General features: G+C 30.8%; 1 long non-coding RNA gene across 1 annotated transcript; it reads left to right on the top strand.

Moving 5' to 3' along the window:
• The first annotated feature begins 28,139 nt into the window (after nucleotides 1-28,139).
• LOC139426361 (uncharacterized) lies at nucleotides 28,140-65,060 on the top strand. Its single transcript, XR_011637616.2, has 3 exons — nucleotides 28,140-28,434; nucleotides 41,628-41,870; nucleotides 64,165-65,060. It is a non-coding gene; the product is annotated as an uncharacterized LOC139426361 (long non-coding RNA).
• The last annotated feature ends 7,029 nt before the right edge of the window (nucleotides 65,061-72,089 follow it).

Below are 72,089 nucleotides of genomic sequence, written 5' to 3'. Positions count from 1 at the left end.
GTATTGTCGGTACATTCCTATTTAATATTGATGTGATAATTGCTTGTTTACTCAAACTTTTGTCTAAATTATGATCGCGTCAAATTGACGCATATCCGTAAGATAGGTATACCACATAGAGAATTTCAATATTTCAACGCTTTTGAAGAAAATAGCCTTCAATATAAATTTACTTCGATCAATGGTTAAAATTCATTACAAGAGATAAGATAAAAATTCGAACGGGTTTCATAATTTTCCCTACAAAATTTGAAATGCGTCAAAATAACGCGTCCCGTTAACCTAGTGTTAAATAGCCGACCCAAATTTGGGTTTACGACTACTAAGGTTCAATTCCGTAGCCTTGAAATTTTAAGTCCAATCCAGAAGACAAAAGAATTCCTGGATCAAATATTGGGAGTAATTTGCCTTCGTGGAAGACTTTTTAATGGAACTCACCGGCATTTGCGTTACATGGAGAGGAAAACAGCGAGAACCACTCACGGTTAGCCAGACGACAAAAGGACCCATGATCCGTCTACCACAGAGTATAATTCACGTCAGTACTGTGGTCGTTGAAGCCGGGTGCGTATTCGTATCGACCAGCCACTGCTGGGATCGAACCTGGTTCACAGCATTGGATGGCGAACGCTCTATCCCCTGAGCCATTTCGGCTCTATTATTAATATTAAAGGATGTTTCTAGGTTTTCAATAAAACATTTTCTTATAACTAGGAAACTAAACTTTTGTATAACTAGGAACGCCAAAGTACATTGTTTAGTAGATCAAATCAGTTCATGCATAGAGCATTTAACAATTGTTTCAACTGTTAGTTGTTTATCTCTATTTTATCAAAATGCAGTCCCATAAATCTTTTCAAAATGTTGAACTTATTCCCTTAACGCAATACCAGTAATTTTTAATATCAGTAACCGAAGTGGTGAAATCTCCAATCCAATGTGACCAATCCACTTGACCCACGATTTAACTTTAAATGGTCAATAAATTAGATCAAAACATCAATTATGTACGTACTTTGAATCTAATGTTCAGTTAGGTCATCACCTCCTACATCAAAAAGCCTCCACACGGTCTTTTATAAGTAGTTCGCGCAGACTGCTTAAAAAGTGAACCAGTTGTGCGCATGAACCCAAAACCTTTTATAAAAGTAATTACCATCATCATCATCGAAATATAACTGGGAGCCTGGGGACCACTTTAAATATGAAAATAAAATCTTCCGGAAGAGTTGGCAGGTATGATTACTAATGGTATTCAATAGCTTCACAACTTATTAATAACAAAAACGCAAGCATTAATGTCATTTTAAATTTTTAAGTGGATACTTGGCATTGACTTTTGCATTGATATGAAACTATTTTAAGATATTATACAATGTGTTCTGTAAATAATATCCTACATATTATTATTATTATAATTATTATTGAAGGAGGGGTTTTCAGGTATTCAATGAAACAATTTTTTAGAACTAGGAAACTAAACTAGGTACTTTTTAACGTTTTTCAATGCGCTTTTTAGATCAAATCCCGCTCGTGTTCGAAGCATTCGTCTTTTGTTTCAACTGATTGCTTCCTATCTCTACTTTATCAAAATGCAGTCGGCATATCCATACACCTTATGAAATGTTAAACTTATTCCTTAACACAAACTATATCTGTATCTGAAACACATTTTTATTAATTTCTCACGGAAGTCAAATTCATCGAATTTACGACTAAATTTGATAAACTTTTTTTTTAAATTTCCAATGACAGTAACAGCATACATAAACATCTAATAAAAATAAGAACAGAAACAAAAGATGCTGCAACAGAGTCTATAAATAACAACATGTCTCTAGCTTCCCAATAGCGTTCAGTGATAGAATTCCTGCAAAGTGCAGAGCAACGGAGAAGGTGCGTGGAGTCCATGTCCTCACCGGAACAAATTTGATAAACAAGATGAAGGGAAACGTACAACAAAGCAAAACAATATTTACGATTATCATCAAACAGTTAAAATAAAAATTTAGTAATTACACTCTATTAGTAATTTTAGGAACCTAGTTCTAAATTATAGAATTATGCAAAAAACATTGAAGTAGTAATTCTGCTTTAATGTTTATTTTACTATACTTTTTTCTCTCCATTTCATTTCTTTCTGAACACATTTAGCATTTTCTTTAATAATCGTCGTTGCACAGCCGACCCAATTTTTTTGGATTTACGACAGCTAATGTCTAACTCCGTAGCCTTGTAATTTTGAACCCAATCCAGAAGACAAGGGAACTTCTGGATCAAATATTGGGTGAAATTTGCCGTTCTGGAGGACTTTTTATGGAACAAACCCGCATTTGTGTTACACGGAGAGGAAAACCACGAAAACCTCCTATGCTTAGCCTGATGGCAAGGGGACTCGAGCCCATGATCCGTCTACCACTGAGGATATTTTACGTCAGCACTGTAATCGATGCAAACTGGATGCTGAATTCGTATTGACCATCCATCTCTGGGATTCGAACCCGGTTCACCTCATTGGAAGGAGAGCTTTCTAACCCCTGAGCCATCTGAACACATTAGTGCTGAACATATTATTAGGCCAGAATAGCTGGTTGCTAGAGCGTTGGGCTTGTGTTTGTGAGAACGTGAGTTCGAATTCTGTCGGCCGAAGAATACTAGTGTATTAAAATGGAAACTGGCGCACGTCGGGGTCACAAATTCCTCCAAAGTCCCATAAGTACTAAATTGGAGATTGATCATTCTCTGGTTCTGGTCAAAATTATGATCTGTGGAGGAAGGAATGGAGTGAGATTGGATCGTCCCTGTAAAACGTGTTGTGACATGTGTACGGCTGATGTAGTATTCTTAACCATAGATGGCGCCATTGAATAAGCTAGAAAAGCAACCTCTGTCTTTAAACTTCGCTTAATTTCAAGAAGGCTTGCTGATATTGATGGCATAAATAACAACAACAACCTTGTTTTAAGTGTAAGCAAGCTTTAAAAAAAATGTTCGCTTCTACATTTCTATTATCTTGTTTTGCAATAAAATATTTCTATCCACTATAACAGCTAACAGCATTTTTAGTTCTATTTAAAAAATTCGCTTTTATTAAACTTAAATCTGTAACAATTTGCTACGGAAACTATATCATAATATGCACACAATTGCGAAAAATATTTCAAAGTAAACCAATTCTCATCACAATATTTTTAACTAAATTTTCCTGCACTATACAGAATTTGTTTCAAAATATATTTGCTTTGTAGATCAAATCCCGTTCATGTTCAAAGCTTTCATTCCTCGTTTCTACGGTTTATTGCATATCTCTATTTTAACAAAATGCAGTCCGCATATCCATAAGTCTTTTCAAAATGTTAAACATATTCCTTAACTCAAACTCTATCTGCATCTAAAGCTGTCCCATTAGTTTATGACAGAAGTCAGATTCATCGAATTTACAACTAAATTTGATAAACACGATAAGGGGAAAAACATGCAAATCGAAACATATTTACGGTAATATAAAGTAGTCCAGTAGATTTATTCAAACATCTGAATTTTAAAGAAAACTAACTCTAAATTGAAGAATTATGTAAAAATATTAAAGTAGTAATTGTGCTAAGAGTGGAAAGCATTTTATTTTTCGAGAAAGCATTTTTAACTTTATTTTCAATTCTTTTTTAACGCATTAAAGCAAATATTTTATTTATACCTACTATCAGGTTAATTTTTCACAATTAATAAATAAATAAATAAAAACTGATGATATATATATATATATATATATATATATATATATATATATATATATATATATATATATATATATATATATATATATATATATATATATATATATACAAAGAAGAAGAATAAAATAGAATAATATAAAATAGGAAATCTGTTAATGGAAAAACGTAAAGGTTTTCATCAGGACGCATTCCATTGCGATGAAAAATGCGATATTTCTAATTACGGAATAATTTTCCGAAGATAATAATTACTCTTTCTAGCGTGTCCTTATAGCTAAAAAATAAAAATGCAGTTGAAAATGACTTTGAGATAAAAGAAACCAGAAAACAAACTTAGCAGAGAGCAAAAGTGAAAAGAAAAATGCCTTAAAAATATATATATTAATTTAACAGAATAAATAAATATATATATATATATATATATATATATATATATATATATATATATATATATATATATATATATATATATATATATATATATATATATATATATATATATATATATATATATATATATATATATATATATATATATATATATATATATATATATAAGTAGAACGCCGATTATCCGAACTGCTCGGGACCGAACATGGTTCGGATAATGAAAAGTTCGGATAATTGGAAAGTTGTTTAAAATCTAGTGTAAATGATTATTATTTATGCACTAACTTCCCTTCGCACCTTTTGTAGGCTTAGGACTGGCAGTACTATCTAAAGTAGCTCTGGCGTGTTTAAAAGTTTTTGTTTTTTTTTTTTCAATTTTTAACTATTGTAAATAATTTTTTTTTCATTTTGAATAATTTTTATCATACATATTTCAGTTTTTTATAATTTTTTTTTTTGTCAATTACTGATTTTACCACGTTTTTTATTATTTTCCATTGTGAAAGAAATTCAGCAAAGATTTCGTTTCAAAGAAGATGCTTTTTTTTTAGCAGTTCCTTATTCTTTTTAAATCAACAGGATCAACTGAACAGGATCAATATCATTTTTGACGTTCTAGCCAATTCATTGCAATATCTAATGAATTGCGTGCAGTTCCGATTTTCATTCAAAATTTCAGCAACAATTTCATCATTTTCATCCGAAAGATCTACTGGCTCAGAAACTTCAGTTTCGTTTGTTTTTCTGTTAAGAATTTTATTCCAAGATTTAAGATTCCAAGCACTGTAAACACTAATAATTAACCATGAGTGACAACTACCCATTCCCCAATTATAGAACTTCAGCACTTTTCTATTCATAAACTCCTTCTGCATTCCAACCATTGTAGACTATCAAAATGAAGCTCGCATTCTTGGAAGATAATTTTCAGTTGTAAAGGGCTAAAGGGTTATGTAGGTTTAACTGTATCACAATACATGTATGTACGGCTACTACAAGAAAACTGCTAAAAAGGTTGTAAATTAAATATAGTCTTCAGATGAAGGGGATATTGTTTATTCTTCTTAATTTAGAAAAATTGTCGATAGGTTAAAAAGTATTCTAAACTTTTAAAAAAAAATGAATTAAGACATAGTTCGGATAATTGGAAATTCGGATAATAAGGGTTCGGATAATCGGCGCTCTTATATATATATATATATATATATATATATGGTCTATTCATTAGTTATTTAATTTGACATTTACTTCTTTTTAATTTATTTTACTGCTAGTTTCTTTTGCTCCTTAATAAGAAAAGTAGAGTACAATTATAATTTGCCAAACATAAATATATATCTAAAATACGTACGAAATTTGCAGATTTTGTCCCTTCAAAATAAGTATTAAGATTTATATTGATTTGCAAGTATCAAATTCAAAAATTTTCATGCAATGAGTTTTTTTCTTCATGAAAATAAAATAATTTAAATTACTTTTAAAAAAATATCTAAATATAAGATTTTCCAAAACAAGCGAGATTTTCCTTTAGTTTCTGAAACATTCTATTCTATTATGATTTTTTTGCGTTTTATTAATTTTATAAATGACAAATTGTTTGTTTTCTTACTTGAAATTACTCGATTTATTCCTTAGTTTCTAAGATAAAACCATTAAATTACATTTGTTTCTATCTTTTTTCTACAAATTTAAAAATAAATATGCGTTTTTTTAATTAAATAATTTTAAAGCACATACTTAATAAACACAATAAGAAAACTGAATAAGTTTATGGATTGCAATGGTGTTAATTCGCATTATTGTTATTCATTTCCATTTCCCAGGCTGAAAAATAAAAAGTTTTTTAATAAGATTATTTGCTTAGGGGAAACGCGGAAAAATATTTAATGAAATTTTTTAGTTTATTCCTAATGTTTTATCTCTAAAGAAATGTATTTTCTAATAACTCCATATTAATTTCAGAAAAAAAAAATTTGTGTTTCATAAATTATATGCAACACAATAAAGCTTAAAGTAAATAGTAATTCATGTAAAGATTTTGAAAATTATTACCTGGCCTGTTATTATTTCTGATGAATAAGTTTACTTATTGTTTAATAATTTTAGCAATTTTACAAACAGGTAAAAACGTCAAATTTTTATTTGAGTTTGACTTGAAAATTTTAATTTGAGTACTTGGAGCCGCGATGTGTCAAGGGATAGAGCTTTCGCCTTCCAATGAGGTGAACCGGGGTTCGGTTCACCTCATTGGAACAATGAACCGGGGAACAATGGCTTGCACCGACCACAGTGCTGACGTGTAATATCCTCAGTGGTAGACGGATCATGAGTTGGAGTTCCCTTGCCGTCAGGCTAACAGTGGGGGGTTCTCGTGGTCTTCCTCTCCACGTAACGCAAATGCAGGTTAGCTGCATCAAAAAGTCCTCCACGAAGGTAAATTTCGCCGAATACTCGAACCAGGAGTTCCCTTGTCTTCTGGATTGGGTTCAAAATTACAAGACTACGGAATTGAACATTAGTAGTCGTAAACCCATGAAATTTTGTCGACTGTTCAACGACGGTTATAAAATAAAATAAAAATTTAGTACAATTCGAGGAAGAAATTAAGTGCTTATACTTAAACATGTGATTTAAATCAGATTTAATTGGATACTTGCAAGTATACATGGCAATACTTTTACTTTCGTTTATTGTAACGAAAATAAAAAATACGTACTTTTACTTTTATTTCATTACTTTTTAAATTTAGTACTTTTACTTGCTTTTTCGTTACTTTTTTGAGGGAAAAAGTGCAAGTATTTGCAACGAGAATGTCGAAAGAAATCGTTACTTTTTTTCTGAAATTTTTTAAAATGTTCATTTTCGAAAAAGATTTTTTTTCTCGAAATTTATGAAATTTATTTTTTATTTTTAATTTATAAATTTATTGCATTATATATTCTTTAACATGCTAACTTCTTTTTCCAGACATCTTCATGGATTGCAATTTTCCAAAAAGAAGGAGGGAGAGAATATGAAACCCTTACTTTAATGGATTTTATGGATTTTACCTGTACATGAATATTTTTTTTTAACTTATTTCTTTAAACAAATATTATAATGATATCGAATTTGTTCAAGAAATTAATTTCTTACTATAAATTCTGAAAGTAAAAATAAAATTTCGAAAGACTAAAAAGCTTTAAAATGAGCATAATTTAAAATTCCTTTTTATAAGCAAACATTAAATTTTGATTTCACGTCTGATTTCTTTCAACATCCACTATTTCAATAGAATTTTATGACATTTTTTTTTTTTTTTGCATTTCAAATCTTTATATCTTTAAATTAAAATTTAATGCATTTTAAATAAATTTTTCTTACATTTTCTTAATGAAATTTACGATTGCTTCGAATTCTCGATATCCTCGAAGTGTACTTCAAAATCATTACTCTTTTGTTTGTAATTGTACTTTTACTTGCACCTTTTACTTGTAATTATTTTAAAATCAAACTTTTTGTATTTTACTCGTTTCTCTTGTTTAAAGTACTTGTACTTTTACTGGTCACTTTTTAAAAGTAACTTTCCCAAGTATGCCTGTAAGCGACGTCATGCGTGTGTCGAACCTAATTGACTTTTGAATCGACAAATGCCACGATTTACCAACGATGACGTCACTTACAAGTATCCTATTACGAATCACAACGAACTTGCTTATTGTGAGCCAAAATTCAACAAGTTCATTTTTAATAGATGATTTATTTAATATTAAAAAGAGGATAAAAAAAAATAGTGCGTGGAGTCCCTCCGTGCGGAAGAAGTTAAACTTCGTAACCTGTGACGTTAATTTTAGAAGAATCAGCAGTCGTAGAAGGATCACTAGTTCTATTCAACGACTCTTTTTCCTGATCCGCTCGCTTCCGTGCTCTGTAATCACGGTAATATTGTGCATTTTTCCCTCGTGGACCTCTTGAACCAGTGGAAGTGCTTGTGGTTGCCTCATCGTCTCGCTTTGGAAAATGTATTTGTATTAATAATGCATGTGAATGCGTCATAATGTAATTTCAAAAGAGAAAATCTAACAATCAATTCATATTCACAAGAGACGTGCCTTGACATAACCTTAAATCCGTCGCATTGTCCGTGGGATTGTTTTCACTTATTTTTTACAATTGTTATCCACTAAATTTGAAAATAAAAAATACTATCCTATTAAATTATATGTGTATCAAATCAAACTAAAGAAATATTTATAGAAAAACAATACTTTTATTATTTTTATGCTAGTGAGAACCAAAACAATATGGAAATGAATGAGGGAAAACTGTATCCTACCACGTGATTTCCCGGCCAATAAAAATGTAGCGTTAAACGTTTAACGCATCCTTGTTGGAAGTCGCATAAGAAGTACAACTTCAAAAATCAAGTTTATGCATTCACAACTAGGATTTACGCACTCCTTAAAAGTTTTTTCCTTGAATTTGTCGCAAAAGCAATATTTAGCTATTATCGGAAAATCTATTTCCTTTAATAGGGTTTGTGCTATTACGCAGCAACGGTTTATGCGTAATTACAATAATAACAGAAGATGCTGCTTTGCAAACCATTTTGGGTCTGCATATAATCTAGTGACCAAATGTTTAAAAAAAAGCAGCATTTAGCCACAATCACAAAATCACCATCAACATTTGATAAAGTGGAATTTAAAGGTAAAACGCAATTTTTTCTGGAATTTAAGAATGTCGATATATCGCGGTACGCTCAATGTACGTTTAACGATTTAAGAAATTCATTCATACGTATAACACAAACGATTTTACAATCAGTTTAAATAAAAATAATAAAATAATTAATTGTTTTAGAATGTCTTAGCTCATTTTTGTACATTATAGCTTACATATCTATTAATTACAGCCAACTCGGATTTAACGGATAAAACACGGCCCTTTATAAAAGGATGAGAAAGGTGCTCTTATAAAAAAAAAAAAATAGTGCGTGGAGTCCCTCCGCACAGAAGAAGTTAAACTTCGTAACCTGCGACGTTAATTTTAGAAGAATCAGCAGTCGTAGAAGGATCACTAGTTCTATTCAACGACTCTTTTTCCTGATCCGCTCGCTTCCGTGCTCTGTAATCACGGTAATATTGTGCATTTTTCCCTCGTGGACCTCTTGAACCAGTGGAAGTGCTTGTGGTTGCCTCATCGTCTCGCCCTGGAAAATGTATTTGTATTAATAATGCATGTGAATGCGTCATAATGTAATTTCAACAGAGAAAACCTAACAATCAATTGATATTCACAAGAGACGTACCTTGACATAACCTTAAATCCGTCGCATTGTCCGTGGAATTGTTTTCACTCATTTTTTACAATTGTTATCCACTAAATTTTAAAATAAAAAATACCTCCTATTAAATTATATGTGTATCAAAACAAACTTAAAAAATATTTATAGAAAAACATATTTTTATGACTTATATTATTTTTATGCTAGTGAGAACCAAAACAATATGGAAATGAATGAGGGAAAAACTAGATTCTACCACGTGATTTCCCGGCCAATAAAAATGTAGCGTTAAACGTTTAACGCTACCTTGTTGGAAGTCGCATAAGAAGTATAACTTCAAAAACTAAGTCATTTGCCATTAAATATATTGCTATTAGGTATACAGCTTAGTTTATCAGGTACTTTCATTACAAGTTGGAATATGTAAGCACACGCTCTTTAGCGCCATATATGCTGTGCCTTATTAAGCTGGAACATTACTTTTGAGTCAAAGAATAAATACCCTACCACTTTTATATATTTTACTGTACAACCGTCGTTAGACAGCAACCGAATTTTGGGTTTACGACAACCAATGGTTAACTCCATGGCCTTGAAATTTTGAACACAATCCAGAATACAAGGGAATTCCTGGATCAAGTATTGGGAGAAATTTGCCTTCGTGGAGGACTTTTTGATGAAACTAAAACGCATTTGCGTTACATGGAGAGGAAAACCACGAGAACCTCCCACGGTTAGCCTTACGGCCAGGGGACTCAAACCCACGATCCACCTACCACTGAGGATATTACACTTCAGCACTGTGGTCGGTGCAAGCCGGATGCGAAATTCGTATCGATCAGCCATCGCTGGGATTCGAACTCGGTTCACCTCATTGGAAGGTGCACGCTATAGCCCATGAGTCACGCCGGTTCTTCTTTTCTATTAGAACCTTTTATACATTACTGATGTGAAAGGAAAGTAGTACTTTCGCAGACAGATCTTTCCGATAGACCTAATAATTTTTCTTTTAAGCTCTTTGTCCGCTAACTAAAGAAAGACATAACAAAAATGACTGTTAAAATATGTAATAAGCATTACCTATTTTCTCCTATTTTTAAAACAATGAATAGGAATAGTCTAAAGTTACTATTAAAGCTAAAATAGTTTTCTTCTATAAAAACCTTGTTTATTCGTTTCCTACAAAATTAGAGTACATTTAGGCGGGCCAGGTGGCCGAGCGGTTAGCGTGCCTGACTGTGAAGCCATAGGCTGCGGGTTCGAATCCCGCTCTGGGCGTGGATGTTTCTCTCTCTCTTTACGCTGTCCTCTGTTGTGTGTGTGTGATGTGTGAATGTGGCCCACCCTATAAACGGGTTTGTGGCGTGGGCAATGTTGCTCGCCTCCGTGACTTTGGTTCACAGGTGCCCACTGGGTAACGCGAAATGATCAACAATTCTGGCATAGTATAGGCAAAGATTCAAATTCAGTGCCTGCCATTGGGGAAAAAAGAGTACATTTAGTTTGCAATTACATACGAAAGTGTAAAACTAATCTGCCAAAATTTGCAGAGAATGATAAATAACAGAAATAACCTCAAACCCACACTTCTCTAATATTGAAGTTTTAATTTATGAAATACATGAAAATTCGAACACCAAATTCAATTCATGGAAATGTAAAAGAATTCTTTTCAAGCAAGAACTAAATCGAAAAGTTTAAATAAATGAGTAAAGAATTGACGATTATTTTCCTTTTTTTCTCAGATATTATCACCTTTTAACATTTTATTCTCTTTGTAAAGTTCGTTCAATTTATTTTATGGGATAGCTATACCTATTCAACTCAAAACCGTACATTGATATTCCCAAAGAAATGAAAATTTTATCAAAATACGTTATTCAAAATGCGCATTTGAAACGATACATGATTGATGATAGTAAATTCGAAACATTTAAATTATTGTAATGTTCAGACGGTTTTTTCAAAGTTAAAAATATTTTTTCTATTGATAAAGTAAGTGAACTTGATTTATAAAACCTGCAAGCCTTCGTTAATTTCAATCATAACTATGAAATTCATTAATGCTAAAGTTAGCTTAAGATAGAGCTTCATTATTTTATATTTGAAATATTAAATGCGTTTATGAATATATAGTTTCGTCTTATCAATTAAAGTAAAATAATTAAACCTCTAAAGGTTATACTTATCGTACTTATATTTAAAAAGCTATAGTATGAATAGTACTTATCTCTTCTAATTTTTATTAGCTAGATATTTATTTACTAATTACTTTTTTTAATCTTTTGTCGTCATCTTATATTATTCTTGAATAAATTTATTACGTACTTTAAAATAGAGGGTTATTTAGCTAATGTTTTTTAAGGTTAATTGCTAAAGCTTTGTTAATCTTAAAAGGTTTTAACTTTTTTGAAATTTCATGAGTGTCTAGTAAATTAATTATCTAATAGTATAGTTTTTATAAAAGGTAGTTAAAAAATTAAAAATAAAACAATGGATAGGATGCGTACCATCTAATATAATTAAGTATCAACCTTAAAAGCATAGAGTAATCTAATTAGATAATTTGACTCTTTGCAAAAAGCAGCCGTCATTTTATTCAATAACATTTTATGTATCGGTGGCAAAGGGGATTGAGTTCTTGCCTTTATGTAAGGTGATCCAAGTTCGAATCTCACAAGCGAATTTCGCATCCGGCTTGCAACGACACTGTGCTGACGTAAAATATCTTCAGCGGCAGACGAATCATTAATCAAAATCCCCTTGGTGGGTGTTTTTTCTATCTGTGCTATACTGTGTTTCTACTGTGGGTGTTTTTTCTATCCATGTCTAGCAAATGCGGGTTAATTCCATCCAAACGTCCTCCACAATAGCTGTCTTGTCCCAACTGTAAGCAATGATAGTGCACATCCGATACAAGGAAAAGTCACTTCCCAAGCTATCTTGCCCTCGACGATCGCAAAAAATTTTTCTGCAAAAGGGAAATATCAAAGGGTATATAGGGCATAATAGAGGGACTCTTTAAAATCCAAATTGATTAAAATGAATACAAACTTCAGTTGATACAGATTTTTCCTTTATCTGTACTTCAGTCGTATAGATACAGGAAAATGTTTACGATAGTATTTTAACACTCAGTGCCTGTAACTAAAACCCCCTCCCAGTGAGGTGATCCAAGTTCGAATTCCGGAAGCGAATTTTATATCCTGCTTACAACGACACAGTGCTGACTTAAAATATCCTCAATGGCAGACGAATCATTAATCAGAGCAACCTTGCTGTTGGACTTACTATCAGTGGTTTTTCTATTAATGTCTCGCAAATGCGGGTTATTTCCGTCAAAACGTCCTCCACAATAGCTGTCTTGTCCCAACTGTAAGCAATGATAGTGCACATCTGATATAAGGAAAAGTCACTTCCAAGCTATCTTGCCCTCGACGATCGCAAAAAATTTTTCTGCAAAAAGGAAATATCAAAGGGTATATAGGGCATAATAGAGAGACTCTTTAAAATCCAAATTGATTAAAATGAATACAAACTTCAGTTGATACAGATTTTTCCTGTATCTGTACTTCAGTCGTATAGATACAGGAAAATGTTTACGATAGTATTTTAACACTCAGTGCCTGTAACTAAAACCCCCTCCCAGTGAGGTGATCCAAGTTCGAATTCCGGAAGCGAATTTTATATCCTGCTTACAACGACACAGTGCTGACTTAAAATATCCTCAATGGCAGACGAATCATTAATCAGAACAACCTTGCTGTTGGACTTACTATGAGTGGTTTTTCTATTAATGTCTCGCAAATGCGGGTTATTTCCGTCAAAACGTCCTCCACAATAGCTGTCTTGTCCCAACTGTAAGCAATGATAGTGCACATCCGATACAAGGAAAAGTCACTTCCCAAGCTATCTTGCCCTCGACGATCGCAAAAAATTTTTCTGCAAAAAGGAAATATCAAAGGGTATATAGGGCATAATAGAGGGACTCTTTAAAATCCAAATTGATTAAAACGAATATAAACTTCAGTTGATACAGATTTTTCCTGTATCTGTACTTCAGTCGTATAGATACAGGAAAATGTTTACGATAGTATTTTAACACTCAGTGTCTGTAACTAAAACCCCCTCCCAGTGAGGTGATCCAAGTTCGAATTCCGGAAGCGAATTTTATATCCTGCTTACAACGACACAGTGCTGACTTAAAATATCCTCAATGGCAGACGAATCATTAATCAGAGCAACCTTGCTGTTGGACTTACTATGAGTGGTTTTTCTATTAATGTCTCGCAAATGCGGGTTATTTCCGTCAAAACGTCCTCCACAATAGCTGTCTTGTCCCAACTGTAAGCAATGATAGTGCACATCTGATATAAGGAAAAGTCACTTCCCAAGCTATCTTGCCCTCGACGATCGCAAAAAATTTTTCTGCAAAAAGGAAATATCAAAGGGTATATAGGGCATAATAGAGGGACTCTTTAAAATCCAAATTGATTAAAACGAATATAAATTTCAGTTCACACAGATTTTTCCTGTATCTGTACGACTGAAGTATAGATACAGGAAAATGTTTACTATAGAACTTAACATTCAGTGTTTGCAACTAAAATCTTGCATTTTTTTAAACCTTTTGGACATTCGGATAATACATTGAATCTATTTAAGTTCAAATAAAATAATCGGCTTGTTCTCGGCAGAGAACTGTGAAGGTTCTTCTGTGCTCATCTCATATGTTTGCCTCTTCTTTCCATCTGTGTTCTTCACGATTTTAAATCTTCTTTACATATGTATTCTTCACCACTTTAATAGCTCACTGGTTTTCATCTGTATCGATATCATAAATGCTTTGTTGATCAAAGACATCTATCCATCTCTAAATATTTAATTTCTACAGATCATTTCGCTCAACTATTACATTTTTCCCATTATTTGCGCATATTCCCTTCCAACATCATTGGAAATCTGTAATCTTTTGGTTTTGATAATAAAACCCCAGGGGGACCTGGATTAAGAAAATAAATTGATGGTCGTTAACTTAAAAGCAGGTCGGATGTTTATGTTCAGCTGCATATAATATAATATAATATAATATAATATAATATAATATAATATAATATAATATAATATAATATAATATAATATAATATAATATAATATAATATAATATAATATAATATAATATAATATAATATAATATAATATAATATAATATAATATAATATAATATAATATAATATAATATAATATAATGTAATGTAAAGTAATGTAATGTAATGTAATGTAATATAATATAATATAATATAATATAGTGAGAACACAAACTTTTAGACTGTTAAAAAATATATAACTCATTTAGAATTTAATTCAATAAGCTCAGGGAAGTAATGGCTTCTTGTAAATAACTTTAACAAAGATTTATTGTAATATGATTAACTAAATTAAGTCTGATTGTATAGTTCTTCATTTTAATAAACTAATTGAATAGAATTATAAAGTTTCTAAAAGCATTTATTTAAGTACCATTTTTAATCAAATAATTAGAATTAAGGGGAATTTGTAATATTTTTTTTATCCAAAAACTAAATAGACTTACTTTTCCAAAATTTCATTAAAAGCATATAATATTCAACAAATGTAATTAAATTTTATACAAAATCATTTAGTTAGTTTTGTATTAAAATTAAATAAAGAATATATTTACATAAAATCTTTTAGTTATATCTAGATTGATATTTTTGTCACGTACAAATCCAATTAGGACAAATCTGCAACTTAAATTTTGTTACTAACCGACGACCTTCTCCAGTACTTAATTAATTCGATAAAAGTTTACAATTTCTATAAAAATCTTCGAATTAAAATGTTGCATTTAAAAATTTAACGTTTTATACATAAACTTTGAAGTATCTAGTATAATATATTATTACTTTGTGCAAATCCAGTTTTTCGGCCAAGCCAAGGTAATACACAAATCAAATGCTATTCTTAACTTCAGTATTAAAGCCCCTTAAAAATATATCTAACTAGCTTCTATTTTTACGTTTCAATTGCATACTATGCAATCTGACAACTTAGTGACAAAAATAGTTTCAAATAATTTTTGCAAATTATTCGTAAGTACATGGCATCCTTTCTCCCTTTATAATTTCCTACTTTTGTTCTATTTTGAATTTTTCTTCAATTTTTGTGATATTTTTACTTGGTAAAATTTCATCATTCACATCTGTTCTCCCTTTTATAATTTCACATTCTTGTTCTCTTTTGAATTTTTCTTCAATTTTAGCGATATTTTTACTTCATGAAATTTTGTTTATTATTTGTCCCTCATTTTTGTTTCTTTTGGTGCTCCTCACGGCATTGTATTGATATATTTTGCTTTGAATACATTAATGCAGTATTAGAAAGCACTCTTTTGCGGATACAATCGTGTGAGCAGATGCCGAGATTTTATCTTTTCTTTGTTAAATTTGCTAATTTTAATTTTATTGTTGAAATTTTTAATATTTCTTCTTTTTCTCTATAAAATTCTTTTTTTCCCTTTTTTTGTTTCTTTCTTCGTTTACTTTTTATTTTTATGATGAAATAGGGGTTCTATGTACTTGCCGCTTATGTGTAATTAATTCTTGAGTGATGTTTTTACTTGATAAAATTTTGTTTATGATTTGGTCCCTCTTTTTTATTTTTTTGGTGCTCCTCACAGCATTGTATTGATAGATTTTGCTTGGGATATATTATTACAATATTAGAAAACACTATTTTGTGGATATAATTTGAGAGCAGATGACGAGATTATATCTTTTCATTGTTAAATTTTCTAATTTTAATAAATTTTTTGTGAAATTTTTACAAAATGTTAATTTTTAATATTTTTTCTTTTATTCTTTCTTTTTCCCTTTTTTTTTGCTTCTTTCCCTGTTTACTTTGTGTTATGATATATTATGGGTTCTTGCAGTTAATGCGCAATTAATGAAACTCAGTATCTCTTAAATTCTTACTTTTTCTTTGAAATCAAGTGGTAATGGTCTCGCGTCCCTCACAAAATTTTTTAAAAAAACGTTTTTCGTATTTGATAATTGTAACATCAATAGCTACAGCGCTCTAATCTTTGTGGTAAGCTACAAAAGCACCAGGGTTTGCCCAACGTCCTCACCTGCTCACAGCAAAATTTTGAATCAATTTTTGATACAAGACGTTTTTTTAAATTTTATTATATAATCTTTATGCCCAAAAAATTACATTAAATTACATTATTACATTAATCCCAAAGTTCGGAAGTATGAAGCAACCGAAATTTTACCAGTTTATATCTAAAACCATGATTTCAGTTTAAGTAACAAGTAGGTTTTTACGAGATAGGGTTGTTAACCCTATGCTCAACCCCCAAGCTGGAGAACAAGGGGGTTACTCCTAGTCTGGTGTCTTCCCACTGACCTGTGTGCCCTACCAGTAGGCCGCGCTATCACCGGCATAGCTCAGTAGGTCCTTGACACACGCAAGCCCACTCACCACGACAAGGCGGTAACACCAAATAACGGGATGAAACAGAAACCAATTCATCTGGAAATTAACCTTTTCCTTACGGCTGGTACAACATTTGGACCACATGTGATGGTAGAATATGGTGCACAGTAGACAAAGGGCTAAAAAACATAAATGAAAATCCATTGGTCATGTTTTACGTAAACTCGACAAAGTTAAAGTAGAGCAAGTGTTTGATTATGCCGTCCAGGTGGCCGAGCGGTCAACGTGCTTGACTGTGAAGCCAAAGATTGCGGGTTCAAATCCAGCTCAGGACATCCCGCTCTCTTTCACTCTCTCTCTTTTTGCTGTTCTCTGTTGTGTGATGTGTGAATGTGGCCCACTCTATAAACGGGTATCTGTGGCTGTGTGGCGAGCATAATGTTGCTGGCCTCCGTGTCTCATTAACGATAAATGAACAACACTCCCGGCATCTTCCTAGGTGAAGAACAAATGTTCAGTGCCTGCCCTAAAAAAATTGATTGGAAGCCTTAAGGCAATAGGAAAAGAGGAAGACCTAAAAATACCTGGTGTAGGACGAATGTAAACGTATTGAAAACAATAGGAAAAATATCGAGAGCGGCAAAATACCTGGCCACAAAAAGAGGGAGATGAAAAGCCATGACAGAAGCTCCGAGTGAAAAGGAGTATGTATGCCTAAAAGCACATTTTCTTAGACACTTACTTCATTTAATGGTGACTCAGAATCAGTAAATTGCTTTCTGATTAAGATGAATGAATGCCGTTAAGTTTTAATTTCACTAAAAGTTCTTAAGGTTTCCTTAAGAAAATGACCTATGTGAATTATGGAGTAACTCTAATAGATAAAAAGGGGGTTACTTTAATGATTAAAATGAGGAAATTATGCAGTATCCGAAAGAGAGTTTTATATGTTAGTTGAAACGAACTAATTATACCGGGGACACTCTAGAATACTATAAAGATGAAATATGTTACCCTTTTTGCGTGCGTAATTACGTTTTAAAAATGTTTTTCATAAATTCAGGATTATAACATTAGCCCCTTGAGAGACACCGGTTTCACTTTGGAACCGTTTATTGTGTAATAGTTTATAAGTAATAGCTTTCTTTTCTTAAAATGGTACTACTTAAAATTGCAAAACACTCTAAATTTTTAAAATATAAAGATAAATCAGATCTCTTCGCTTTGGTCTTTCGGGTGGATTAGAGTAAATTTGTTTTCAATTTTCTTAGAAATGCTTAGAAATGCGATTTGTAACGAATTTTTTCACAGTGGCAGCAAATTTTATTTTTTAATCTGTGATACTCTGTACAAAGATATTGGTTTAAACTTATTTTACGCATTACTGTAATTAATTAAAGGTTCATAGAAAACGCATTTGGATATACTTACCTCTTGGTGAATCCATGATATACTAGAAAAACTAACCAATAATATTAATGTTTTGTTCGACTACTATCATACTCTCTTCTCTTTCTCTCTTTTCTTTCTCTCTTCTCTTTCTCTCTTCTCTTTCTCTCTTCTCTTTCTCTCTTCTCTTTCTCTCTTCTCTTTCTCTCTCTCTCTCTCTTTCTCCCTCTTCTCTCTCTCTTTCTCTCGCTTCTCTCTCTCTCCTCTCCCTCTTTCTCTCTATTCTCTCTCTCTATTCTCTCTCTTCTCTCTTTCTCTTCTCACTCACTCTCTTCCCTCTCTCTGTCCTTCTCTCTCTCTATTCTCTCTCTTCTCTCTTTCTCTTCTCACTCACTCTCTTCCCTCTCTCTGTCCTTCTCTCTCTCTCTCTCCCGCACTCCCACTTTCTCTCTCGCTTTCTCTTTCTCTCTCACACTCTCTCTCTCTCTCACACACACACACACTTTCACTCTGTCACTTTAACTCTCTCTCTCTCTCCCTCTCTCCCTCTCTCTCTCTCTCTCTCTCTCCCTCTCTCTCTCTCTCTCTCTCTCTCAGAAATGGTAAGTCGTGAATCTCTGTATGGCAGAGCGTTATAGCTCTCTGTGACAATTAGTGATATATTGGCAAATTAAATCCTATTTTCTATTGAGTAGCAGCGGTGGCTCTACTCAATAGAAAATAGGTAGAGCCACCGCTGCTACCCGAGTTTGAATAGAAATACCCGAGTTTGAATCTCAGCGATAGTTGGTCGATACGAATTACCGAATCTCACCGAACATAGTGATGACTTAAAATATCCTCATTGTTCGACGGCTCATAGGTAAGAGTTCCCTTGCAGTCAGACTAACCTTAGAAGGATTTTCGCGGTTTCCCTCTCTTTATAACGCAAATGCGGGTTTGATCCATCAAAAAGTCCTCCAAGGAGATAGATATTTCTCCTCCCAATACTCGATCCAGAAGTTCCCTTATTTTCCTGGATTCGTATCAAAATTGCAAGGCTATGGAGTTAAACATCGGCTGTCATAAACTCGAAATTGGGTCGGTTGTTCAACGACGGTTATAAATTTTCTAATGGATCATGGAGTACTATTGCTCAACTAAATGCTAAGGTACAGTATTTCCACAATTCTTCTCCTCCAATAGTTATTATTTTCAACACAAATGGAATTTATATGAAAATCTTACTATTTGTAGATATAGGCATCGCGGTTAAACGCTGCGGAGATATTCTAATTAACACAATATCTTTACAAATCCGTCTTTTCTACTCTCATAAACTATCTTTAAAGGAAATACTGTTGCCTCAATCTTTGCAATAATGCAACCAATAGCCCTGATTTTATGCAGAGCTTTTAAAGGCCAATGAGTAACTGTTTTTTGAAATCGAACTTTTTTTAGAGAATATCCTAAGTAACTCCAAGTAGCCTAAGTAATGCCATTTGACGGTACTTATCTGTCTAAATATGTTAAACACTATTTTGATTTGCAGTCTATATTTGAGTATAACTTACTTCTAAAGAACAATTCGCTCAACTCAAAAAATCAAGTTTTGAGATAAGTGGGTTTAAAGTTTTCATTACTAAGCAAAATGCATAAGAAATGATTTCGTTTGCTTTAAAGAAGATTACCTTCAAGTTGAATTATGAGTTGTGCAAGTATTGCTGCTGAAAAGAATGTGTATTTTTATATTTACACCTGTTCTTAGTCCAAAACGTGTGTTTTTTGAGTTGTACCACTATTGCAGCCCATGAGCGAATTGTTTATAAGAGTTTTACAATCAGAAAATTTTATCAGACATTCTTTAAAACAGTTGAATAAATAACTGTTCAATAATTTTTTGCTACTTGCAAAAAGAGTTAATACTATTTGATATGAAGAGCAATATAATGGTATAATTTTACCTCAAAAGAATATTTATTGTATTACACGTATAAAACCGGTTTTTAAAAATTAATACTTATTCTATACATTCATTTTCTGACACTATTTCTAATTATTGATCTGTCAAAGAAATTTGGAAGTATTAATACTCACCGTTTTAGGTGGCAATGTATTTGTAGAATTTGTCCTCTAAATACAACTAGTAATTCAGCAATTGAACATAAACTAAATTGAAACTGACATTGTTTCTAATTTATATGGTTATTGATTTATGTGTATGGTTGTTCAACAAAATCGATTTACTAGAACTGACATCAAATAAACGCATTATTTTAGACCAACCACCATTAAATAAAGTGACAGATAAAAACAAGGTTGACAGTTATTTACTTCCAAACATTAAAAGATAAAGAATTCTATGCAGTCGAAATTCTCAGAATTCTTAGTTCAATCTAACTGCATTCACAGGATTTTTTGAAGATCACTAGGGCTACCAACTTTCTATGCTTTTAATAAATATTTATTCTAGTGGTAGTTATGTTTATGTGTGAATATATTATTTTCCACACTACTACATACAAAGGATTTAAAAGTTCATATGCAAAGCCACTCTTGAAATTCGCTGACTATTATACTCTTTATATATTTGTTGTATTTATTTATATAGGGCCGGGATAGCCTGGTCGGTAGGGAGCTGGACCCATGTCCGAGAGTTCGTGGGTCCGAACCCCACCGGCCTAGGATTCCCCGTGTAGTAAATGGTGAGTGATGCACGTTAAATCTGTCGAGTGGCAAGGTCCTCCATGTTCCCATAACAAATCAATACCTCTGGGGGTACTGGATTGGAGATCGATCGTTCTCTGATTCAGGTCAAAATTACGATCTGTGGATGTATAAATGGGTTCGCGCTATAAACGGGGGTGACAGAAGTCGAATTCTTAGCCATAGATGGCGCCACCGGAAAACAAGAACAATCGCACCCCTCTGCCTAAACAGGCATACGAAAGCAAGCAATTAATTACATGTAGTCGTGGTCAAACTCATTTAGAATTAATTATAATTAAAAAAGTTTAATATTGCCTCCACTTTAAATATGGAAATAAAATCTTCCTGGAAAACTGAAAAAGTTTGCAGTTATGGAAGACATTAAAACAATAATTAATTTTGAATGTATAAATGTAGATGAAAAACTTGCTCTGCTTTGTAAAATGAAATTTACTAGTGGTAACATACTTATTTATAATTTCTTTTATGATAAAAAAACAAAAGCAACAGGGACCTTAACAATGTATACAAAGCACATCTCATATTTACCTCAATTGTAACATTGTTAGATATTGTTGAAGCAAGAAAAAATACACGCTACACAGAAAAGGATATCCCAATGTGACACCCAGCAGTTAATTTCAGGATTGATGTCTACATGTTAGAAGAAAAATTATACCTTTTTTTCTTTCGTTCGATTTTCTATTAATGGCAGCCATAAAACTGAATCAGCCAATAAGGATGCACAACTCTCTTTTAAATTGTAGCCGGACTTTCGAAGGAAAGAGTTCTTATAGGATTAAGTTTTAAAAGTAAGAGTTTGCGAACAATTACTGCATTGTATAAGTTAGAGAATAGCTTATTTCTTCCGTTTTTAAATTACTTAAAAGTAAAAATAGATGCACTAAATGTTTCTATCCAACATTATGAAACTAAATTTAATCTTCGCATCTATCTGAATTACATATTTTTAGGTGTGTTTGTGATTTTTTTAAAATGCTTTTCTTACACTTCTTTTATTTTTAACAGTGTTTTAATCTGAAGAAATTCGTGTATTAAATAAATAAATTAAAAAATGAAAGTTAAAATTAATGACAAAGCGAGTTATTAATTTCATGTTACAAATTTAGGCAGTTACTGCAGTTTAACCTAATGATCTTTATCCTTCAAAATAGGTACGTAGGGATATTTGTTGTTGTTGTTGTTATTGTTGTTGTTAATTTACGTCGCACTAGAGCTGCACAATGGGCTATTGGCGACGGTCTGGGAAACATCCCGGAGGATGATCCGAAGACATGCCATCACAATTTTGATCCTCTGTGGAGGGGATGGCACCCCCGCTTCGGTAGCCCGACGACCTGCGCGCGAAGTTGAGCACTTTACGGTAGCACAGTTTAACGAGGACCAATACCGCACACCCTCGGTCCCTACGCAGACTGATCCAAGTGGTCACCCACCCGCACACTGACCGCAGCCAGTGATGCTTGACTTCGGTGATCTGCTGGGAACCGTGTCTTATCGATCAGTCCACTGCGGGACGGATATTTTTTTCGAGTACAGGGTTGCTGCAGCAAGCAATGTAGAAATAGCTAGCGTGAATTCAAAAAGAAGCGAATTCGAATATTTTGAAGCCCAAGCATAAAAAATTCAACATTTTTCTATCAATGCCTGCATCAAAATAATCTCCATTTTTTGGATAATAATCTCTAAATAATCTATCTAGGATCACTGGTAGCTCAGGGGATATAGCGTTCACTTATCAATGAGCTGAACCGGATTCGAATCCCAGCGAAGGATGGTTGATACGCATGCCGCACCAACCACAGTGCTGACTTAAAATATCCTCAGTGGTAGACGTATCATGGGTTACAGTCCTCCTGCTGTCTGGCTAACTGTGGGAGATTTCGGTGGTTTTCCTCAACATGTGTCACAAACTTGGTTTAGTTCCATCTAAAAGTTTCAAAAAGTCAAATGCAAATTTCTCCCAATACCGGATCAAGGAGATTCCTAAGCTTCGGAGCTGACTGAAGATTGTCGTAAACCCAAAAATTGGTCGTAAACCCAAATATATATATAACATAATAAATAAAAACACGAAGAATATTAAGATAAACAAATCCGTGGCCAAAGTTATTTACGAAAAAATTTCTTTGTTAACTTTTTCCATGTGCAAATCCATTTCGAACAAATCCGTGGCTAAAATAATTTGCTAAAAAAACTTATTTGTTAATTTATATAATTTTTCCTTGTGAAAATCCATTTCGGGCAAATCCATCGCTAAAAGTCCCGCAGTGGACTGGTCATTAAGACACGGTTCCCAGCAGATCACCGAAGTCAAGCATCACTGGCTGCGGTCAGTGTGCGGGTGGGTGACCACTTGGATCAGTCTGCCTGGGGACCGAGGGTGTGTGGTATTGGTCCTCGTTAAACTGTGCTACCGTAAAGTGCTCGACTTCACGCGCAGGTCGTCGGGCTACCGAAGCGGGGGTGCCATCCCCTCCGCAGAGGATCAAAATTGCGATGGCATGTCTTCGGATCATCCTCCGGGATGTTTCCCAGACCGTCGCCAATAGCCCATTGTGCAGCTCTAGTGCGACGTAAATTAACAACAACAACAACCATCGCTAAAATTATGTGGAAAACAGGCAATTCATGTTTCTTTCTCTTTTCTATTTTATATATTTTTTTCTTAAATAAGTATTTATTTTCTAAAATTATTTATTGTCAACTTCAACAAATTATCCAGTAAAATATTATCTTGCGCACATCCATTCTCGGGTCCATCCTTAGTAACTAACAAATCAAACGCACTTCAGTAATGCAGCAAGAACGCACTTTGATACATAACTCCCCTAGTTACGCTTTTAGCTCTATTTACGCTTTTGTTTTCATTTTTTGCAAATCTGGCAATCTTGTTACAAAAATATTTTAAATCATTCTTGAAAAATTTCTCGTTCATGCAAGTTCATTTGAATTCGCTACTCGCTTTATAGTTTTCCTTTCATGTTTTATTCTGCTTTTTCTTTATATTTTATTTTCTGTTTTTAAGTGATATTTTTACTTGTTGTGTTCCATTTTATTTGTTGTAATTTTTTTGTAAAATTTTTTGAGTGCTTCTCACACTATTGTATTGATATATGTTGCTTTGGCTATATTGTTACACTATTAGAAAGCACACTTTTTTGCGGATATAATCGTGTGAACTGATGAAAAGATTATATATTTTCCGGATTTTTTAGAAAAAATATTTGCTATTTTTTTCCGGTTTCTTGTTTTTTTTTTATTATTATTATTATTTTTCTTTTTTTCCCCTTTTTTCATTGTTCTGTAATCTTTCCCTTGTTTTCTCTACATTTTGAACTATATATATATATATATATATATATATATATATATATATATATATATATATAAGTATGTAGCAAACCGCTACATACTTTTTTTTCTTTTTTAATTTTTTGTAAGTTCAAAGGATTTTTGATGCCTTAGCGAATGTTGTCAGTACAAACAGGTACTTATATAGAAATATCAAATATCACCTAAAGATACAAAATTTTAGAAAAAAAGTGCAATATTTTTTTTTAATTTAATACTGTTATCAAACAAGGAAATGAATTACAGAGCACACATAGATTATTTTATCTTTCACGCAAAAATGTACAAGCATTAAATGGTATTTCGTAAAGAAACCCATAATTAACATTCTGTGTTCAAAAAGAAAAATGTATAATAATTTGTTATAAAGCTATTTTAATAAAGCTAGAGAAATACATTTCCCGCTTAAAGCGATGTTCGAAATCTCATTTTTATAATGTTTAAAAAACATTTTTCGGGAATTACACTAGAAAACATAACAAAGACAAAACTTGTTATTTAATAACTCGTGCGAGCTGAAAATGAAAACGACTGAGGATTTATAGAAATTATAAAAATTACTTTAAAATAAGTATGTAAAGAAAGACGTCAATACAAAAAAAAACGTAAACATTATTGCATCGCAGTACAGTATGGAGAAAAATACGTATTTTCCGCTTTCAGAAAAAGTTAAAGAATTCAGCTAAATTTTCTTCCATTATATGCAAAATTAAAGTCTTCCTAACAAATTACAAATCAAGTTACACTAAATTTATCATATCGTGTTTTCAATTTATATCCTTAATATAGCTTAATTTTTTTAATTACCGCCAATGCAATTAAAAAGGCACCTTACGTTAATAAGAACTGATGATGAAAAAGCTCTAAACTAAACGCTTCTTCGTGGGCAAAAATTACACCTGCCGGTAAAATCAGCAGGAAAAACATACCATTCTCAGCACTTTTGCTACATTGTCAGAAGTAAAGAATGTTTTCCAAAAAGAATGGCCCCAATTAGAGATTTATTTTGTATTGCATTTTAGCGTAACTCTATCCTCTAGAAAAAGCCCTATCAGGCTACACTGTAGATAATGACTTAGTGGAAAACCTTTAAAACAAATCGAAATTTTTAATAACTTTTATAGGAACTTAACAGTAAGTTATAAAAGTCTTTTTTTATTATTTTAAATATATGCATGCTAAAATCCTTTTAAATGAATTCTTCAATGAAACTCTCTTTCGTAATTTTGCTTAAGTTTCGTACATTTTAATTTATTTATTTCAATGCTTCGTTTAATTTTTCAGAAAAATAAAGTAGATATGATAGGAATATCAATGTTCTGGTCTGGACATTTATGGATACCCATGAGACCAATATGACCACATTTTTGGGGTTTAAGTGTTTCTTTAGTCTCATAATAGTTAATGAGTCATAAAGAGTATTTTTTTATTATTTACAAAACACGTTAATTTGTCTTTAGATTGCCGAGCACTGTATTATTTGTTTTGCATAGTAAAATACGTACGTGAAATGCATACATAGTAATGCGTACATACATAGAAAAATACATACCTCTTTTTTATATATTAATTCCAATGTCTCATCACTTCATTGGTATTCTGATTGTGGAGTGTAAGGATAAAATTAAAATATCATACAGGATCTGGAATGTTTTGCAGTAACAAATTATTAACTTACCTCATATACACATTCGAAACAACAACGTTCCTGTGATGAAATTTTCTGACTGTAAATAGGATACCTTTAAAACTTCTTTAATCTTAAGCTTATGCAAAAACGATTGCAATGCATTTGAATTTAATGATAATTTCCTTATTGCTTACAAAAGCATCTTAATTTGTTATTAAATTGCCCAGAATTTTATGTTAATATTTATTGTAAAATACATACCGTCATTCGGGGCTACTTTGTGCAGGATTTCGCAGTTTTTGAACTTTGACATGTAAAAAAACTATGTTAATTCAAACTTTAGTAAAATTTATCGATATTATATTCATAACTGGACTCAGACGAGTGGATTTGATCAATATTGGCATTATTTGTATGTAAAATTTACGAATAATAAGTCAAAACATACCTTGCGCAAAGTAGCCCCCAAATGGGGCTACTTTGTGCAGCGATAGGAATTCAGTTTAATAATCATGTTTTTAGTAAAATATTGATATAAAATTGTTAAAAAAGTTAATTGTTTACATTTTTAAAGACAAAAACATCAAGATATGTAAAGATATTAGCTTGAAAATAATTGTCAGCGTTAAAAAACCATTTTTTTGAAGATTTTTTTCTTAAAAAGAATGTTTATTTAAAAACATTTGAGTTTAAACAAAAGGAAACCATATACATTTTTAAACATTGAAATGGATGAAATTTTAAAAATAATAATTAACACATATTCATTAACATTTATAATATTGTTAAATTTGAACATAACATCCTTGAATGAACATGACAGAACTTGCTCTTCAGTTTCTGTCAAAATCACCTAATGTCCTATAAAAAATATTTTTATGTGTTAAATCGTTTGATTAATTCATTAGAAAAATCTTTGTAGAAGAAAAATAATAGTTTACCAGGAAGTTTCACGAGTTTCTTGTGAATTTTATTACAGATAGTATTTCTGTGGATTTTGTACTTCCGAGAAGCTTCTGCAATCGACATACCACCAGCAACTGCTTGTAAACATTGTTGCAGCTTTTCTAAAGTGTAATCACGGTAGTTTCTCATTCCAGGTATTTTTTATAACGTCTGACCATTTTTCTGTCGAAAAAAAAACCGAATGAAACTTTGCACAAAGTAGCCCCTAAGTGCATTTTTTTTTCATTTTCCGTTTATTTGTTATTAATTTTCAAATTTTTTTAAAGCTAACATGATATAATTGTTTATTAATATATAAATAAAAAATTTTGCTCTTACGACAATTGTTTTATCAACGTCTTTGCATTTCACAGCTAAGGTTTCCACGCACACTTTTGGACATCCAACGTCCTCGGAAAGTTGTTGACATTGGATGAACGAAACACACTCTGAGATTGTTTTAAAATTCGAAAAAATTTGTGTAGTAATAGAAGAGACTTCTATCTTCAAATTCCACACATTTTTAACGTGAAATTAACATAATACTGAATAGCAGCGCTTGAAAAATGCCAAATTCGAATTTGCACAAAGTAGCCCCCGCTGCACAAAGTAGCCCGAATGACGGTACGTGAATTGTATAAATCTCGAGACATTATATTAGTTTTCGGTTTTCTAATTTTGGGTCAAAATTTCGATTGGAGATGCTAATGCTTTTCTGTAACAAATCAGTAGCTTGTATCAAACAAAAATTGGAAGGAAATACATTTATAAGGAAGAAGGCTTTAACTAGATTACATTAGTTAATAAGAAAATCATTATAGTTTTAAATAAATTCAGTTAGTATCAAATACACTTAAATACTTCATAAATCAGCATAAATACTTCGAAAGCTTAAGTAATACTAAATTAAGTAATAAAGAAAGCTTAAGTTAAGTTAAGTAATTTTCATTTATCCAACTAATTAAAATCTTATTAAAAGCCAGCACTAATAATGCCACACTGAAATAAAACGATGATACTTTAGAACTACGTTAATAACATTTAAGATGTGTATTGTTTTGTAAATATATTACGAAGTTTAGTTTAATTATCCTGTCCATGCCTGAAATAAAATAACAAAATATAAATATTTATCTTATTAAAACATACTTTGGTTGAATAAAATTACTTTCTAGAAACTTCGAATGTTATGGAAAGTATTTACTAATTGACGCAGCTGAATTATTCTGGATGGCATATAAGCCAGGCGCGTAACGCAGTTTGTGACGTTAATAAAAGTTGTCGGCTTATAGGAGTACCGTAATATCTCGTAATTAAATTTTCAAGAGATGTCAAACTGTACATTGAGATACAAGGACATGAAAATTGTTTCTTGGAACCAGAATATTTTGACAAGAATTGCTTAACGCTTCTTTTATTACCGAACTGTGGCAATGTTATGCTTTCTCAATCAGTTTTACAACTCTGTGTTTGAATAATTAAATTAGCTTTTAACAGAAATATTGCTTTCGTGAGAGTCGTAATTAATGTAATTCAGTGAAGATTAACAAATAACGGTAAGTCTTGTTGTTTTATTGGGAGAATATTAACATTCTCAATATTTAGATAAATATTTATTCGTGAGAAATTATATATATATATATATATATATATATATATATATATATATATATATATAAACAAAGTAAAGAAGAGATATAATCTCTTCATCAGCTCACACGATTATATCTGCAAAAAGAGTGCTTTCTAATATTGTATCAATATAGCCAAAGCAAAAAATATCAATAGCATATTAATACATTATTAGAAAGCACTCCTTTTTTGCGGTAAGTAATCGTGCGAGATGATGAAGAGACTATATCTTTTCTTTATTTTGTTTTCCAAATTTTTAATAAGTTTTTTTTAGGTAAATAAAAAAAAAATTAATATTTTTTTTTCTTCTCTTGTCATTAATCTTTATTATTTTCAATATTTTCTCAATATTTTAACTTATTTTTTGAGTTCTATATACTTGCAGATTATGGGCAATTAATGAAACTTATTAATTTTCTTCGTTTTTCTCTCTTTTCTTTCTTTTTATCCGTTTTGTCTTTATTGTGCTATATATATATATAAATATATATATATATATATATATATATATATATATATATATATATAAATATATATATATATATATATATATATATATATATATATATATATATATATATATATATATATATATATATATATATATATATATATATATATATATATATATATATATATAAATATATATATATATATATATATATATATATATATATAATATATATATATATATATATATATATATATATATATATATATATATATATATATATATATATATATATATATATATATATATATATATATATATATAGCATAATAAATATTAAAAAAAAACACGAAGAAAATTAAGAAAAACAATAGTCTGTAGCTAAAATTATTTACTGTCAATTTCTTTAAGTTATCCAGTATAATATTACCTTGCGCACATCCATTTTCGGGAGCATCCTTGGTAACTAACAAATCAAACGCTCTTCAGTAATGCAGCGCGCACTTTAATACAGAACTCCCCAGTTAGCTCAATTTACGCTTTTGTTTTCATTTTTTGCAATCTGTCAATCTCGTTACGAAAATATTCTAAATCATTCTTGGAAAATTTCCCGTTCATGTAAGTTCATTTGAATTCGCTGCTCGCTTTATAGATTTCCTTTCATGTTTTATTCTGTTTTTTCTTTATATTTTATTTTCTGTTTTTACGTGACATATTTTTACTTATTGTGTTCTATTTTATTTGTTGTAATAATTTTTTTGTAAAATTCTTTGAGTGCTTCTCACACTATTGTATTGATATATTTTGCTTTGGTTATATTGATGCAATATTAGAAAGCACTCTTTTTGCGGATATAATCGTGTGAGCTGATGAAAAGATTATATCTTTTATTTTCCGGATTTTTTAAAATTTTTTTAAATTTCTTCTAAATTCTTTTTTCCTGTTTTTTGTTATTTTTATTATTATTTTTCTTTTTTCTTCCCTTTTTTCATTGTTCTGTAATTTTTCCCTTGTTTTCCCTACATTTTGAACATTTATATATATATATATATATATATATATATATATATATATATATATATATATATATATATATATATATATATATATATATATATATATATATATATATATATATATATATATATATATATATAGGAGTATAACAAGATCTTACTATTCTATAAATTATCCTCCTCTATTTACTCTCATATTTCTTATGCTAAAGGCATGGTATTACTCACGCAATATATGTTATTGTCCTTAATTGTTTTTAAACTATATAAAATATCATTTTAATTTTTAAAAAGAACTTTTAATTCTAACCATAATGCATAAAAAAATAGATATTATAATTTAAAAGTAATCTTTACTTAATAATACTATTGATAATTTCTTAGAACTCTATGAAAAATTCAATAGAAAAAGTTTAGAGCCGAACTTTTCAACTAGTAACTCCACAGTTATGGCTTTTTAAATCATGAAACACCTCCCGTTATAACAAATCTCTCGTTGTTTATTTATTCCAAGCACTTATAAAATTAACTTCCTTCCGATACATTAATTAGTGCTTAGGGCGTTGGCACTGTAATAGGTTAATTGAATATCTTAACGTCTAGGAATCGAGATTTATAGCACATCTTAACTAAAACCAACCGACCGTAATTTGAAATAAGGCACTGATTTCAATGAACTGTGAGGATTTATTGCTAAATTGATTTAATTAAATCATAATTGATTGCATTCACATTTTCTCAGAGGGACACATTTATTTCTTCTCAAAAGAATGTCATTGTTCTTACAAATGCATGGGTCCAACTTCTATTGTTTTTAAAATTTAGTAACATTTGTTTCGCCAGTTTAATAAAATCTTGTTATTCTCAAATACAGAGAAAAAAATTTAATTATGTTTTTTATATTTGATTGGATCGATTTTTAATGTTAATCTACTTGTGCCTAGCGTCCTTTTAAAAAAAAGTTACTTTTGTCAGAAACTAAAACAGTGGTTGCACAAGTGGTTCAGTGCCAGGATAAATTTTGCAGAATCAAGATAGCGCTGTCTACCGTAATATATTTAATTATATAAACTTCCGTGATTATGTCTGAAGAAAAGTACATCACTTTTTTAAAATTAAAGTGGTAGATTAATGAAAAAAATATTTACTTGGTATAAATAGATATGTAATACCACTTTCTAGAGCTAAAAGTCTTTCATATATGAACTACTTTTGTGCCTCGACATAAATGGGTAAAATAGACTACAAAAAGTCAATTACTGCTTGGATACCGCATGTGTATGAAAATACAAAAAGTGGCAGAACAATTTAGCCATTTGCATTGTCTTTAATAGATCAATTTTAGCTACCACTATGACTTACATTTTAAATTATTCATATTTAAACCAAAAACATACTTTGTATACACCTTCAAAAGTAAATTAGAAATAATGTGCTAAAAAATGCTACTAATTTTTATCTTATTTTAATAAAATTAATATTAGATACCACTTTTTTGGCTTTTAGCCCCCCGTGGCAACCCTGTTAATGGGCAAGTGTGAGATCTGCAAACTTTTAACGCTTTTTGGCAAAAGTTCTAGCAGTATCCAAGTTTATGTTTAATGTATGATTCGATGTTTTGTGAATTTGATTTAACACGTTCACGCCGAGAAAAGTGAAAATACTGGTAGAAGAACTATTTCAATATTAGATAATATTCGGGAGGAGTTAATCTATTCTCAACAATAACAATTCACTGTAAGGAAATTTATCACGGCGTAGAAGCAATTCATTATAAAAATTGCATCCGTTAAAAACAATTAGTAGTTATGGATTTTTATTATTCCCGGAAAAAAACTAAAAAATAAAATTTTTTGTTACCAGTTTTTACTCCGGTGCTCTGCCAAGATGAAACAATCTAGCGTGACCCACCGGTGGGTCACCCCGGCGTGAACATGTTAAAGTTACTTTCCATACTACTACATGTACCACACTACCACATTTCAAATGTTCATTAGGAATGTCACTTTGTTTCAGGTCTCTTGAGCTGAGGCTTTTGGAATGTTTTATTTTATCGGTTGTTGAACAGCCGACCCAATTTTGGGTTTACGACTACTAATGTTAAACTCCGCAGCCTTGTAATTTCGAACCCAATCCAGAAGACAAGGAAACTCCTGGAGAAATTTGCCTTCGTGGAAGACTTTTTTACAGAACTAACCCGCATTTGCGCTACATGGAGAGGAAGACCACGAGAACCTCCCACGGTTAGCCTGACGGCGAAGGGATTCTGACCCATTATCCGTCTACCACTGAGGATATTTCACGTCAGCACTGTGGTCGGTGCAAGCCGGATGCGGTTTCGTATCGACCAGCCATCGCTGGAGTCGAACCCGGTTCACCTCATTGGAAAGAGAATGCTCTATCCCCTGAACCATTGCGGCTCTTTTAGAATGCTTGTAAAATTACCGAACTCTGAAAGATTTAGTTTTTTTTTTTTTTGCCTATCACTTTATAAAATATTTTGCAAAGAGCGCAGCAATTGGCAGCCCTGCCAATTACGGCGCTCGTACACACACACGGCATCTAATGGATGTCGGCTAATTACGGTACTCGAACGCACACGGCATCGTGTGGATGCCGGCTTATTCATCACCCTCTACATCAGGAAGCCTCCACACGGTCTTTTATAAGTAGTCCGCGCAGACTGTTTAAAAAGTGAACCAGTTGCGCGCATGAACCCAAAATCTTTTATAAAAGTAATTGAGAGAAATTAATCTTATATATTTGAGAATTGAATATGTAGTGGTTGACAAGTGAATAAGGCAAACCAATAATATTCATAAATAAAATAAATTTTTAGTCATATATTTGCTACCACTTTCTTATTTTAACTATATTCTGTATTAAATGACTCGTTCGGTAAATGTGTATCCTTCACAGTGGTCTGATCGGACTACCTATAAAAAACCGTGTGGAGGCTTATAACGGTGCTCATGCACACATAACATCTAGTGAATGTCGGCTAATTACGGCGTTCGTACACAATCGGCTAATCTTTATTCTTATGGGATGAACTTCTAAACATGGGTTTTACTTAATCTAATAAGGAAAAGTGTGAAGAAAAAAATTATAGAAATATTAATTTTGTTGTTATATATCTTTCAGTTTTGCGCATGATTTTGAGCATTTTTTTTCGCTCCATACGATGAACGAATATTCAGCTAGTTTTTATAATTTTATGAATGATTTTATACAAATAAAACTTTCACGCAAAAAATCATCAAATACAAACGTGATTTTAAATATATTAATTTTATCTTCCGCCACCCTACTTTTAAATACTAAATAAACTAATTATTCTAAACTCAGAATTATTAATTTTTACCACAGCCTTCATTAAATTTCCAAACATTATAAATATATTCCTATTTAATTTTGAACTAAGAACAACACTAAGCAATTTTTTCGATTGCTCCCTGTCTCGAATGCATTGCTGAATCAGAAAGAATTATATAATCATTCTAAAATTAGAATTAATAACATAATCATTCTAAAGTCAGAATTAATAACTATTTATTTTTACTACAAAGTTTTAATGAAATTTTCAAACGATTTAAATATTTTTTTATTTCATTTTTCTACTTAATCAATCATAGTAGAACACCAAACGATTTTTTTTCTATTTTTCTTTGTCTCAAATGCATTACTAAGTCAAAATTAATAAAATAATCATTCTAAACTCAAAAGTAATAATTAATAATTTTTACTACGCAGTCTTAATGAAATTTCTATACGATTTAGCTATTTTTCTATCTAATTTCCTGCTTCCATTTATTCAATCTTAGTAACAACAACAAACGATTCTCCCTTTTGCTCCCTGATATAAATGCATTCCAACTCAGAATTAATAATCATTCTGAACTCAGAATTTATTAATTTTTACTACACCGACTTAATGAAATTTCCAAACGATTTAAATATTTTTCTATCTAACCTCATTCCTCTGTTTTTACAATCTTAGTAACACCATCAAACGATTTTTTTTTCTATTGTTCCCTACCTCCTTGTCTCAAATGCATTACGTTCCCTCAATAATTACAACGTGAAAGAAAAAGAGGGGTTCTCCAAGGGTGCAGAGGAGGACCCGGGATGCCAGGCCCAGACTGTCAAGGAAAAGGAATCGATCCGACCGCCTCCATCGATTCTTCAATCTTTTCTCGAATTTTTGATTCTTCGACCAGAAGGCTGTTGAATGTGGTTTATTAATAGCATTTTTCGACAGGTCAAAACCACCCCCCACTAGAATCTTCATTCTATATAAATTTTTGGAGTAGAATTTCTTCAAATAGATCAGCGGAGTCTTGAAAATATTTGAGATGGGAAAGAATCAAAAGAAAGTTTTAGTTATGTTGAACATATTTTTGATTTCTTTTTAAATATTGAGTCATTGAGTAATGCGCTTAAATTTACCATTTCTCTTTTACTATTTACACTTTTACTAGAAAGATATTAAATTAAGAATTTCATACGTAACTCTGCTTATATATATATATATATATATATATATATATATATAGAGAGAGAGAGAGAGAGAGAGAGAGAGGCACGAAGAAATGTTGACATGTACTGATTTCTTCGAATGAACAAAATTAAAAAATTTTATCACACAAGTTAAAATTATAAGTAGATTTTTTACTTTCTTTAAAAATAAACAGTAACATTAAACTTTTAATTTTCCCAGAATATGCAAGGCGTAAATGTAGAATTAATTATTTAACTGGGAGGCTTCGCCCCCTGCTCGCTGGCGCTCGCCAACCCCCGGAACTGCTTTCGCAGTTCATTTCGGATTGCTTCGCAATCCGATGCTCGCTTTGCTCGCTCATTGGATACGTTCTAAACGTCTAGCTTTTGTATACTTTTTTGAATACTGAAGTTCCGAAAACGTTTCACTGTAGAAAATTCTAAACCTGTGTATTTCAATATTAATTTGAAATTGCAAACAGTTCACATATTTTTCTTAATCACACTATTCTAAATTTCAGTTGTTGAGAAAAGTAACTGATATAAGTTTTGTTTCTAAATCTTTCCCACCAGAGGGTTAAAGCCATGTGTTGTAAAACAATATGAAATAGTACTGAACGCCGGATGTAAAGCATCGGCTTCGATGAAGATAATTTTGTGAGAATTTTTTTGATAATTCGGTGAGAATTCACCCGATTAGCCATATGATGCTCACTCCGTGCTCTTGCACTAAGAGCCTCACTTTCAGTGGACAAATTAAACTTTTTCCATCTCTTAAAAAGTGCAACTCCAGCGAGGCTAGTCCTCACCATCTACTTGATTGCCTGGATTTCATCATGGAAGAGGTTCTTGAGAGACCTCTCCTTTTCCTCGATTTTTTGAAGACTCACGGCCTCATGGAGCTGGTATAGCTCCGCTATCCCAGCTGAGATTGGAAACAACAACAACGTGCTCTTGCGCGCCGAAGCCTATCAATTAAAACGTATTAGCGTTTTATATAACGTAGATTAGCTATATGATGCTCTCTACGTGCTCTTGCGCGCCGAAGACTATCAATTAAAAATGAAAACAGTAGCCAACGCGAGAAAAGAAATATCACCGGTTTTATTGTTACATACGCACGTATTAGCGTTTTATATAATACTAGGAGGCTCCGCCCACTGCTCGCTAACGCTCGCCAACCCCCGAGAATTGCTACGCAATCCTATGTGGTTCACGCCGTGAACCATGGCTCGCTGCGCTCGCTCGCCAATGAACGGAATGTTCTAGCACAAAGACATAATATATTATCATCAAAGACATAGTATTGTACTTATGTAGATGAATTCTACCAATGTTCTTATTGGCTTATAAAAAAGTATATTAGCTATTTAGATTGTACATGGTGAAAAAATCAAAACATTAGCTAAATAAGAAACATATTAGCAAAATAAATTATCAAATATTGCTTCACTAATATTCCGCATTTTAAAGCGTGAAAATTCAATGCGTAAATAAACGCGAAATATAAAAAAAATTCAATGCATTCAATACAAACACTTAAACGTTTTTTTGACGTTTAGGTAGCTCCCAGTAGAAAAATATCAATTCAACAGCGACCTTTTAAAGCATTCTCACTTCAATTAATTAATTAATTCCTAATTGAGCTTAAAATAAATATTGTCATGTTTTTAGTGCATGAATCTGAATTGAACAGCCTGATAATGCTCACTCTGGTTATCGTTATCTGGTTGCTCACTACGTGCTCTTGCGCGCCGAATCCAATCAACTAAAAATGAAAACTGTTGCCAGCGCGAGAAAAGAAATATCATCGGTTTTATTGATACATACATACGTACGTATTAGCGTTTTATATAATATAGACTAGGAGGCTCCGCCCCCTGCTCGCTAACGCTCGCCAACCCGCGAGAATTGCTACGCAATCCTGTGTGGTTCACGCCATGAACCATGGCTCGCTGCGCTCGCTCGCCAATGAACACAATGTTCTAGCACAAAGACATAATATATTATCATCAAAGACATAGTATTTTATCATCAAAGACATAGTATTGTACTTATGTAGAAGAATTCTACCAATGTTCTTATTAACTTTTAAAAAAGTGTATTAGCTATTTAGATTGTACATGGTGAGCCTGTACTACCACGACCTTAATTGCTACGCAATCCTATGTGGTTCACGCCGTGAACCATGGCTCGCTGCGCTCGCTCGCCAATGAACACAATGTTCTAGCACAAAGACATAATATATTATCATCAAAGACATAGTATTTTATCATCAAAGACATAGTATTGTACTTATGTAGAAGAATTCTACCAATGTTCTTATTAGCTTTTAAAGAAGTATATTAGCTATTTAGATTGTACATGGTGAAAAAATCAAAACATTAGCTAAATAAGAAACATATTAGCAAAATAAATTATCAAATATTGCTTCACTAATATAATGCATTTTAAAGCGTGAGAATTCAATGCATAAATAAAAGCGAAATATAAAAAAATTCAATGCATTCAATACAAACACTTAAACGTTTTTTAGACGTTTAGGTAGCTCCCAGTAGAAAAATATCAATTCAACAGCGGCCTTTTTAAGCATTCTCACTTCAATTAATTAATTAATTCCTAATTGAGTTTAAATTAAATATTGTCATGTTTTTAGTGCATGAATCTGAATTGAACAACCTGATAATGCTCACTCTGGTTATTGTTATCTGGTTGCTCACTACGTGCTCTTGCGCGCCGAATCCAATCAATTAAAAATGAAAACTGTTGCCAGCACGAGAAAAGAAATATCATCGGTTTTATTGATACATACGTACGTATTAGCGTTTTATATAATATAGATAGATTATTCCTATATTTGAAAATTAAAATATTTTACTTCTTACAATTATTACACTTTTTCAAAAAATGGTAATTTTAATATGGTTTCAAAAAATGGAAACATGAATGTTTTCTAAATTATCGTTTCTATTTTTTTAAATCATTAACGTTAACATTTCTATTGAATATATATAATAACTGCTTGATCGAAAATCTCTTTAAAAGCTAACTAAAGATCTCTTTTAAATTTAAAAAAATACCAGACAATTAAAGATCACTTTAGATTAACGATCTCCTTAATCTACTTGATAGTTAAAGACCTCTTTTAAATAGTAAATTTTAGTTTAATCAAAATATTCCATTATTAAGGACATTGTTTTAAAGCAGCGATTCTCAACCTGTGGGGAGAATTACTGAGTTAATTTTTTTCAAAAGGATTAACTAACAAGAGTTAAATAACTATACTAGAGTCAACTAATCTAACCCATAACTAGTATAAAAATACCCAAATTTACAAGAAAATACCAGAATCGACAAAAAAAAAAAAAAAAAAAAAAAAAAAAAACTCTCTTAACTACCACAAAAATGAAAAAATACCTAAAAAATTTCTTTAAAATGCAAATAATACAATAAACTTGAAACAAAATATCGCAAACTCTACTAAAGTGCAGAGAACGTCAAAATATTCTATAAATTTGAAAAAATACCTAAGTACCACGTTTGCTTAAAATGAAATAAATCAATTGGTATTCTATTAAATCATTCCTTTTTGAGAAATAATATGCTGCGTAATGATTTATAATTAACTCTTTTATAGATTTCACGTTTGTTTCCGAAGGTGGCCCTCGTATCTCCAAGGTGGCACCGGTGTCGAGCCACATTGGGAGCATGCATATGGTATCTCTCACCATTTGCACGACTTAAAACTATTAATCTGATAGATTAATTCGAATTAAAGTAATATGGTTAAAGAAAAAGAAATAAACTTTCAGAAAACATATCATAACTCAAAGTTCTAAGAATTTAAGCACATATAAATTACAATATCTTCTCACCCGGAAATTAGAACGACAACTGCAAAAAATTAAATCACTTCATACAATGGAGGCCATTCAAGGAAATATCTTCCAATTCAGCCTCGTGCACCTCAGATACAAGATTTACAATAGGTTCAGGTACAGATGTGCAGCAGGGACATCTTATGATTCAAAATAAATTTAATTTTACATTGGGGGAGGGCTACGTTAGGAGCACTGGCCACCGCATAGCTAGCGCTGGTGCTTTGAGTTCTATTGACTTGCAGAAAAGTAGTTCTACTACTGACATATTATCACAAAATCAAACATAGGCAATTAAATGAGCATCTTTATTAATATCCGCTGCTTCATCAAACTGTATTGAAAACATTTTGTCACGCAACATCGAGAAAAGATGACACTACATTTTCAGCTGTAACACCAATTCGACGAGAAACAGTATCATTTGAAAGAGATATGAACTTTAATTGTTTTGAAAAATTAACTCCAAACATAGTTTCCACAATCTCAATTGCTGCTGGCTTTTACTTTACTGTTGTTTTGGCAGTTAGTTAAAAGTAATTTAAAGACAGAATTCAAAATACTCAATATACATTATTGTTGTATACATTTTACTGTAAGTGGGGGGCGCGTTGAAAATTATGATTGAAAACTGGGCCGCGAATACTGAAAGGTTGAGAAACGCTGTTTTAAAGTATTATACATGACATGATTTAAAAGTATAAAGAAGTTAACAATATTGGCTTAAATATTTCTTTTACAGAGTTATGAAACTTATTTTTACTGAAATATTATATTTTTACTTATTCTGACATTTTTTAAAAATTTTAAATGCTTTTTTAAGGGACTCTAAATTTATCGAAACCTGATTATAATTTAAATTTTTTTGTCTTCTTTTTTTTTATCATTTTAGTGGTTACTTTAGATAAAATACATAATCCTCTATTTTTATTGCCTATTTTGAGATTTATTTATGGGAAGTCAGAAAGCAACTATAATCCATAAGGGTGGATTAGAAAACAACAAGATCTGTATGGTACTACTAAGAAATGAGTTCAAGATAATTGCAAAATAAGATGCTAATTGTAGTGTGCACTGTACTGCTGACGTCAGAAGTATGATTTTTAAAATTATGCGAGACACAAGCATCGTCAGTGGTGTATAACGTGTTTGTGTTAAATCTGTTTTTCGAAGGCTACGTCGTATTATTAAATGATGGGCAAATAATATGCAATTTTTGTAACTGCTGTGAGGTTGAAACTGTTACACATAACTGTTAGGTCAAGTTCAGTCGATCTAAAGCAGAGGGCTGTTTACACTTATTTTGAAAATGGCTCAAAAAGTCAGTATGTGAAACACACAGATTTGTGAAAATGAAGCCACAGATTTGTGAAAATGAAAAGTGTTTGTGGGCTAATTTTTTAATATTTAACAACTTACTCCAATACTGCATTACCTGGGCTCATAAAAATTGTCAACAACTGAGAATAACGCAGTGATACTGATGATTTTCTTCTAGATGGAAAAATGCGTTTTTTAAAAAAGTTCAGAAACTTTTAAATTATTTAAGTAATTTGTTTGTTCTAAAACCCAGCTTCACGGCAAGATGGTATATATAGTTCAAAATCATTGCATTGCTTCAAATGTAAGGCACTTAAACTATGTTTTTTGTATTTTCCATTCCTTCCAGGTTCGAAATATAGTGTTAAGCAGTTTCGCTTACTCGCTATAACGCGCCAAATATGCCAAAAATCGTAGAGGAGAAGTGAAAACAAGTCACTATGCGTCCCAGGGAACTCGTAATTTATCCTGCACGAAAAAAAAATATATTGGCGAAAGGAAAAATTAAGAATATTTCTGGGTATCATATTACATCGTTGCGTCTCTTTGATGTAGGTATTTGGTTTGTCCTAATTAAAAGCCTTGATCACCACTAGTATCATAGGATATCTCCTGGTATCCTGCTGGACATTAAATGCGACCGAGGAATCCAGACTGCTTTGACCAGATTCGCAAGTGGCCATCTTGAGGCCTTACTTTTGAGGGAGGCAGAAAGATCTCCCCTATTTGCAAAAAATGCTGCGTTGCAAAATATGCGCACAAAAAAATGCGCCCAGCTTCGCCAGAACATATTCTGGTTTGCCTTGGACTAAGTTAGATCGTGCCTCAGATACCCTTTTCGTTGAGGATTTTCGTGCCATCCGCGATCTTCTGGAGCTTATTTGACATATGTCACATTAAGTCCCTTCTATATTCAATTCAAATACTGAAAAGACTTATAAATGAACAATCAAGGCTTTTGTTGTTGCTTATCTTTATAATGTGACATATTGTTTATACAAATAAACAATTTGTCACATTAAAAAGATAAGCAATAACAAAAGCCTTGATTGTTCATTTACAATTCTTTTCAGTATTTGAATTCTTTGTTTTGTCTATGAATAGATAGAATAATTATTAACAAGTATAAAGGGGTAGAAAATTTTTATTTTAAATAGTTAGTGAAAAGGGATTCATGTTAGTAAAAAGAGCTGTTATTAAAAAAAGATTCATGGTCCTAAGTAGCCGTAGTTTCCAAAGTCTAGCAGAATAACTGTGTCAAGGCTTAATCGTTTTTTCAAATCATTGTTAAACTTGTTTTCAAATAATTAGCTAACTATCATCATCTAAATAATCATCAGCTATTAAATCATTCGCTATTTTTTCGTTAGCACGATATCGCTATATCGCGTTCATATAAGATACATAGAGTGAAAGTCAAACATTAAAAAGTTTTTTTTTATTTTAAGTTTAAAATCTCCCCAAAAAATATTTCAGAAGAAAAATATATATCAAGACTATTCAAACATTGCAGCCTGTTCTTTTTTTTTTTTTTTTTTTGAAGAAAAAAAAAACATTAAAGTTAACCTTTTACACTAATGGTCTTAACCTTTTTGCGTTGCTAAAATAGTTTTGGTCTTTATATTCCTTTGACGTTTCTTCTCAAAAATATGTTTTTAAAAGCTTTTAAAGTCATAGAAATCCTTTATGAAAGAGTACAAAAAGTGAAATCAAAGTTGTATGTCGATTCCCGTGGCTTACTCAAGAAACTGATGGATCTCAGACCATAATATTTTTTTCCCGTTAAATCCACTGAGAAATGTTTCCGTCTGTTAAAAAACCATTTTCTCTGGATTCTGCTCTTTTTGACAGCTTAGGGATACATTCGATACAGAAACGTGTAACGGCTGTACTTAATAAAATTTAAGTCACATTTATTTCAGAAAATAATTTATAAATTTCAATTTTTGCAGGTTGTTAATGTTAGGCTATGGTAGTTACCGAATGGTAGTACAGATGGAAGGCGCCCAAGCCTTCTATGGCTGGACTACATTAGAACAAGTAAAATCTGGCGACAAAGTATGGTGATCTGCATGGAGAAATATTCTGGAGAATACCAAGGCCAACCCAAGACTGTTGTGCCAATGGTGATGATGATGATTAATGGTTCCGGACGAGTATCACGAATATTGTTTTCAATTTTGTTCTATGGTTTGGTAAGTTGTTAAACTTTATAATTCATATTTATTTATGAGATTATTATACTACCAAATCTTAATATGATGTTAAGCTAAGTCATTTAACTGCAGTTCTTTAACCTAACTACTCTATACTGTGGTACAATGTGAACAAATAGATGGTTAACTTTGTGGCACCAGGCATGGTGCGTAGTCGCCAAAGGAATCAACGGGATGACAAACACACGATCGGCAACCTTGTATCTTCCCCAGTATTTAAGAAGCTTCGAACTCTACTCAGTGCACGCACTCATACTTAATTTTACATTTCTGTTTTATCTTGTTATGTTTCAGTTGTTAATAAATGTTTAGTTGATTTATGTCTTAGATGTCCTCAACTTATTATGAGAGGGTTCCTCCCCCCTCAATTGGTGACCCGGACGTGATTTGGACGTGATATTAGATTTTGCTTCAAATTTGCACCATAATATCGCTTAATGGGCCACTAATATAGTTTAATGTTGAACCGATTTTTATTAAAAAAATACTGTAAAATCTGCATTTATATATTTATGTTGTACTATGAATCGAGATGTGTTTCACAAAAATTAGTTTTACATAATTGCAACATTAAAAATTATTTCGTAAAGCAAACACTCTCTTTAAATGGCGGATATTCTGTAATCGAAAGAAATGGCACAGTTGCGATGTTATCATGTTTGGAATATCTATGATATATTTTATGTACGTTACATGCTAAAACAGATTACACTAATATCTATACTAAGGGATAAGTAATTTTGTGCCCTTATAATACTTTCAAATTACTGTTACATTAGGCTCACACAACTTGCTTACTACGCGCAAGAATTGGATGAAAATATGGAAAACCTTCTGTACTAACTCTGTGTAAGCAATATTTATTTTACCAGCAAATGTTTCGGAATATTTTAAGATTTTTCATGGTTAAAACTGTTGGCACAATTTAAAATACTAGGAGGCTCCGCCCCCTGCTCGCTGACGCTCGCCAACCCCCGAGAATTGCTACGCAATCCTATGTGGTTCACGCCGTGAACCATGGCTCACTGCGCTCGCTCGCCAATGAACACAATGTTCTAGCACAAAGACATAGTATATTATCATCAAAGACATAGTATTTTATCATCAAAGACATAGTATTGTACTTATGTAGAAGAATTCTATCAATGTTCTTATTGGCTTTTAAAAAAGTATATTAGCTATTTAGATTGTACATGGTGAAAAAATCAAAACATTAGCTAAATGAGAAACATATTAGCAAAATATATTATCAAATATTGCAGTTACTCACCTAAACTCAACTAAATGTGCATAATAAATTAGTTAATGCTAGAAATTATGAAAGTTTTAGAAATTTTTTTTATTATTTAAAAATATAAACTTGAAACCCTAACTTTTCCTTGTGAGATAATAACCCTCAAAAAGTCTTTCATTTTCGAGAACACAAAAATTTGTTTTATCGCCAAATTAAATATTTTTTGGTGATCAGCATTATTGAAATCAATTTCTATATTAATTAAGATTTGTGATAAAGTACATAATATTTTAGAACAAAATAAGGATGTTTTACATACAATAAATTAAAATGCATGGCTGTTAGCATTACCCGAGAAATACCACGTGGAGGTCGCCATGCTGCATTTCTAATCGGGGAGTTTTGATTTTGGCAGTTCCCCTTGCCTACTGCCAATAGAAGTTTCAATTAAATTTTTTCCAAAAAACATTTTTTTCTGCAAAGCTCTAAGAAATTAACACCAAGCATTTAGAATTTCTTTGAAAACACAACTATAGATTTGGCATCTAGGAGCAATTACTGAAAGGCTGTCAAATGACTTAACTCTTGACAGGCCAACATAAAGTTGCCCATGACTAAAAACTTGTTTAGTCAATACTAAACTGATTTTCTCAAAAGTCTGATCTTGTGACTTATTTATAGTCATGGAGAAGGCTAGCCTAATTAATTCCTAATTTAGTTTAAATTAAATTAGGGCATGAATCTGAATTGAACAACCTGATAATGCTCACTCTGGTTATTGTTTCCTTTTTTAAAAGCGCTATATGTTGAGCCACCTCATGTGACATTTTTAGCAGCAATCATTGGACGATTTTCTAATGTTGCCATTCGGGGAGTTGTAATGAGGCTTTTTTTTGGTGCCGTGTAAGAGAAATATATATATAGATTGTACTTGAAGCTCTTAGAAATGGGGCTCTTTTTACCCTTGAAAAATTTGCATCCACCAAACGGAGTGTAAGAAGTTACAAGTTTCTTTCTTTTTTATTACCTTTATAATTAAAAAAAGCATTCTATTATGAATATCGCAATCCCATAGATTGACGTTAAAATTTCTGGTATTCAAGATAGAAAAATATTAACTTCTTTGCCGCATCTTGGTCGATCCGAATTTTGCATGGGTAATTTTGTAGCTTTCCGAAACAGTTTCTGCGGAAAGAAATATTGTATACAAAGAGTTAGGATGGAAGTGTTTCTATATTTTTGTCTGATCTCTGTATTTTGCGTAATATTGTATTTCTTTTGTATTTCTTTTAACTGTTTACTTTTAGAAATAACTTAGATTTAAATTATAAAGATAATTTCAATGTCATAATGGTGGTTACAACCGATTCGTTAGTTAACACTGGCAGACATTAGACAATAGCATGAAAATTTTTAATTAAGCTACAATATGTCAAAATGTGATTCAACTGAGTTTCTAACAGTCTTAGCGAAAATTGCTCACGAATAGAAATGTTCTAAACTCAGCAGAGCTTAATCTCTTCCGATTTTTTAAAATTAATATTAAATATCAGAAATTCATCATACAATTATTTGTGTTTTAATGTATTTTCTGCAAACACCCAGGAGAACAATATTTTTGTTCTTGTTTCATGAGATTTATGAACGGATATTAGATATTTTCGCTTCCCAAATTTCAAATCTGCAATCGGTTTCGTGCTACAAGCTACAGTTTTTATGCACTTTGATGTAGCCCAAACCAGGACTCTTTTTTTTTAAATTCGCTGCAATGAATTTAACATCCTCACTTATCTGCTACGCATGGAATGTCAGGAAGGAGGCGATAATACATTTCAGTTTATGACACAATGCATTAAGATCATATGTTTTTTTTTTGTTCTTTTTTTTTCTTAAGTGTTATTTTTCAAAGAAGCTGATGAATGTATATAAGCATATACGTCCACTCATATAACTTGTAGAGTTAGACAAACATATGCAAAAATAAAAATATTTTTAAAAAATTCTGAAGATTTAGAAAACGAAACAGAAAATATTAAATACAGAAACAAAAAATTTGAAAATTTCAGATTTTAAATCACCACCCCCTAATTACGTAAGATCAAGTACTTGTATAAATGCGATAAAAAAATCGTTCCTCAGTGTTATTTGTATTGCCAAATATTTGAACGTTTTCAAATAGGACTGACTCGGTATCGAGGAAAGCGAGCTTGGTTCGGCATAGCAGACCATATAAATTGCATAATTATCTTACGCAGATCATTACCTAGTTAGGTAACGGTGACAGCTTAACATAAAAGTTTTAAATAAATATTATGTGAAATTTTAACTAAATACATGCTTTTCTTCAATGATTACAATAAATAGAAAGAAAACATATTAAAAAGTATAATAATATCATCAATTCTATAAGTTCGTTGATTCAAGTTTTTCTTAGTAATTAACATTTTATTCGTGGCAACCGGCCTGTGTAGGGGTCAGGCAACTGGGTTTGCATGAGAAAGGTTCTGGATTCGAATCCCGGGCAAGGCATAGACGTTACGTCATTGAAATGATTAGTTCAAATATGGGTATGTAAGTTCTTGGATTTAGGCTAAGTAATTTAACTTTTATAAAATTCTAACACTCTTTAGGAAATTCTGGCTTATTATTATATTTGGTCAACCGGGAAGTTCTGTCTGCGAAAGTACACGCCTAATTTTACTGTAAGACAAAAAGTTCTTTTGGAAGATAGGGTTTATAGGGAAGATAGGTATAGGTATAGGGATAGGGAAGATAGGTAGACCTATTAGCTGAATGGTATTATGGTAACGGCTGAAAGGGACACAACATATATGGCACAAAAAGCATGTGTATACTTATTATATATATCTGATATATTTGATACCTGATGCACAGTCGGCAAAAAAAAGATATCATCCTGAATAACTTTCGTTCCAATGGTTCCTGAGATCGACCTCAAATATTCAAATTATTTAGCGCTAACTATTAATTGAGTTATGAAATCGGACACGAAAACGTACTTTTTTTGAATAAACATGTATTTGTTTAATATATTTGAATTCGTAACCTTCAAAATATAGGGGGTAGCCGCAATTTGGGAAAAATGGTCCCCATAGTTTCGTCATTAGAGCGATACGCGATACAGTTTGGACCCCTTAATGTTAATTTCACGTTTTGCATATTTAGTCATATTTTTAAAGTCAATTAAGCAATTAAAAAACCGATTGCACTCACTTATAAAACCCATTTACTCAAAAATAATTTCTTACAAAAAATATTTTTTAATTATTATTATTTTATTTAATTGTGGATGAAAAAATTTTGAATCATGAGGTATACATTTTTTTATACCATATTAATCTACGTATTTTTCTATTGCAAAATCTAAAGTTTCAACAGTTTTTATTTGGCAGAAGCTGAGAAAAATTAAAATTAATTAAAGTAATTGGGTGACAAGAAGAAATGAATAAATATTTAAATGGGACGATTAATCTTTAAATGTGGTTAACTTACGAGGAACTTGACTTACGCACGCGTAGAGTAAAATTTCATTCATATTTGTTTCGCTAATAATCGATTGCTAATCCTTTTTTTAAATTATAAAATACGATGTTTCTTTTTTAGTCTTCTAAAAATTTATTCGTAATTTAATAAAGACATATGAATAAAACATTTTATTGAATAAGAGCATTATATTAACGAATGTTGAGTTTTATAACAGCATGCTTTTTGATAGAATGTAATTATACATCCGTTTTTTTTATTTGTTAACTTGTTCTTTCAATAATTGATAAAATTTCAATAACATATTAACGAATGTATAGATTTGGAATAATATGTTTACAAATTTCTTACATTATATATTTTATAATTAGTAATACGATTACGTAGTCATTATTTTTACGCATCTAAAATTTCTCAGTATTTTATATATCGTCTTAATCTTAAAATAAATTTGTTAATTACCTGTATGCTCCTGTTTCGCAGAATTATTTTACAAACTATTTAATTAAATTTTAACATTTCTCAAAATCTTATTCTTTACGCTACCACGTATATTATTTTCCCATTAATATACTAATCAAATGTTTTAGTACATTAATTTATGTTTTCCTTTAAAAGTAAAATTTCTTTTTAAATAATTGTTATATTTTTACTGAAAGAAAACTTAGAAATATTGCCAGTTAGCTGAGAATTAAATCTTGTTAAGAAATTAAAAATATTCTGCTGATCAAAATTAATCGATGCAGAACAGCTGACTATTTACTAAGCATACTAATGTTTGCAAAAAATGAACATTAAATATTGATTGTCTTTCTTAGTGTTCTTTATTTATTTGAGTAATGAAAAATAAATGCGTCTGTGTCACAGCAGAAAAAATTCAACAGTTTGCTTTGTTTTTTAAATGAACAAAAAACTATTGACATGCAATTTTATTATTCTTGCCCGCTAACTTTAAGAAAGTTACCCTTTTCTTTTAAAATGCTGAAAATATTTGTTTAAAAAGTTTTTAATATTATTTCTCAACTTTTGCCCAATTCAGAAAAATATTTCTATACCAGGAAAATGCTCGATATGCCTTGTTTTATAAAAAAGCTACTAAAATAAAAAATTGTAAAATTATTCCAAAACAGTGCTATTTTTGGAATCATCATCTCAAAAAATTGTTCTTTTTCTAACTTTAGAATTTCTTTAATGCTAAAATAAGATACATTAAGTGATTTTTGGATAACAATAGATGTAATTAATATGTTTAGCAAATAGTTTTAATATAGATTTTTTTGGAAATAATAAATGCAAATTGTTCTTTTATTTCGCCGTAAAAAAACACGAATGTTAATGCTTCTTTTATGCTCAATTGAAACGTGATGATTTATTTAATCCCAAAAATTGAAATCTGTTTGTACGTAATATTCAATTGCTTGAAACAGTTTGAAACATTTTAAAATTCTTAGAAATTAAACTTATTCTTTTATTTTTTTAAAACCGGCAGTAAAAATGAGGAAAAATAGTGAAAAGCCCTATTTACCATCATAATACATACTATTCAAATATTTAATCATATAACTTGAGTTATTTAAGAAAAAATAAATAAAATAAAATAAAGGAAAAATATAAATTCTATTGAAATATGTTCTTAAGTATACATTAAAACATATATAGAAGAGATTTTGGATCGATGAATAACAAATATATTTTCCAAAAATTTCGAATAGGGTGGAGAAGTTAACTTGTTTGAAATAATTGACTTGTATCTATTTAACTTTAATTCCAGGGGTGAGGGGTCATTATATTGTTTCATTTGACTTTTGAAATTTCACTTGTAGACGGAATTGTTTAACATCCTAAAAAATGTTTTTTAGAAACGCAGTCAAAAAATAAATAAATAAAAATAAAATTAAATCAAATATAAAATTAAAATAAATGAATAAGAAAATGTAATGTTGAATTTTTTAGGAAATTTGATGATTTATATATTATCATGTTTTTTTTTAAATCTTAGATCCATAACCATTATCTTACGTAAAACTAATTTTAATATCATACTAACTATTATAATTTTATATGCTGTGTCATTAAATGAATAATCCAATGAAACTAAAGCGGGAAGATAAAAATTTCATTATCTTCAAAAAATATGAAAATGTAAATAAAAGTCGACATGCTTTGAGCACTCAAAATTTCACGTTGCGAGTCAATAACGCCTAGAGAGCCCTGAGAATGGCAACGTTTGAAATTAATGTTTAGCTCTCTCAGAAGACTAAAGGACTCATTTAGACTAAAGGAACAAGGTAGCGAAGTCCTTTTTCAAGAATACGATAAATCTATTGCTACACATCTTGGGGATAAATTTAATCTCGATATTGCCAAAATTCGAATCACTCCTGCCACATCAGCTCATCTTGATACCCAGGAATCTTATTTTGTTCATAGGGATGCCGACTCTTTTGTCAACGATTTCAGTTCTCTCCGTGTTCTCCGATATTAGTTCTCACACCATCTCTCTGTGGAACGTGGAAATGCATTTTGCCCTGATTTGTCTTTCTCGTCTATTGCGGTTTTTCTAGTTTTTTTTCCACTTTTATTTATGTTTTCTCTTTGTTGCTTTACATGTGCGTCTTACATCACTTTTTTTCCTCCATTCACGCCATGCGAGTAATGCGAGAATGAGTGATTATTTCCTTCGTATTTTTTGAAGCCAATAAAATTTTTACCGTCAAGTATAATGAACCTTTCTTGATCATTATTTTGTGATCAGAATCTTGTGCTAAATGAAAAAAAACATCTCTAAATTATTATTTTAACAGAGTTCATGCACTCAAAACCGTGGCACCTATATTGAAACAAAGAAGTTATTCTTAATTTTAAAATTAAAGTTTCAAAACTTAAGATTTTGTTACCAGATATTTGAAGTTACATACTGAAATTGTATATATTATACTGTGGGGAATATAACCGTAATAAAACACATTTAACTTCTTAGTTTTGCTGCCACTATTACAGTTTCTTGCGAACTCTGTTTAAAAGGAGACTATCGTACCAGATATATGTATATATGTATGATGGTAAGAATTTCAAAATAAGTTAGTAATAAAATTAATAAAGCAAAGAATTTTTTTCTAATTTCCAATGCCAGGCCAATTTAAAAGAACAAAAAGGATAAAATAACAAGAAAAACAAGGCAAAAAGAGATAAATAGAATAGAATGCATAGTGACGTGCTTAGCCCATACGGGCCCTAGCCTCCCAGTAGCGTCCACACACAGTAGTGGAGATGAGCGCAGGACAGACGGAAATATGGAGCAGGTGCATGTCCTCCCCAAGCCGACAAAGCTTGCAAGTAAGAGTTTTGCAGAGCTCAGCCAACGCCTCCTATAACTGAATGCCTCCACACGGTTTTTTTATAGGTAGTCCGATCAGACCACTGTGAAGGATATCTTCTTTCCGAACGAGTCACTTAATACAGAATCTAGTTAAAATAAGAAAGTGGTAGCAAATTTATAACTAAAATTTTTTTTTATTTATGAATATTATTGGTTTGCCTTATTCACTTGTCAACCACTACAGATTCAATTCTCAAATTTATAAGATGAATTTCTCTCAATTACTTTTATAAAAGGTTTTGGTTTCATGCGCACAACTGGTTCATTTTTTAAATAGTCTGCGCGGACTACTTATAAAAGACCGTGTGGAGGCTTTTTGATGTAGGAGGTGATGGCTCAGCCCTCTTGGAGTGGGACAGTCCACCCGCATTCCACTGTAGCACACGCAACAATGAGTTACTATTCAGCGAGGGGACCATGCCAGAGTTGTAGATCATTTAGCCGACAGAGCGTTGCCCAGGGTACACCACGTGGAGGTAGATCTACGTTGCACCCCGCAAGGAAAATTATAGTAACAATTTTTGGTGATCGTAACTGTTGAACATGTTGAACGACGTTTTATGGTGAATCATTAATGGAAATCCGTTTCAGAATGTATAAAAACATCAGGATGCTGTTTGCAAATTATCTTTATCTAAAGAAAGCCACGTAACTCACATATTTGGTATGAAACGATCTTATAAAAAATGAATCAAACATACATTTTTCAATCTTTTTAAAATGCCATGTGACATTAACTAATTTCTTCATTTGTAAAAAAAAGAAACATCGCCGTAACGAAATGAAAGAAATGTCGAAACCTTGTGAATGTGCATTATAATTTTTACTTGATGTTTTGCAATTTTTACAGGATCTTTATCGAGATTTACCCTACAACCCTGTATATAATTAAAATAATGCAAATTTGGCTTCAGTATAAAATCTTCATATTTAAAGAAGTTACCACTTCAATGCAAATAATACCTTATAAAAATTTCATATGTTCAAATTTTAAAATCTTAGAAAATTATAAATAATTTATAAATCGATTCAAATTTTATTTTTAAAGGATATGAAAACGAAAGCAATCTTTGCTTTTGGGCTATAATAACATAAAATTCAAAAATAGCTTCAGTTTTTATTTCATTCTCTCAGCTTGATTGCTTAGCAACGAACTATTTCTCTCTTGTCATTTACGCAGCTAAAGTATGGTTATATTAAATTTCTAATTCTGCTATGGTGATAATTCTTGGCATCTTTTTGGAACGACGCCAAATATATAAAAGTTCATAGAGCCTTAAATTTTGATCCAATTTTTTCGAAATTTTATCTATCCCTCCCCCCTATTTCGAGGGTCAGGAATCCAATTATGTAAAAAAATATACATGCTTATTCCGACAAAGTACGTTTTTATGTCTGATTTCGTACCTTAATTAATAGTTAGCACTAATTAGTTAACATATTTGAGGTCAACCCCAGGAACCATTAAGACTAACACTTGGTTCGTGAAAATCCGATCATTAAAATGAAAAGTTATTCAGGGTGATATCTTTTTTTTTTGCCGACTGTACACATTTATGTGCCTACCACTTTTTTCTTAAAGATACCCTTTGTTTCCTTGTGTAATAAGGTGTGTTCTTTCGCTTGCAGTTTTCGGGTAGACCTAATATTTACAAAAAAAACTGAAATTATTACTTACATTTCCTTACTCATTGATAAATTAAAAATAAACTTTTACAATATCTACCAATTAAAAAATACGTATATATTCATTATATATTTAATTACCTTACAATAGCTTTTTCTGTTAATTTCTCGTTTCTTATATCATTGAAGTGTTTGTTTGCATTGTATGCAAGTGAATGCGAAAAGTAAAAAGCAAGATTTTTAATTTTTTTATATTATTATCGAAAATGGATTGAAGAAATTGATGCAATATAGAACTCAAAAATAGTTTTATTTATACAGGGTGTCTCAGTTAAGCGTTTCAGAACTTCTAAGAGGGGTAGGGGGCATCCTGACGACTCGAAACATATAGCAATGTGGGGTCGGAAATGCTTTCCTGAAGCGGGGTGACGTACACAGACGCACCATAAAGAAATGAGACCGTAAGTGAAAAATCGCTATAATAATGCATTGAAAAAATTATATGGTACATGGGCCAAAGTAAGTGTTCGAAGTTTCTGCCCCCGGCTACAATGTACACCTCACATCTCCGGCGCATGGACATTTGAACATTCTGCAATACTCCAGGCTTATCTCGCAGGCAGCTACTGCGATTCTTGCAACCAGCATTATCAACAGGGGTGTCATAAACCAGCGTTTTCATTTGACACCAGAAGTCAAAACATGATAGGTCGGGTGACCGAGGAGGCCATATAATTTTCTCAATGTATTATTATAGTGATTTTTCACTTACGGTCTCCTTTCTTTATGGTGCTTCTGTGTACGTCACCGCTTCAGGAAAGCATTTCCGACCCCACATTGCTATATGATTTCGAGTCGTCAGGATACCCCCTACCCCTCTTAGAAGTTCTGAAACGCTTAACTGGGACACCCTGTATACTACAGAGAGGCCAACTTGCTCCGGACAACGAATGAATATTTTCAAGTGGTGGCTTATTAATTGTGATTATTGGTTTAATAAATTCAATTTAGTCGATTTTTATCCACCACTATATTCTAAACAATTCGCAGGCTTCTATAATTCGCCACTTTTTCTAGATATGTCATGCAAAACCTTTTAAAAACTTGGAAAATCTATCTAATATTTGTAAATTTAGTTTGTAGTCATTTACCGTTGTGGTCAGACGGGCAAGTCATGTAAAATTAGCGTGGCATTCAACGTGTTGATTAGTTCCAGAAAATTAGAGGAGTTGGTAGTTATGAGTTAATGTAAAAAAATTTACAAAAAAAAGTTTAGTGCAGCAAAGTTTCCTTACTTATTTCTGTCAGATTATTACTACTAACTATCTCGATCGTCAGATCACAATTATAATCTATGCATATTTATATATAGACTTAGATGCCAATTTTTAAATTAGTAACAAAATAATATAAAAATATACATATGTATGTATAGACTTAGATGCCAAATTTTAAAGTGGTAGTAAATACAATAAAAATAACCTTAAAATGTATAATTTTGCTTCTCAATATTCAGCTTTTATATATTTATTTCACTTGATAACATATATTGGTCAAATTCATTTCTAATCAAATTTATTAAACCAAAAACTGAATTGTAAATCGTAAAATTTACTACCAATATAAATATTTAAAAAATATGTCACATTTAATTCAATGCCAACTTTTTTATTACTTGGGACAGGAAATTTCGCGACAAAATACAGCTCTAAAGCAAATCATAAAAACAATCATCACGATTTAAGTATGTTTTAAAGTAACTTCACGTATTTCGCATATATGAAAAAACGTAAAATATAACTTATAAATTCTAAAATGTTACACATGTTTTCATATCCGTCACATTTTCCCTCATGTAAATCTTTTCGGGGGGAAAGAGTCAGGGAAAAAAAGATAGTTGATGTTAGTAATAAGATCTTAGTGACAACCATAATAGATGGATATGCCTATTTACGAGGAGAGTAGGGAAAAAAGGACCATTTCCTTAATCCATATAAGCCACAGCAGGAAATACGAGACCCTTTTTTCCCTTATTCAAGGATTATTTTTCTGTTACATCCTGGGGTCATTTTTTTTCTGTTACTAATTCTATTTTGATCAGTATAAAATGATTTCAACATTACTATTTAATTTTTTCCATCTACGAAATCAATATTTGTTTTAAAGCAAAATGGGAAGAAAAAAAACTATTTTTATTGCATATTCGATCTTTTAAAAAGTATTTACATTTCAGAAAAGCACACAATCTATTTTGTTTTTCTTCCTCGAATGTAGCTTTGATTTTATCTCCTTATAATATTAATATACCTTGAGTGGTTATTTCTTATGACCATCAGACAATTTTATGCAAATAAACTATTGTGCCACAATGTTACCCCTAAAATGTTAGAGTGCTGCTGGCTTAATTTAGAACAAGAACATGTGTTCCCCATATTTTGGCTCACGTTGATATCCCCCCCCCCCAATTTCATCTTAAATCAAATTTATTGAGTAAAGTACTAACGTATGAATTTTGCTACCTGTGCTGCCATCTATATTTCATGTTGTGTACTACTTTAAACAGGATGAGGTCACAAAATGTTAAAGGATATTCTACTCAGCGAAAATAATCACTTTGAAATTACCATGTCGGTTTTAATTACACAACTTTATTGAGACAAAACACATGGAGAACTAAACTACATAATACAGAAAACAAAAATTTGCATTTATTTATCACGTGACTTTGTGCTGTCATCTATATTTCATTTTGTAAACTACTTTAAACAGAAACACTACCACTTTCAATTAATAAAATTTTCTGAGAAAACTGGAGAAATTGGCATTTACTTTAATATAAAATCTCCTCGGTTAAAGTTATTTGTTCACATCTCTATAAAAATAGATTTTTATATTTTCTTGATAAAACTTCTGAAAATTTCAGTATTTTTAAAAACAGGAAAAAAAAATAATAAATAAAAATCTAGCTTTCCCACTATATTTTTACAGCCTAAACATTGAATTAGTAATAATAATCTCATTTTATCATCGTGATCCCCCCATGGACCACCAAAGCCGCCACCTGCAATACCGCAAATTTTAATGATATTTTCGACTGCATAAATCTCAAAGAGGATGCAAAAATTCGACCCATTGCACACTTCTACACTTCTGATATCATACTAACATTTAACAACACAAACACTCACTAACGGCCGGGTCTCTACTTAACAGAGCCACATTTACTTACACATATACACACATCCTCACAATCCTTTAACTCGCCCCCTTTTGTATGTATTTCCAAACTGTAAATATTCATTAGTGTTTATTTTCCCATTGTACTTTAATTTTACCTTTTTCATGTACATTTTTATTACTTATAATATTGTCATTGCCTAATAATGGCAAAGTGCCATTTTTCTTTTCTCAAGAACTCCATTTGCTCCCCAACTTTAATTTTGTCACGTATGTCTCTAAGTTTAACTTCAAGATGAATGGGAAAAGGGCCGTAAGGCCTCAGACGCCCAGTTCCACTACAACGAACGATTTTGTCATCGTGTTATGTCATCACCTCCTACATCAGAAAGGCTCTATACGGTTTTTTTTATAAGTAGTCTGCGCAGACTATTTAAAGAATGAACTAGATGTGCGCATGAACCCAAACTCTATTTTAAAAGTAATTGAGAGAAATTTATCATATATATTTGATAATTGAATCTGTAGTGGTTGACAAGTGAATAAGAAAAACCAATCATATTCATAAATTAAACAAATTTTAGACATATATTTGCTACCACTTTATCATTTTTATTAGATTTAGTATTAAATGGCTCTTTCATGAATTCATACCCTCCAACTTATGAAGATTTTGAAAATAATTCTTTCTAGTGGCAGCGAACCAAAGTAGAAATTTTTAAAGCAAATGCATCTCTCATAAAACTTTTATCAGAACTTAAGAATCTAGCCATATGGCCTGCACTTTTATAAGTAATAGTGGACAAGTTACGCTAAAATTAATTTTTTTTAAATATTAAGACATTAATTTTGCTACCGTCTGAAAAGAAGATTTCTGAAACTACGGAAATTCCGTAGCAGTTGGAGGGTATGTGAATTGATTTGCTTTGTTGTAAGATCGGACTACCTATAAAAAGCCATGTGGCCGCTTTGAGTTGTAGGAGGCCTTGATTTAGTGTAAACGCTCCTGTGTAATTTTAAAAAGCAGTTTTTGAATTTTCTACAATGAACAAACAATTCAATACTTATTGTTGTAGTTTGAATGCTGTGTTTTGTGAAGTCATTGTTAATATTATAATAGATCTTTTCTTCAAACAGAGTTTTAAATTATCAGAGATATTTATTAAATTTTCATTTAGCTAGTTGCAAAGTTTAAACATGGATAATTTCAAAATTTCACATTCGTTTCAAAAATTAGCAGATATTACGTTGAAAACTGAAGACGGATATACATTTGAATCTTACAAAATTCTCTTAGCTCAAGCAAGCAAATATTTTGCCACCCTGTTTTGTGGGGACTTTAATCAAAGTGCTCACACATTAGTGCCGACAGTAAAAGGTAAAGTACTACACAAAATATTATGTTATGTTACGCGAGATGAAGATATTTTGACTGAAGAAAATCTGTCGGGTGTACTTTTCACAGCGGATTACTTAATGATGGAAGAATTGGTCAACAGCTGCAAGGTATTTACATTTAACGGAGGTTTAACAGTAGATAATTGCATTCAAGTCTACAATACATCTTGGATAACTGAACTTACAGACGTGAGATCTAAATGTAGGCGATTCATTCAAATATATACAGAAGAAATTTTTACCAAATCAAAGACAGTCATCATTGATCTCCCTTTGGATGCTTTGCAATGGATTCTGGAGTGTGATAATCTTAACATGCCTGATGAAAATATAGTTTGGGACATTGTAATATCATGGATAAAAGGAAATACCTCTGATAGAATAGCTTACTTACCCGAGCTCTTGAAATATATAAGAATTCGCGAAATTGATAAAAAATTTGCAGATGAAATTAAATTGCTACCCAATAACTTGGGCTTGCATTGCACGAATTTGAGCGTCAGCCAGATGATTGAAGGAGCCAGTGATCATTCTCTCTCATTTACTGGTTTCCAAAGTCCTAGAATGCCAAGTAAGATCTACTTAATTTTCAAGCATGTTCAACAAAGAGAGGTCAAACTATATACCACGTACGATGAAAGATTTGATTATTGGTCCCTTTTGTGTAATTTTTCTCAGCCCTTTAACACAGTTTGTAAAATTGTATGTGTTGCAAGGCAGTTTGTTTACTTTGCTTATTATGATTATTACCACCCAGCAAAGTTGAAGGCTTTTGATGTTCTGCAAGAAACATGGACTCACGTTAGCAGAGTTCCTCAAGGACTGTTTTCGTATTCAATTGTGTCAGTCAATGACGATATTTATGCTCTGGGAGGAGAGAAAACCTCTCAGTGGAATGATTTAGTCGATGAAGTCATCGATTCCCAAAACGAAACAGACGATAACTTTGATGAAGGTTCTTTTGATGATTGGAATGAAAGCTTAGAAGAAATACCAGTTGAAGATGTGGTGGAAAGTTCTGATACGGAAGCAGAGGATATAGAAGTAGACTTGGACGAACAACTAAATAACTCGTACGAAGAAGACTTTAACGACCCGGTAAACATTGTTGACACTGTGTTTCGCTACAATCATGAAACCGATTCTTGGCATCGGGTGTCATCTATGAACCGAGTTCACATTATCAATGAGGTTGTGTTAGACAACAAAATTTTCGTTATCGGGACTGATTTAGATTTTGAAAAGCAAGTATGCCAAGTTTATGACACCGTAACAGATTCATGGACAATAATAGCCAATCCCAAGTTCTACCGCGCATACTGTGAAGTCTCAAAATTTTGTGGTAAGTTATATCTTATAGGGGGGAAAGACAAATGTCACTATAAAATTCAAAAAGTTGAAGAATACAACCCAACTGAAAATTTATGGCGAACTCTACCAGATCTACCATTTGCACATGACCATCCAAAAGCTGTTATTATCAGGAACAAATTGATTGTCTACGATGATGTCTCTATCTGGAACAAAGTTCAATTGAAAAAATACAGAGATCCAATTTTATGGGACAATGAAAATGAATTATGGTGCGATGCCAAATTTATCACCAAAGATTTGTTGACAGAATTGAAACTTTGCCAAATTAGGTCAATTGATAACGTGAACACTTTAAGAGAATTAAGTAAGAAGCAAAAATGTGAGAGAAGTGTTTGGGCTAAATCTAATTTGGCCAATTTGGATTCAGAAGAACTGATAACTTGCGTTTAAAACTACAGATGTTTCTCTTCAGAAACAGAATATAGTAAAAAATATTTTTGATTGAATAAGATTTGTAAATTTTATTTAATAAGAATGATATCCTACTCTAATTATTAATTTGTAAACACAAATACCATACAAAGCAATTTAATGAAACGTGCTTTAAGGTAGGAGAAGAAAACATTTTTTTTCACTATTACTATAGTGCAAAAATTGTACTCACTATTACTATAGTGCAAAAAAAGAAAAAATGACTCATAAAATTTAAAAAAAACAATTTTTGTTACTCAATACATCGCCCTGAAAGTCCCTTAGAAAAAAAAGGTTTTTTTGATGACTTCTTTAAATTAATAAATTTAATTAATATAAAAATGAAATTACTCATAAAATCACCTGTAATAGAGTTGAAAATCACAGAAAATTCTAGTGTGATTCTCAACTCTATTACAGGTTTTCGATCTATTTTTCCATCAAAAGTTTGATACTTTAAAAATCTATCCATCAAGAATTTGATACTTTAAAAAGTATGCTTTTAGAATTTTGACCCTTCTAGGGAACATGTATTTAGAATCATTGGAAAGCTTGTTTTCTAAAAGAAAAGGTCTATAAAATTTTTAAAAAATTAGGATAACCTTTAAAATTTTGATACTTAAACGAATATGTCACACTAATGTTAAGCTAGAATTGTTTATGAATAAAATTTTCGATCCAATTTCATAATTTGATTAGGAAACCATTATTCAGTCATAATAACAATTTCTCTAAAGTTCAGTTTCTAATAATAGAGCCAATCTACCTATTTACTATATTGAACAATGCACTTCATTTGAGCAAAATTTTGCTATTATTAAACCACTTAACTAAACACAACAAAGCGAAGTTCTTGAATTGTTTTAAATAAAGGAAAGATTGAAAAGTCCCGGGGGAAATTATAGTGAAGAAAAATCATACTACGGCAATTGTTTCCCTAGTCTCTCATCACAGATAATTTATTCTTGATTTTTTATGAGGGTTTTGGTATTTCCTAATTTAAATATACCTAGTTAATGGGTTTAAGTTAAAATACTTATTTAGAGTCGTTGTGGCTCAGGAAATAAAGCGTTCGCCTTCCAAAGAGGTGAACCGGGTTCGAATCCCAGCAAATCAATACGAATTCCCTACCCGACTCGGCAAGAGAATAATAACTCATTTAATTAAATGTTTAAGGTTTTTCTTCAACGAATCTGTCGTCTTATGAAATCATGTGTTTCAGTGAATAACATGCTGTGTTTTTTTATGTTATGAGTTTCTTACAGTTATTCATGACTGTTCGGTTAAGAATGTTTTTTTTAATCAAAGTCCTTAATGCTATCAATAAAATGGAGGAAAATGTCAACTTGAAGAAAAGCTGCAGTGTTATGAGAATGAAAGATGTTTTTGATTTAATATTCTATCGTTTGAAAAGTTACTCGAAATCTACATTGAGCAGTGGTGATTCAGGAGTTAGAACACTCGCTTTCCAATGAGGTAAACCGGGATCGAATCCCAGCGAATCGATACTAATTCCTTACCCGGCTCGCACTGACCAAAGTGCTGACGTAAAATATCCTCAGTGGTAGAAAAATCATGGGTTGGAGTTTCCTTGCCATCAGGCTAACTGTGGGAGATTTTCGTAGTTTCCCTTTTCATGTAACGCAAATGCAGGTTAGTTCCATCAAAAGTCCTGCAAAAGGGCAAACTTTCTCCTAGTACTTGATTCAGGAATTTCCTTGTCTTCTGGACCAGGTTCGAAATTACAAGGCTTCGGTGTTGAAAATTAATCCTAAGCCTAATACCGTAACATTAATAAATCGTAAGCCTAAAAATTAGGTCGACTGTACAACGACGGTTATTAAATACTTATTGAGGTTTCGGACTGAAAATGTAACAAAATATACCAGATTCGAACAATTTAACTCTCAAACTTGAACCCCGTAAAAAATTAGAAGATTAATGAAAAATCAACTCTTTGTTAATATATAAAGATCTAAGTACAATTTCTTTACTGCTGTGAGAGCTTCATGGAAAAACAGAGAGCCAAATGTTGCGTCGTTTCTTTTTCTGTTGTTCTCGGATTTTCATTTTCTCCCTAATAACGATTTCTCCAACTCATAGTTTTCTGATAAAAACATAACTTCTCAGCTGAAGTCATTAGTATGAGACTTAAAATTAAAACTTACTTTTAAAAATAATGATTTCTCAAATCATATAACTGAAAATGAAAACTGCATTAAAAAGGTAAAGGTTGTTTAAGCAGTCTGAACTAAAGCACATACTTAAAATTTTAATATTCTTATGGTAAAAGAGCATAATGGTATATTCCTTAAAGGGGATAGCTACGAATTTAAGAACATCAGCATTTAAGAATATAGACACAGTAGGAAACATAATTTTTCTCAATAAAAACCTTCTCGTAAACAAAAAAATCAAGTCTTTTTTTTTTTTTTTTTTTTTTTTTTGCTTACAGCTGATCATAGCAAATTTTTTAAAACCTAACAGTATTTCACACTTTTTATAATGTGTTCCAAGGTTAGCAAAAATTAAGAGTTATTTTTTTTTTTTAAGAAATCAGAAAATTGGATCCTTTCGTTTTTTTTACCTGTACCAATCAAAGTAATGATAAAATATATTGATAATGCATATTATTGCTTAAAAAAGTTATATCGTAACACTTAGTTAGTACTCAATATTTCCAAATAAAATGGATAAAAGAAATAATTATATAATAATTATATAATTATTACAAACTATTCATTGAAAAAATAAAATCGTAATTTTTTTAATTGAAACTTAATAATTCCTTGAATTTGTAAAGATAAAGGTGAAGTTTTTCAGTTAGATATTAAATGAAAAAAATTAATTCAGGTCAAAACAACATTAAAGAAACATTTATTCTACATTACTTTTGGCAAACTAAGTCTTTCTTCATTATTTCCACACACAAATCAATTATTTTAAAACGTTAAAAAATAATTTTAATTAAATAAACATAAATCATATAATTGATTAATGTTTAAAAGTAGCAAATTGATTCTTAATTAATTATAAATCGCAAATTATTACAACTAGTGGAAAGCTATAATTTGAAACTTCCACAATTAGTCTTTTTTATTCATTTATTTATTTGTGATCTATTTTAAACACCAAATATTAATTTACATACATTTCTCTCACCGTTTTTCTAGATAATATCTTCAATACTAATGAGATCAGACTTTAAAAAATTCCCAACCTTATGAAGATGTTAATAAATATTCCAAAATAATAGTTTTTCTTTTTTTTTTTTTTAAAAAAGGGATTTAAATCATACCAACCATGTTTAGCATTGTCAAATAAACTAACTTAGCTGTTCCCAATTTTTTTCGTCAAAGGGATCATAAATGATTGAGCTTCTTATAGCGGAAACCTGATATTATTAAAAAAAACATTCAATAACAGATGTAATATCCTCAGCATACCTGCCAGCATTCACTCTTTTCGAGAATGGATTTTCCAAGTGGTAGTAAAACAATTTCCGAAAAACTATCTTCCTCAAAAATATAATTATATTTTAATCAGGTTGAAATTCCATACCTGCCAACTTTCACTCTTTCCGAGAATTGCTTTTCAGAGTGGTTGTAAAACAATAAATGAAAAACAATTTGACTCAAAAATATATTTATATTTTGATCCCGTTGAAATTCGCGTGTGCATGGAATATTATGCTTTTATATATTTATTGTAATTATTTATAAGTAGTGGTGGTTAAACTCATTTATAATTATCATTATAATTCAAAAAGTTAATTGGAATAACATGAATTATGCTACCACTTTAAATATGAAAATAAAATCTTCCGGTAAATTTGGAAGAGTTGGCAGGTATGAAACTCGTTATCGTAAGGCATACCCTCCAACTGCTACGGAATTTCCGTAATTTCAGAAATCTTCTTTTCAGACGGTAGCAAAATTAATTTTAGCGTAACTTGTCCACTATTACTTATAAAAGTGCAGGCCATATGGCTAGATTCTTAAGTTCTGATAAAAGTTTTATGAGAGATCCATTTGCTTTAAAAATTTCTACTTTGGTTCGCTACCACTAGAAAGAATTATTTTCAAAATCCTCATAAGTTGGAGGGTATGTCGTAAGGAATAATATGCTTTTATATATTTATTGTAATTATTTATATGTAGTGGTGGTCAAACTAATTTAAAATTATTATTATGATTCAAAAAGTTTAGTGAAATAACATGAATTTCGCTAGCACTTTAAATATGAAAATAAAATCTTCCGGGAAAACCGGAAGAGTTGGCAGCTATGCCTCAGTCATAGACGGATCACGGGTTTGAATCCCCTTGCCGTCTGGCTAACCGTGGGAGATTTCAGTAGTTTTCCTCACCATGTAACACAAACGCGAGTTAGTTCCATCAAAAAATCTTCTACGAAGGCAAATTTATCCCAATACTTGATCCAGGAGTTCCATTGTCTTCTGGATTAGGTTCATTGGTAGTCGTAAACTAGAAATTGGGTCTTCTGCTCAACGGCAATTATAAAATAAAATAAATAATGAAATAAAATAAAACAACAGCTGTGAATATTCTAACAAAAAAACTACTAAATGTTACAAAAATATTGAATCGAAAAATGAAATGGAGCATGCATTAGCTCAAAAAGAATAAAATAAGCTGTATTATAGTTTTCTAAAAAGAATTGTCATAAATTTGGAACATAGTTATCAAAAGGACGTCATTCCTTATTCGTGATTTGGTTACTTTTATTTTAAATTGAAAAGTTTGATGAGAAAAAATTATTTCTACCACTCAAGATTTCTTAAAGTTTCTAAGAAAATAACTTTTAACTATAAAAAAATAGTATTTCATATTTATGCGATTATTTGAACAATCAATATAACACTTTTAAAGCGACCTCAAAAGTCTGATCATTAAAAAAAACATGCTAAATGACAAAAACCAAGGAATACACAAGAATCTTTAGTGGATTCGTCATACATCAAGATTCTCGTATGATGAGGAAAGATGAAATTATTTAGCTTTGGAGATAAGTAAAAGATAAGGAGTGACTTCCAAAATCTGATCATAATAAAATACTGAAAGACAAAAACAAAGAATACAAAAGAATCTTTGGTGGATACTTCCAAACTAAGATTCTCTTATAATAAGGAAAGAAAAAATTTATTAGCTGTGAAAATAAAAATAAAAAAAGATTAGATGTGTCCTCAAAAATCTGATCATAAAATCATATTGAATGAAAAAAACAAGGAATGCAAGAAAAACCTTTAATGAATACTTCAAATACTAAAATTCTCGTATAATAAGGAAAGATATACAATATAACCTATATTGTCACAACAAGAGACATAAACTTCTGCCAAAAATTTTATGTAATTAGAAATTTTCGTGTACAAAATTTTGCTCAGAATATATATATGATATATAAAGCACAATAGAAACAAAGAGTAAAACGAAGAAAATTAATAAGTTTTATTAACTGCGCATAAGCTGCAAGTATATAGAACTCATAAAATAAGCTAAAATATGGAAAATAATTTCCGGATTTTTAATTTCTTTTTTTTTTTTTTTTTTAGATGTCAAACATTATATTTTTTTAAATACTTTTGAAAAATTATTTTTAATAATTTTCTTCTCTTGTCATTATTTTTTATTATTTTCCATATTTTCTCAATATTTTAGCTTATTTTATGAGTTCTATATACTCGCAGCTTATGCGCAGTTAATAAAACTTATTAATTTTCTTCGTTTTTCTCTTTGTTTTTATTGTGCTATATTATAGTGATCATATTTAAAGCAGTTTTAGCGCTTGATATTATGTACTATTAACTTACTTTCGTTTTCTTTTTGTTTCCGTTTTTAGTTCGGTTTTGTTTATATATATATATATATATATATATATATATATATATATATATATATATATATATATATATATATATATATATATATATATGCAGTGTTTTGTCATATAATTTCGTTCCAATTTGTTCTTTTAAAAAAGTTTACGGTATTTAAAATTAAAAGTTTTATTTATTTTTCAATATGAAAAATAATTAATTCAAATAAGAAAAAATTTGTGTTTAATATTCTTACAAATCTCATAAATCAAGTTTTAAATGTTCTTTTAGTTTTGACCCATTTTTCTAACATTCCGTAAACATTACTTTGCAGCCTAACCTCTTTACCACAACCCAAGAGGCTTCTGCCAGAAATTAAAAGTTGTTTCATCATATGAAGGAGGAGTAACTTTACAAGATTCACGGCCCAAGATTTTACCACAGTGTTAGTGTAAGTCTTTTCAACTATAACTTCGGCGGGAACTTGGTATTTCCAGACCACTTAACCACAAATGAGGAAGACTTCGAAGAAGATGGCTCGTGCACTAAATGACTATCGTGCTGTCACCATGGCAACAGGCAGGCTATTTCTATGACGGATTAAGGGCCATTGTGATTGGACCGGAGTCAAGAAAAGCAATGTCCTGCTGAAGATATTGCCTTTTCTAGGTAATAACTGAAATTTTTTTTGAATAGAAGTAATTTATTTTCGCTTTAATTACTGATCAAAATTTAATATTTTGTAGCACAATTTAATTAAGGTGTAATGTAGTATTACTTTTGTGTATAATGTAGTATTTCTTTTGACATCAGGAATTTTTCCTTACTGAAGCACATCCTCCAAGGTTTGAGAATTTTGTAAAATATATTTTTTACATTTGGTAAAAATTGCAGCAGAAGTCGTTTCTTTTGTGCACATATTTTGTTTTTTTTGTTAAACTATATTGAATTTTTTTATACATTTTTCAGAACTTAAAAGCATGACGGTTAAAATTGGCATTTTATATTTCTGTAAATTTATTTATATGTATTGGTATTCAAAACTCTTTTATTTTCAATTTATCAAAGCATCAATACCTTTGCTAACTAGAGAAAAAGTATTTTTTAAAACAACTGAAATTCATTAGTGGTTAGAGTGTATACTTTAAGCTCTTTGCTTTAATATGCTTTGCACATTTTGAGCATGCTTGCATGATTTTCATTTCACATTAAGTGGTGATCAAACAAATACGGCAAAGAATTGTTACCAACTAATTTTAATCGATCTAGGTTTGATTCACTATGTTTCTGATTTTTTACCTTGGTTATAGTCACTCTAAAATATCACTTACATGATTCAGGGCTTCCAACCTTCTACGCGTTTTAGAAAAATTCTTCCAGTGGTAGCTAAAAACTCTGAATTTTTACTTGTCTACTACTCTATTAGAGTAGTAGTTGGTAGTCTTACATGATTCATTCACTCATCTATTCAATTTACCTTTACTTTTCATCTACTTTTATTTATCATAAAAGTAAAGTAAAGCATTCCCGCAGGCAGCCCATTGTGAGCCATGAGATGTATGGAAGTTAACTCTCCACATTTTCACAATAGACATTATTGTTGGAAATTGGCAGCAATGCGCACAAGCCGCCTTTGCTTCCTAGATAAACTGGTACCTATCAAACTAAATTTGAATGGAACAATGACAGCTCATCATCTTAAAAAATCTATTGTCTCCTACTAAATTAAAATCAAAGATTGGTCGAAATTTAAGTTTTAATTTTCAAGTATATTTAAATAAAATTAGTCAGCAAAATATTTTATCCTAAACTCAAAAATTAGACAACGAACTTTTAAATAAATAAAGAACGACAAGTAAATAAAGAACAACAAAAAGTAAATAAGGAACGACGAAGTAAATAAAAAATGGAACGCTCAAAAAGTAAATAAAGAACGACAAAAAAAATTCGATGACTTTATAATTGTTATTTTTTCGGGATAATTTGTCCAGACACAATGAACCCGCAATTGTATTGATAAAAAGTGTCCAAAAAAATCAAGAAACCTAGTACCGAGTATCATTTTATTTTATTTTATAACCGCCGACCCAACTCTGAGTTTTGGACTTTAGGTTTTCAACTCCGTAATCTTGTAATTCTGAACCCTACCCAGAAGACAAGGGAACTCTTATATCAAGCATTAGGACAAGCTAGCTTTCATGTAGGATTTTTTGATGGAACCTTCTTTTGCGTTACATAGAAAGGAAAATCATGACGGTTAGCCAGACGGTAAGGAGAAGTTAATCAATGATCCGTCTACCACCGAGGATATTTTACGTCAAGATTGTGGTCGATGCGAGCTGAAAATTCGTACCAACCAGCCGCCGCTGGATTGGGATGGTGCCGAACTTCCATTGGGATGTGTAAGCTTTATGCGAGAACCTAAGTAAGCTTTATTGAAGTAAGCTTTATTGAAAAACCGAGTTTCTACGCACCAAGTATCAAAATGTGTTAAATTTTACACTTTGAATGTTAACAGTTACGTAAGGTATCAACATTTTTTTTCTTATACCATATAATTTAAAGACCAATCCGGCCTTTCAAAATGTGCAATTCTAAGAAAAATTACAACTAAATAAATAAAAACTAAACCTTCAAAAGCTTCTGACTACTTTCACTTCGAAATGAAACATAGTCAGAGATATGTTTTCATATCTCAAAAAATGAACAAATTTGAAATCTTGCAACTCAAAAATGTGCTGCCTTAAAAATTTAATTCCCAAAAAACTTTCAATAGGACAGACATAAAAAAAATTAAAAAAAATGAAGGAAAAAAATTCTCTTATTCTAGGCAAAATGTAATTAAATTTTTTCTTAGTTCAGTTTGACTGATGCCAACAAAATGGAAGAAATTTCAAGCAGAAAAAGGTACGTAAATATTTTCTATTTATTTATCGTAAAGCATTTTCGTAGCTTACAATAATATAACTCTTGAATAAATTTAGCTTAAACTGAAACCTCTTTTTATGTCACTAAATTACGGCATTTATGGTCAGCAAATAAATTGATATTAATCGATTCGTGACAAAATGTTAGTTTAATTGTTATGTGAAAGCTTCTCATTATCAAAATGAGTTCTAAATATAAGTTAATGATTGACGCTGCAGTGATGATGGTTAAAGATAAGTTAACTATTATCGGTTTCCGACGAATATATTTATGAGCTTTTGTTAAAGATACGGGATCCATTAAAGCCTTAATCGCTATTTTTTAAATGGCTACAACTATCAAAAAATCATTTTAGTCAAATTATTCCTCACACATTCATCGCCAGCCTAGTGTAGATGGGCATGATATATCTATCGATTGTCGCAGAGTGGTTATCCATAAAGATTATAAATAAAATAAAAGTTATATTTTCTTATTTCAGCAAGCATTTTAGTTTTTAAATTTTGCAATCAGTTTTTTTTAATAAATAGTATGTTATTATCATGTGAAAACATCATATTATTCATACCCTCCAACTGCTACGGAATTTCCGTAGTTTCAGAAATCTTCTTTTCAGACGGTAGCAAAATTAATGTCTTAATATTTTAAAAAAATCAATTTTAGCGTAACTTGTCCACTATTACTTATAAAAGTGCATGCCATATGGCTAGATTCTTAAGTTCTGATAAAAGTTTTATGAGAGATCCATTTGCTTTAAAAATTTCTACTTTGGTTCGCTACCACTAGAAAGAATTATTTTCAAAATCCTCATAAGTTGGAGGGTATGTAGGGGAGAGTTGGATAAAACGGGATACCATTATTGTTTTTATTTACTACGGAATATCTGTTAAGGAAAACCATACATTATTTTTTTTGTAGTTACAACATTTATTGAAGCACACAAAAAACATATTTTAAACTAATTTTAATGACCGTGAAATAGAAAAAAAAATTCATTTCCAAACTCTTACCTATCCCGTTTTAGCATACCTGGGTTGGATAAAACGGGATAGGGTTTACAATGCTTAATTTTTTGCAAATATATAAATACAAAATAATAAATAATGCAAATATATAAATAATATTGTTTATATATAAAAAAGCTGAAGTCTTCATCGCAACATCAATCATTACAACGTCAAATACATTACAATTAGTTCTAAAGAAAGATGTGAAATTCTAGAGTCGAAAATAAAATGCTTAATAATGAACGTTAATAAACAAATTTTGCATTACTATATAAAGAGACTAAAATTTTCAAAAATATATATAGCTAATATAAATAAGTTGTTTAAAAAGCCTAGGCCTACATTAATATATGGCTATTTCAAAATGTAATAATCCAACAAATAAATAGGTGGATAAAACGGGACATGAAAAACTCTATCCCGTTTTATCCAACTCACAAGTGTCCCGTTTTGTCCGACTCCGACACTTTTTGAAACAAACATGGCTGCTGGCTAAATGTGAAAAGAAAATTAGATAGACTGCACATAAAAATATTGGTAAATAAATGGTTAACTAATATTAATACTCACCGGAATTTTATTCCCTTATATGTAGTCGGTACAATGTAAAAAACAAGGCACGTAAATGTAGAAAATGCAAAAAAATAGAGTAAAAAAGTTCTGAGACTTATAACTTTCTATCAAATAGTGATCTCGAGGCGGGACGCACCGAGAATAATATAATCACGGTCGAATAACACGTTTCTGTCGTTGTCCACTAGATAGCTGCAATAGCCTGGTCACTAGGCGACGTATCCCGTTTTGTCCGACTATCCCGTTTTATCCAACTCTCCCCTATTATTTGCCAAAATAATTGAATGATAAAATGCATCTTATAACAACTTGTGTTTTAATGACACAAACCGATGTATAGAATTTAGTCTAACTACTACATCACGTGAACCGGGTATATCACGTGATATAATTATATCACCAGGTGAACCGGGATAGTTATATCACACGCGAACCAGGTATATAACGTGAACTATATCGTTTTAAGGAAGGAAACTACAGTTACAGTTAAAAAATAAGCATGCTTTTCTTAATAAATCGTAGGACATAATAATACGTATAGATTTATTTTCATATCATTTTACATGCTTTGAATTAAATATAACCTATTTAATAAAATAAATTATGTAAAATTGCCGTGTACTCGATAAAGCAAAATCTAATTTTGGAAATTTATAAAATACGAAGCAGAAGACACATTATCTCTATCAATCTTTCCACTATTTATCGAAATTAAAATATTAAAAAACGTTGATGTTGTTTTCATTACACTTTTTTTTTGTCTTGCAGAGGGTTAAAAGCTTTGAATCCATTAGGATACCTTTCTAATGTTTCACAATATTCAATGTTATAAATTTTTAGACACAAAATATTTTATTTTATACGTATTTCTACGAACACTATGTGGTAACATGTAATACAACTTTCATGTGAGTTATGATTTAAACTTTTACGGCTATGCTTTAATAGAGACCTAAGACCAAATTATGTACAAAGAAAATTCTTAAAAAATAAATTTAAAATGAGACTTTTGAAAAATATTTTCAGTGGTTTTATATCGTTTAGTCTATATCTATGGAATATGAAACAATTTTATATCTTATTTCAATTTCAGTGCATAGCTGCCGAGGTTAAGGTGTGTAATCGAGGGCCCTTTAAGTTAAGCGATAATTTTCTTTCAGTTTTGCTAAAACCCCGTTTCTGGTTACCGTGATATTCTTTGCTTTCAATGACGTCACCTTCGGGTTACAGTTGTGTGATTGGTTCTTAGTTCATTTTCAAACATGTTGCTTTTTTTTTTCAAGTCGACAAATTTCAGTGGAGCCCCTGTTTGTAAGCTATTATCGCTGCCAATTCTCCTCATTTTCAGCGATATTTTTCTTTTAAAACAGTAAATATAAATGTTAATATCTTTATCTAGAATTAACTAAGTTGACTTATACAGCTGAGATTTGAAAACCACTGCATTTAAAAAACTTAAATAAATATTTAAATGTTCTATCAAAACTCCTAAAAACTTTTCAAAAACCTTTTCCTAGTTATAATAATTCCTGCTTACAATTATTAAATCAATTGCTATATCGCTACCACTACAAAAAATTTCTACCAGAGATTTTAAAAAACATACGTTACAATCAGGTCGGAAAGTCTATGTATGCCAAGATGGAAAAAAGTAAAAACTGATAAAATTATCATCACATTAAAGCTTGTCTTCATGATAGTTTTTTTCTCAGGGACCGTACGCACGTGGAAAAAATTAATAACTGGTATCAATTTTGATATAAAAAAAACTGAAGATTTTTAAATAATTATTTCCAGTATCGAATCAAAATTTAGCGTTTGCAACTTCTGATCTATGTTACTTACTTAGAGAAAATAAAATATTCTGGTAGCTTCAAACGTAATAATATAAAAAATTTACAAAAATATTACTACCACTTTTAAATTTTTTCAACCTTTTATATCCCCATTTTTTGATCTGTTAATTACCACTCTTTAGTATATGTTCTAAACATTTTTTCGCAACAAAATACCAAAACGTCATCAATTTTGAGTTATCATAAAATATAGTCACATTTACAACGTTCTGACGAAGTAATTATAACCATATACTTCCTAGTAAAAAATTTTCATACAATTAAAAAATAATAAAAGTGGGAATAAAACATCTAGGGGTTAGTTATAAATCGATTTTTATTCAGCACAAAATTCTGCCAGGGTTGAAATCACTTTGATTCAACTAGCGCTGAAATTGTTTTCAAAGTATTATATAGTTTCTTAGATTTATTTGTAAATTCACTCAATATTTTTGAATATTGGCTCAATATATTAATTCTAAATACTATGAAAGGTTTTTGTAACAAAATATACTCATAAATTTGAAGAAAAAAAATTTTTTTTTCTAAATTCTTACCCTAGACGAGTTTTTTAAAAATAGCCGCGATTTCAATATGAGCCGGTGGTCAAAGAAATCAAGCTACTACAATTAATCCATTACTTGATGGAAACAATCTTCAATCAATTTAAAAAAAATCTGTAATAAAATGAATAAAACGATTTAAAATATTATTACTATAATTAAGGAAATTGGCATGATGTCATTCATTTAGTTTTTGGTTATCAAGAAATCAAGTCAATACAATATAGTAATCAACGAACATGTTGATTGTATGACAAACACAAATTTGCTTACTTTATTGTTGTTGCGCAATGCGCACATTACCTGGTTAAATTCTGGATCACTCCTGATAATCTGGATTAGACGGTTAACTTTCATACTAACGGACGGTAAGTCTTAGAGCTTTATATATATATATATATATATATATATATATATATATATATATATATATATATATATATATATATATATATACAAGAAAACACGAAGAAAGTTAAGAAAAACAATAAGTTTCATTTATTGTGTCTAAGCTGCAAGTAAACAGAACTCATTAGAGAAGTTCAAAATGAGGAATAAAACACAGAAAAATTATAGACAAATGGAAAAAAAGGGGGGGAATAATAAGTAAAAAAATAACAAACAACAAACAAAACAAAACAAAAAAAGGATGAAGTTTTATTTAAAAAACCGGAAGAAAAAAAAGAAGCAAAATATATTAATACAATAGTATGAATATATTAACACTATTGTATTAATATATTTTGTTTTGGCATTATTGATACAATATCAGAAAGCACTCTGTTTTGCGGATATAATCGTGTGGGCTGATGAAAAGATTATATCATTTGTCTGTAATTTTTCTGTGTTTTATTATTCATTTTGAACTTATATATATATATATATATATATATATATATATATATATATATATATATATATATATATATATATATATATATATATATATATATATATATATATATATATATATATATATATATATATATATATATATATATATAGTATTCTTTTTTGAAATAAAAGCATGTTTTTTTAAAGGACTCTAGGCATAAATAGATTATGAGGAATACCATAAATAATAAAAAACACAACACATAGCTTTCAGGACTATTTTTCATGCAAAAAATTGTCTTCTGACTAGTTCCAAATATGAATATATAACGTACGTAAATGATGAATGCTCATATGTTAATATCATTTCCCTGCAAAATATTCAGTGCATATGACTTAAACAATTTCAGACGATACATAAAACATTGCCTGCAAAATAATAAAAGCAGCGACTTCCTTCGTAAAAAAGAAATATCGCAACTGGATAAACCCAGAACTTTTAGAGAGAATAGAAGCGAG

This window comes from Parasteatoda tepidariorum, chromosome 5 (assembly GCF_982258835.1).
Source record: "Parasteatoda tepidariorum strain Cologne lab strain chromosome 5, Ptep-v5.0, whole genome shotgun sequence".
In the NCBI taxonomy this organism is placed as follows: domain Eukaryota; kingdom Metazoa; phylum Arthropoda; class Arachnida; order Araneae; family Theridiidae; genus Parasteatoda; species Parasteatoda tepidariorum.
The sequence above is the reverse complement of the archived record's forward strand: the minus strand, read 5'-3'. Positions and strand labels throughout refer to the sequence as shown.